The sequence below is a fragment of the Beta vulgaris genome, chromosome 6 (assembly GCF_026745355.1).
Source record: "Beta vulgaris subsp. vulgaris cultivar EL10 chromosome 6, EL10.2, whole genome shotgun sequence".
Classification (NCBI taxonomy): Eukaryota; Viridiplantae; Streptophyta; class Magnoliopsida; order Caryophyllales; family Amaranthaceae; genus Beta; species Beta vulgaris.
This window is the reverse complement of record NC_079207.1, coordinates 17635105-17697958: the sequence shown is the minus strand read 5'-3', so window position 1 is coordinate 17697958 and position 62854 is coordinate 17635105. Positions and strand designations below refer to the sequence as shown.

The window sequence follows — 62854 nt, the reverse complement described above, 5'->3', positions numbered from 1 at the left end:
AAATACATATTCATAATTTTGAACCTATAGCATACCATGGTGGCATTACATGAATCAAATGAAAGTTTGTCAATGACATTGCAAAGGTATTATGCAATTGATCACTAATTATTTTATTCATAGAATATTTTTTGTAATATTTTTTTTCATATATATATATATAATATATTATATATATATATATATATATATATATATATATATATATATATATATATATATATATATATATATATATATATATGTATATACACACACACACACACACATATATACATACATATATATATATACATATATACATACATATATACATACATATATATATATATTTATATATGTATATATATATATATATATATGTATATGTATATATATATATATATGTATATATATATATATATATATATGTATGTATATATATATATATATATGTATGTATATATATATATATGTATGTATATATAATATATATATGTATGTATATATATATATATATATATATATATGTATATATATATATATGTATATTATATATATATATATATGTATATCTATATCTATATACATATATATATATATGTATATATATATACATATATATATATATGTATATATATATACATATATATATATATATATATATATATATATACATATATATATATATATATATATATATATATATATATTATATATATATATATATCTATATATACAATATATATATATCTATATAACATATATATATATATCTATATATACATATATATATATATCTATATATATATATATCTTATATACATATATATATATATATACATATATACATATATATCTATATATACATATATATATATATATCTATATATACATATATATAATATATATATACATATATATATATATATATATATACATTAATATATATTATTATATATAATATAATATATATATATATATATATATATATATATATATGTCAGATCTTATTCTTTTCTCCATGAACTTGATTCTACTAAACTAATTGGAAAATCAAGGTTCGGGTTTCTTGACTATTTGAGGTCACGGATCATTAAAAAACAAAGGAGAAAATTTGATAAGTCTTAATATGGTCATGATGGATGAAGAGGTATATTTTTCTCTTAAACAATATTTGCGATTATTAGTAAATGTTAGTTTTATATTTAATTAATTATATTTATGATACCGTCATTATGATCTCTTATTCACTTTTCCATCTTCCATTCTTTATGCATTAGTATAATTAAAGTTGAGGTTGTGGCTGACACTCATGTTTTCTATAATTTTTCTGTCATGCATCTATAAAATAAGTACCCTCTACTTCAAGTATCATTGGGGTGGTCTTCATATTAAAATTGTGTTAACTATATCTCATATCAATTATCGGGATACTATTTAATAATAAACTTAGCTACAATATTTAGTTTAATATTAAAAAATATATAATTTATATATCGCAATAAAAAAAATCTAGAAATAAGAGTATAATGACAATACTTTATCCGTTCTTTTTCTACTGCAGCAATGGGTTTGGGGATAATTTTTAAGGAAATAAAAAATGGGTAGTTTAGCATAGAAGTACCCCTTTAATTAACAATTGTATGGAATAAGTCAATCCTTAATAAAGTAAACGCAACTTTATGAGGCAATTCAATAAGTAATCAATGATGATTTTATTAACATAAAGTAAAGGCAATATTGTCAATTATAGTTATTTTTATACTAAAAGTAGAGTGGTCCAAATAGATAAAACTACCCAAAGTGGTGATTATTGCAATATAAAAAGAACAAAGAAAGTATGTAAATAAAATGGTGCTGAAAAATTACATTTTTCAGCAACACAAAATCAACCATGCTAACAAAAAAAATTTGCAAAAAAATAATATAAACGAGTTCAAAACTAGTATGCTTATATTAGTGACATTACACGATTTTGAATATAATGTCCAATAATCTATATACTATTTTTTTTTATTTATTGGTTTTATCACTATGACCCACCATTTAATAAAAGAATATAACAAGTTGAAATCATCCCATTAAAAAAGTGGCATAAAAGTAGTATTGAGTGGTAGGAAATAAGATTTGGACTACTCTACAATTCTAATATTTTTTCGAATGGGAACAAAAATGCACGCTTTAGTTTTGTTCTCTCTAATTATTCTCTTTCTCCCGCAACCTTCCTCCTCTCTCTCCCCCAAAAGATAAGCAATTTTAGACCCTGTAATAATCATAAAAATTATGTCTAGTGACAATAGTTCCAAGAAATTGGAAAACCAAAAGGTTCCCTTGTTGGAGAATTACAACCTTTCAGATAATGGAGCTCCTCCTGCATCATCAAAGCAGTTGCTGCAAGATAGAAACATTACAATTTATGGAGATGGAGATGGTGCTTTTGTTGAACATAACACTCTTGTACAAAGAGTATGGGCTGAATCCGACAAGTTATGGCATATCGTCGGTCCGTCTATCATTAGCCGTGTTGCTTCCTACAGTTTCTTGGTTGTAACCCAAGCTTTTGCCGGCCATCTTGGTGACCTTGAGCTTGCTGCCATGTCCATCAGTTGCAATATCATTGTTGGCTTGGACTACGGACTCATGGTAATGTAAAATTTAAGATGCATTAATAAATTTTTGCACACATTCCATTTGCTTCAATATGATGTGTTCTTGTTTGCTTTTAACATGGTTTTCACTTTTCAAAGTATATTTGATCATCAATGTCTTTAGTTATTTTAAGAAAAGATTATGATTATAATGATACCGAAATATTGCATGACTATCTTTTTTCTCAATCATCGAATTATTCCAGACAGTCGAAATAAAAAATAAAATGGAGAGAGTAATATATACTAACATTGTTATTTAGATTCTTAAATATAAACCCAGTTTCAAAATGATAACTGCTAATTTGATATAATAATAGTAGTTGCTAGATATTATTTGTTCATATGGCATACTGCATACATGATTTGTAACAGCAATAATGTTGTGTCTAATGTGTAGATGGAATACAAGTTTCAATTATATCAAATATTCTCCTTTATGAGTGAGGAAATTTATAATCTAATATTGGTCTACCTTTATAAAGAGAATTCATATTTCTTGCTTAATACTACCTCTGTTTTTATTTAGTTGCAACAATTTCTACTTTTAGGTATTTTTTATTAGTTGTAACATTTTCTTTTTTAGGAAAGCTTTTGGGATAATTTGACTATATTACCCTTACTTCAGTCTTCACCTACTCTTTCCCCATTTAATTATAGTACTAGTAGTAGGGGCAAGTGGGTCAATTATACTCTCTTTTCTCATTTCTTAAAGTTTGTGCAAAAAGATAAGTGTTGCAACTAAATAAAAACAGAGATAGTATCATTTAATGTTTAGATCCAGAACAATTAGAATGGCTACAAATTTTTTTGGTAGATTCTCTAAAATCTTACCTTTGTTGCTACACACAGTTAGGGATGGCAAGTGCTTTGGAGACACTATGTGGGCAAGCATATGGAGCAAAGAAATACCACATGTTGGGAATTTACATGCAAAGATCATGGATAGTATTATTCATATGCTGCATCCTACTCTTACCCTTGTACATATTTGCCTCTCCTCTAATGAAGCTCCTCGGCCAAGCAGATGATGTCGCGGAGTTGGCTGGCACAGCGGCTCTTTGGATGCTGCCGGTTCATTTCAGCTATGCCTTTCAGTTCCCACTACAAAGGTTCCTGCAATGCCAGCTCAAGGCTGGCGTCGTGGCATGCGTCTCAGTCATAGCGCTGGTGGTTCACTTATCCGTGGCCTGGTTGTTGGTTTCCGTGCTTAAGTTCGGAATCATCGGAGTTGCCATCACGCAGAACTGTGGATGGTGGGTGTTGGTAATAGGAATGTATGGTTATACTGCTTTTGGTGGATGTCCACTTACTTGGAATGGTTTATCCATCGAGGCCTTTTCTGGTCTTTGGGAGTTTTTCAAACTATCAGTTGCTTCTGGAGTCATGCTTTGGTAATTCTCTAAACCTTTTAATAATTCGTGCATTCATTATGGAAAATTGGAGACTATTCGCTAAATTTTGGATATATGCCACACAACATGGCTTGCTTTAAGATGATCTTGAATCTGTTTACATATTATTTAATATTTAATAGGTTGTACCCTTTCAAACTCATAATACGGCTTTTCTATCTGTATGCATTATAATTTTATTTTATTTTTTAAAATGTAAGTAATATTATTACCAAAAAGCCTAAGCACCAACAAAGATCCAACAAAACACCACAAAAACCAAACCCTTTAACACACCAACCACCACCAGCACCTACATTAACCTATACATTGACCAAAGTGTCCCCCGAATTTTAGTTTATAGGCAAACATTGGTTTTTAGTATACCCCACCTCTTCTTCTCCTCTATCTATATATGCTACTCCATCCGTTTCATTTTAATCTATACACTTATACTTTTTACGCATGTCAGTGCAAAACTTTGAGGACATATATCTTTAATTTGTATTTGTAAAAATTATAAAAAGTACACATTAATAAAATACATGTTATGATGAATCTAACAAGATCCTACATACTATATTTTCATCCGCATATAAATCACAAATGATGGTCAAAGTGAAATTTATGAATTGTGTAAAATGTCAAAGTGTAACCCATTAATATAAAACGGAGGGAGATATATAACCAAACTCAAACTCAACAAGTAACCTTTACGTATTTAAAAATGAAGATATGTACAGGTTTACAGTAAGTTTCAATCAGGTCCAATAAGGTCTAATAAGTTTCAATCAGGTCCAATAAGGTCTAATAAGTTTCAATCAGGGCCAATAAGGTCTAATAAGTTTCAATAAGGTCAATAAGTTCCAATAAGTTCCAATCAGGTTCAATCAGGTCCAATAAGTTGAATCAGGTCCAATCAGGTTTAATAAGTTCCAATAAGTTCAGTTCAGGTTCAATAAGTTCAGTTCAGATAAGGTCCAATAAGTTCAGGGCCAATAAGTTGAATAGAACGCACCCTAATTAAGATACGTTTTCTTACCTTATACACATCTTAAAAAATAAGGTAAAGATAACGCATTCTTAACATACTTTATAGCGTTATATATGAGCTTGGATCCATAGCATAATATTTTCAAATCTCGTCTTTTTTACTATTTTTTATTTATATTTAAGGGTCTGTTCTTTTCGGCAAAAAACAGTTGAACTGAACTGAACTGAACTGAACCGAACTGAACTTATTGGAGCTGAACTGAACTGAACTGAATTGAACTTAACTGAACTGAACTGAATTGAATTGAATTAGATTAAATTAAATTGAATTAAATTGAATGTAATAAATATATAAATAATATTTTAAACAATAATAATATGAATATTAAATAACAATTATAATAATAAGTAATAATAATGAATAATAATAGTAATAATAATAATAATAATAGTATTTTGGATATTTTTAAATGATAGTTATAAATAAATAATATTAATAATAATAATTAATGATAATAATGATAATTAATAACAATTATGTTATATTATTTGTATTAATAGATTAATACTTGATGATGATATATAATAACAATAATATCTAAGAACTACATTAATATTACTATTTTAATTATTAGATTTAATAATATAAAAATATTTAGTAATAAAAATAATGATTGGGTTGGACCGCGAAAATTACATCATAAACCGTCTTGACGCGATTTGATTGGTTTATGGGCTAAAAAAAGTGGGTTTATTTGTGCTTTGACCTAAACCATGTTCCTCCTAATAATAGTAATAATAATGAGTAAAGCTATAATAAACAAAATAATAATACTTAATAGTAATGATATATATTTAAATAATATTAATAATAATAATAATGATAATAATAATAATAATAATCATAATAATAATAAGAGTAATTAGTAAAATAAATTATACCAACATAATAATAATATTTAACAAAATGGTTATAACAGGAACTGAACTGAAAATAAGTTGGGGAAAACAGGCCCTAAGTAGTAGTTATTAAATTTTTGATAGTGTTTATCCATGTCGTTAAGTGTATACAATTTTGAACAGCTTGGAGAACTGGTACTACAAAATATTGATACTTTTGACTGGAAATCTGAAGAATGCACAAATAGCCCTAGATGCTATTTCCATATGGTATGATCTTTCTTTCCGGATATATGTTCACACTATTTTTTGTTGTTGAAGAAACTTTATATTTTCTCCATTTTTAATTGTATCATGACTTTGACCTTCTTATAGTAATACAAGATCTTGTTATATTGGTCTTATCATATATTTTTATAAAATCAACTTTTTATACTTCTTACATTCTAAAATAAGTATAAGGTGGAGAGTGGGCAGGGGGGAGGGGAGGTACAAGAACCATAAAAAAACTTATATGAATCCAGTCACACTAATCAGTATGCACCCAATAGATGTTATGTACTTACGTTTTTTTTTTTTTTTTTTTTTTTGCTCAATAAGAAAAGGCTTTTCATACCATAATCACCAAACCATACAACCTAGGCTAGGAAATACTAATTAGACAGAGCCAAGCTTAGGTTCCTCAACCAGTTTCTATCAGCTCGAAGCTTTCTTGGGCATTATACTGTACACTCTTTCCACTACATTACGTTGAACAAAATTGACAGAATGATCAACACTTAACACCTTTTGTAGCCATAGCATTGTATTTCGAACCCACCAGATTTTATAGATTGCAGCACTAATGACAGCTAGCATGACCTGCTTTTGAAGCTTAGAAGAGCGACTTCTATGAATCCATCTTGTAACCTCCTGAACACTAATGCCCCTTCCACCAATTCCTAGCCAAGCTTTGAGACATTCAATCACCTTCCTACTGTAATGCCAAGCAAAGTAAAGATGCTTGTGATCCTCAGATTCCAGACCATAGATCAGGCAAACTGGAGATTCACACACCCCAACTCTAGCTAGATGCTCAGCAGTATGCATCTTTCCTTCATGACCAACCACATGAAAAACTTGTGCTTGGGAATAGAGATCCTATTTCACACTATCTTAGCCCATTCCACACGATCCTCCTCACCTATCAATTTCTTGTACATTTGCTTCACAGAGAAAGAGTTCATTTGCAACATTTGCTCTTCAGAAATAACATGCTTCAGTTTTTCTTTGACCTCACAAACCTTCCTCTAATACCAGCTACTACTAGTAGCAAGACTATAATCCCACCACCTGTGATCTTTCACATACACTTCACTAACCCGCTTAATCCAAAGATTGTCCTTTTTATGAGCCACTGCCCAAACATATCTCCCCATTGCAACCACATTCCAATCCTGAATTTTCCTCAGGCCCAGACCACCCTCCCTTTTTGGAACACACACCTGGGACCAAGCAACATTCCCTGGCTTAGCACTATATGCATCACCACTCCATAAGTAAGCTCTACACATTTTCTCCACCTCTTTTAGTATCTTCCTTGGAAGTACAAACACTTGTGCCCAGTATACATGTATACTCATAAGCACTGAATTAAAGAGCTGGAGTCTTCCTTGATAAGATAAATGTCTACTACTCCAGGTATGAATCATAGCAGACATCTTATCTGTCAAAATATTACAATCCTTTGAGGAGATTCTTTTAAAGCTAATTGGCACGCACACCTAGGTACTTGAATGGAAAGTGACCAAGGCTAAACCCAGAGACATCTAATATTCTCTGCACCTCCTCTCTTCTCATACCTATAGTGAAAACTTCAGTCTTCTGCTTGTTAACTTCTAGACCAGAAGCTTCTGAAAAATGCTTAAATCCCTGAAGCATTGTATAGACAGATTTAAAATCACCCCTACAACAGAGAATGACATCATCTGCAAAGCATAAGTGGTGCAACCTCACTCCCAAACATTTGGATGGAACCTGAAATGAGGAGAATCACTCACCAAATCAAGTGTTCTAGTTAGGTATTCCATACAAATTACAAACAAAAGGGGAGACATTGGGTCACCCTGTCTAAGACCCCTCTTGCCTTCAAAGAAACCATGCAACTGACAATTAATCAACAAAGTAAACTTTGGAGAACTCACACACTCCATGATCAGCTCAATAAACTTCTCTGGAAATTTCAAAGCAACTAACATTCTCCTCATAAAATTCCAGTCTATAGAATCATATGCTTTCTTCATATCCATCTTTCTGATAACTCCAGGACTAGAATTTTTCCTACCATACTGCTTAACTAAGTCCTGGCAGATCATTATATTGTGAGCTATAAATCTTCCCAGGATGAAATCACCTTGATTAGCTGTAATTATATCAGGGAGAACACTTTTCATTCTTACACACAACAGTTTTGTAATGCACTTGTAAAGTACATTACAACAGGCAATAGGCCTGAATTCAGAGACATTTGCTGGACATTTAACCTTAAGAATTAATGCTAAGACGGTAGCATTTAATTCCTTCCGCAGCTTCCCTGATTGGAAAAAAGCCATTACAACATCAGTGATATCTTGACCCACAACAGACCAGAAGTCCTTATAAAATCCAGCACTAAACCCATCAGGCCCTGGAGACTTCTCATTTGGGATTGAGAACAAAGCCTTTTTCACCTCCTCTGCAGTAATAGGAATCATTAATGCTCTCTGTTGATTCTCATCTAACACATGACCTTTTGCAATTATTGCTTCAAAAACAATCCCAGTATACCTCCGAGCAGTACCAAGTAAGCTCTGATAATAATTTAGAAATGCTTCATTCACATAATCAGCATTATCCACCCATATCCCCTCCATTGTATTTATCCCATAGACAGTATTCTTTAACTTTCTTTCTTTAATTGCTCTATGGAAAACTGCAGTATTTTCATCACCATTTCTTAGCCAAGATAGTTTGGCTTTTTGCTGCAAAAATGATATGTAGTTTCCATGGACTCTTCTATACTCATCTACAGCCTTTATCTCTTCATCCCCAGCTTCAATATCCCTTTCATGCATTCTCTTTTGACATTCTTTAATCTTGTTCAGAGCTTCAGCATTAGCACACTGAATATGAGAGAAACCTCTCTATTCAACTTTTTAAGCTCCTCCTTTACTAATTTCAATCTTCTCACCACTTGGAACATCTTTGTACCTTCAACCTGAGTCTGCCAGCACTCCTGCACTCTCTCCAAGAAACCTGGAGCCTTACTCCATATTGTGAAATATTTAAAGGGCAGTTTACCTCTGCTAATCTCAGGATACACTGTCACCAACATTGGAGAGTGATCAAACAAACCTTCTGGCATGAAATATGCCTCTGCTGTAGGAAACATTTCAATCCATTTTGAATTCCCCATCACTCTATCCAATTTACAAAACACTCTATCCATACCCTCCTGCTTGTTATTTTAAGTAAAATAACAACCTGAAGATTTAATATCCTCCAAATCACATCTCATAACACAGTTTTTAAAATCAGCCATTTCTGCATCCCTTACACCAGACCCTACTTACGTAGGTTGTAATGATTACAACTTATACTATTTTGTCTTTCTCTCTTCTTAGATTTCCTTGTCATTTCAGTTTCTCTCTCATAACTGCTTCATTTCACTAGTAGAATAAATGCTATTTGATGCGGTTAAAAAGTGCCATATTGCTGCGGTTTTGGGCGTGCAACAATTAAGGGGGCAGCAATAGGTATTAATTATATTGTTGCGATTTTAAATCGCAGCAATATCTCAACATATTGCTGCGGTTTCTAGCACAAAACCGCAGCAATATTATCATTTTTTATTAGAAAAAATCCAGTATATTGCTGCGGTTTCTGGTCAAAACCGTAGCAATATGACCTGGTGTAGAAAAATTCTTTTTTTTTTTTTTTTTGCATTTTACAATTAAATTTAAAAGAATAAAACCAACAACAAACCCATCCACTATCAATCTCTCATTCAAGGAGACTATTGCTGCATTGAAATACAATAACAACACAAAATACAACTAAACCAAACCGCTATATATTCAATAAAAATAATATTTACAAACCCTAATTACAATAATATATAAAAAATCAAAACAAAGCTGATAATATATAAAAAGTCATTCGGGTCGATAGCTTCTAACACTTTCTGAATTCTGACAAGAATATACAAGCTAAGTACTAATTTATAGAAGTATATAATAGTTGGACCATGCTTGAATAGCTCTATTCAATCTCTCATATATAATTTATGCTTCACTAAGCATCACTTACTGAACTTTCTATTATATCAGTTCATTTGAAGCTTTACTCATAGTTATCCCTTAGATAGCTTGCCAATATTGTCATACTTCAGAAATTCAGATGCAAAAATGTTATCAGGAACTAGTAATTGGTCCATCACTTCAATCAGATTTCGATATAGTATGTTTGTGTGTGGTATAGTGTGTTTATTTGTGCTATAGTATGTTGATTTGTGATATTGTTTCTTTGTGATATAGTGTGTTTGTTTGTGATAGAGTGTATTTCTTTTCTTATATAGTGCATTTGTTTGTGGTATAGTGTTATTCTATATAATATAATTTATTGTACAATGGAACCCCTGTTATAGAAGATTATGATAATATTGTTAGTTTCGATATAGTGTGTTTGTATGTGATATAATGTATTTATGTGTGCGATAGTGTTTTTTTTTTTTTTTTGCAAGAGCTATAGTGTTTATTTGGAATTACTAGCATTTCTTTGTGTTTATAGTGTATTTATTTATGATATAGTATATTTCTCTCTTATATAGTGTATATATTTGTGATATAGTGGTTACTATGTATATAGTAAGTTGTCTCGATTCACGTGTGTGAGCTTGGTGTACAATAATTTTACTGTGAACTAGGTCCACACAAAACGGATTGCAAGAACCAAGAGAGGACTGAGAGAGATAAAGATAAATTTAAAAAAAGACTTTTGATGAAAAGAGAAATAGAGAGAAATCAATGCCAAATAAAGTAAACATTGCATGTATTTTAAAACATCCAAAATATGACAAGTGTTACATTTACTTTATAATGGATAAAGTAACTTTTACTTATACAAAATTATTGAAATATGTCTTGAATTATCTGACACAAGGATTAATCAAGCACGAGGTCTATGTTTAACGCATCAAAGCTTTTCGATATATGTAGTTCAATATATAATATATGTTTTGGGTTTGATAAAGGCCCATTATGTTCAAATTAATTAGAGGGATACTGTTAAATGTTATAATTAACTTCTGCCTTTATTAGAAAGATACTATACACCACAGAAGTACAACTCTTGGAATTCTTTCCAGTAGCTCTCACATCTCTTCTTTGCTGAACACCACACACAAAAACATATTATTAAATAATTGGACCGATGTACCAGATAACTTGACAAATTTAAACATATTAGTCTACAAATTTGACAAAGTTGCAAAGGAAATTTTGCGGAAAAAATATGAAGAGTTTTTTATTTCTCCTCACCGTTGCCGTAGAGATGAAATGGAGAAAATCAAATCATTGGTGCTACTCAATCACCTGCGCAAAGGCCCTAACATAGTACAAAGAGATCATTTTATATAATTTGACATCAATTAGCAAATTTAGGGTTTACAAAAAAATCCTAAATTTCAATTTTGAAAGAAATTGCAATGAACTAGGCAATTGTTCCCCCTTTTCTCTCACTTTTGCCAAATGAGTGTCCGATAGGCGACAGTTTTCTGATACACGTATCGACACCCATTTCCAGGTATCGCGCGCATTGTGTTGAATCGACAAGCGACACTCGAGGTAGAAGAGGGTGCCGAAGTAAAGTAGACTTCCATCACAATAGCTTTCCATACTATTACTCCTCCCTTTTTAAATTGGTAAGCAGAAGTGACCTATATATAGGATCATAACCTCGACATGTTAATATGAGCAATCTAGCTATACAAGAAAGACCTTTTGGAGGAGGGAGGGTAAGGGAATTTGACCCCTAAAGTTCCTCTAGTAACAAATCTTACCACTCGACCAAGTAACAAATTTAGCTCCCTATTCCAGTACTATTTTTTATTAATTACTCCTTCGCAAATTTATTATACAGTGAGAGTTTTAATTGTTATACTCAACCTAATAATACTTAGGTATATTGTACTCTCCTATATTTCATATATTGGATTCTTGGGTGCTCTTTGCTCATGATTTTTTTCGACTTCTATTAGAGAATTTTACTCATGCTAAATTATGTGTCAATTTACATTTTTTTTTTTACTAGTACCTCTGTGTCTTTTTAGTTGCAACACTTGATTTTTCACCTTTGTCGAGACACTTCTTTGAACGTTAATAATTCCTCCATTTCACAATAAGTGAAGCACTTCCCTTATTTGACCTATTCATAATAAGTGAAACCATGTTTTAAATGATAAAAAAAAATTTACTTTTATTACAAATATGCCACCAAAAAGTAGGGTTGACAAAAATTGACTCAACCTGATAACCCGACTTGAAACTGACCTGAAAAATCCGGGTATGGTTTGAGATATTCGATCTTAAAAAAAAGGGTCGACCCAACCCGACCTGAAAATATAATGAGTTAGGTTCAGGTTTACCTTTTGAACCTGGAAATAACTTACAATGACCCGATTTAGAAATAACTTAGATTATGTTGGGTTAGCCCTTAGTCGGTTATGTTATAATAATATTAGCCCAAGTCTAATTTTTGGATCTTAAAACATAAAACCCTAGAGTAATTGAGTAAATCACTCCACGGCGTTTTCCTTTTCCACTTCTCCTCTGCTATAGCCTATAGACTACATAGTATCACTAAATCATCAACTCACTTCAATCAAAATCCTAGAGTAATTGAGTAAATCACCCCACTGTATTTTCATCATTGGATACTTAAATTTTTATTTCAGGTCATTTTGGGTTAGTTTCAGGTCAACCTGAAAAATTTAAGGTCAGGTATGGTTCAGGTTTTCGACCTGAAATATAAATCAGGTCGGGTTTGGGTCAGGGTAAGTGACCTGAAATATAAATCAAGTCAATCTGAAACTGACCTAATCTGACCTGATTGTCAGCTCTACCAAAAAGTAAGAAGGAACCACAACCTATTTGTTTGATCACTCTACTTTATTATGGTCCCGACTTTCTCTCTCTATATTCCTTGGTATATGTGTACTTTCTCTATGTTTTACTTATTGTGAAACGGATGAAGTATATCTTATTGGGTGTAAGTAAAAATTATAAAAATTTGATATTTGAAATCCTCACATTAAGACGAATCTAATAAGACCCACTTGACTATGTTTTTTCTTATATAATGATACGAGATAGTATAACAAAGTTGGTTAATTAATAGTACCACAAAAGCAAATGATGCAACTAAAAGAATACAGAGGTAGTATATCTTAACCTTTATTATTTTCTCAATCTCTACATCTTTGTTTTCTCTCCCATTGCATAACAAAGGCAACCTTTTGCAATCAATGAAATGTTAAATGTATGTATTTTTGATAATAACACTTGATCGAGTACTGAATTTTTTCTCTTTTGTTTTTTGTTTTTCATTTTTCTTCTGGATGGGTTTAATTTGTCAGCCTGAACTTCAACGGATTGGAGATGATGATTCATTTAGCTTTCTTTGTTGGCGCTGGGTAAGCTGTTGTCTCGATCGCTTTCTTCTCCATTTAGGAAGAAATCTCTATTTCGCTACAATCTAATAAAATGAATAAGAAATAGGAGGATTATATGTCTTCTTGTATGATTTACTACATAATGTAATACCCCAGAATTTCAAAGCGATACAGAAAGAAATAATAATAGTATTATAGGACGACAGCGGAAACATCGTCTTCTAGGAATGTCAGTGCTACAAGAAATGCTTTTAAATAACTAAGTGATACAAACAAACTTAAATTAATTAATTACTTAGATTAAAATCGAAATGAGAAAACTATCTCAGACTAAAAGAAGTCTAAAACTAAAACACCTAATAGATTATTTCTTGCATTTCAACCCGAGCCCAAAATCGAAGAAAACCCCCATGAACAAAAACCTGCAAAATATACAACAAATATCCACAATCAGTGGGGAGTAACTAACAGCTCTCCCAGCCCAATATAGGATCCAAATAACAATTTTAAGTGAAGTTAAAGTAAATGTTACTACAGAACAACATGCTTCTAATAACAATAAGTAAATCAACAATAATGAACTTAAGATAGTCATACAAGATCCATAGCATAAGCCTCCAAAATAATTAAACAAAATAATATAATAGGTTTTGAGAAAGAGCAGAATGCAAGTGGAACGCAACCCAGTTTCTAAGGTTTGTCAGATCGAAATCTCCAGACAGCCTATGGGCTTACGTTCCCTACTACCTGTGTCTAAGAATGGTCAAACTCCCGATGCAGGATAGTACCCAGCTTAGTACTTCCCAACCTCTCGGACGACAACAATTAACCCAGGTAATACCCCTAAATCGCAACCTAGGTGGTTGACATGTTCGTCACCGGAGACTACATCTATCCCACCGGATATCTTAATCTCAATAAAATAGTTCCACAAATAAATACTATAATTTATTCATCAATTAACCCTCAAATAAAAGTAATAAGGTTGCCCTTAAGGCCTTACACCTACAATCAGCAGAGACTAGGATCACAACCCAAGAGTCTCAATTCAACAATATTTATTCTTCCCAAAGTAATAGTTTTATAAATTAAATAATAATCATAATGAATAAATACATAAAACATATAACAATTCTTCAAAAAAAACTCCGCCGCAAGATTTCACCTCAAAACAAGTCTCAACATGCTTCAACACAACAAATTACGCCTTTAGAAATGATTTTAATCACAAGTAGCAACTTCAATTAGACATAACTTTTAGCATACACAATATTTTTATGAGAAAAGTATGTTAAAGATGATCTCAATAGCTTTCTCACGAATGGTCATAAGTTCAATTCCGATGTAAAACAACTGAGATATGACACTTTGAACATACACTGTCCAAACTGGTCGCGAGCCGTGAAATACCTTCTGTTTCTTTTTCTCATGCACAACAGTAGGTATGAAATTTCATCCAAACTTTCACCACATATACTCATACACCATAACAAAGTATACCCAAGCTAATATATGAATTTACCATAGAAATTAACTAGTTTAACAAGAGGATTAACATGAAACATAAATTACATAACCCCCAAACATGATACTTCAACAAATATATACTATTCTAACATGATTAATCACAAAATACATGAATCATAGCTCAAAATACATAAATTTCAGAACATTAAAACCACCAGAATTCATCCAAAACCACCAGAATTCCTTAAACAACATTCAACAAACATGCTAAAACATAACCCTAACATCATGTTACCAATTTTTCACAAATTCCTGATACTTTCATGATAAAAATACATATAACATCACAAGCGTAACAAAAGGCATGAAGAATAATATTTATAAAATCCTAACATGATAGTAACATGTATATGGATAAAAAATAACAATAAGAACAATTCTAATAGCATCCTAACATATTCCTAAGCCTAATAACATGATTTTCTAGCCTACTAACATAAATCCTATCAAAATCACTACTCTTATCCTAATATGCTAGAAGAGATGCTAGTTACCTGGATTTTAGGTGGAAAAATAATACTAGAATGACAAAGAAAGAAGAGAATAACATGGCTCCCGAAAAATCCAAGAAAATTAGATGACTCGTCTACTTGAAACACAAACTGCGACCAATTCCTCTAGTATCTTGAAAAACTGATGACACCACGAGCAAGATCTCTCCACGTAGATGAATTTCGACTACTCACACATCCAATTCCGATAAGATACGAATGAGATATGGGGTAAATAAGATGGGTGTGCAGAAATGGCCGAAAATACGAGAATGGAGAAAGACTCTTTCTCATTCTCTCTAAGGCTGACGTGAGGGGGGGGGGGGTTTAGTTTTTGAGTGCAGCCAAATAATGTGATTGATCATATCATTAAACAAAAGTTTAAGGGTGCATTAAGGTGGGTTAATGAGAGGATTAAATGAGGGGGTTACAAGATATTCAAAGGTTAGCTTAATGAGCACCAAAACTCTTCATTCTACACACCATAATTGTTGATTTTCGGCCAGCATGACACGCCATATGTGATGCAATATTTCATCACCCAAGTTGGTCCATCAATGATACAAAAACGCTACGCAACAACACCGCATCCTAAACACCTAAAGAAATAAAGAAACTAATATAACTTTTAAATTAAATAACTAACCTTCAAAAATACATATACATAAATATATCACAACATATAAAAATATATACACGTTCCAAAATAATTTAAATAATAATTTATTTATTTTTACGAAGAAAATATCATTGTAATATAAACAAACACCAAAAATAAATGGTGAAAATTACGGGGTGTTACAATCACTCACCCTTAAAAGCGTTTCTTCCTCGAAACTTCAAAACAACCAAGAGATTAAAAGAAAGTACTCTATATAAAGAACATTAAGAAACCATAAATTGATGGATATTAGTTAAGAACTAAACAACTTTGCGGGTATATAATTTGATAACTCAAATAATATACATTTTATTTTGGAAGACCAAAAAGAGTTGTATAGTAAGGAAGCATGGTAACAACCATCATTAAAAAAATATGGAAGAACCAAAGACAAGTAGAAAGTTTAATGTAGAAACGTTAGCACAATAAACTATAGGTAATTTTGCAAAGAACCAGGAATGAATATTTATGTAAAATTATAAAAGAATAAATCTGATCATACATAAATATTTTTAGAAAATAAACGAATAAGTAAAAGTTCGTAGATTAATAGCCAAACCAATTTGAGTAGAGGTAACCACACAGGCTTATACTCCACTTACAGAGATAAGAACATTTTAATAAAGAGTAGCTAGCTGCTATATTAAAATAGCAATTACGAACACAAGTCATGACATATGTTATAAGAGCGTACGCCTCCTAAACATATAAATAAAATTAAAGTTCGCAAAATAAATTGAAAACTTTAAAATAAATTTCACAACAGCGAAACAATAATAATAAATAGGCAATAAAGCATTAAAATATAAACAAAAATTATAAAATTTTCCAAGTCGACACAGATGTGCAACGAACCATTCAATGCTACCTAGTATCAACAAAACAACATTTGAAAGCCTTCATATCAAATCGACATTAAAGTTTACTCGAAATACCCAATGTAAACTTAATATCAACTCAAAAAGAAAATTAAATCAAAATAGATAAAATGTGACAACTTATCAAATTGGCATACAAGTCAAAGGAATCACCCATTATGACTTAATATCAACTCAAACAAGTTTAAAATTTAGATTGAGTATATAAATTTCATTTTCAAAGAATATAAAACAAAATAGTTAAAGGCAAATAATTAAATAACAAGTAAAGAAATAAAACAAAACTTTGCTATAAAATGAGCAAGCACTAAATATTTGCATAAGAAACAACAAATAGTAAACGAGATCCATTCACGCATTTAAGTTTGAAAAATAATGCTATTAAAAAAAATAAATTAGTAAGTAAAGTAAAAGTTGTTGAATGCTAACTTTTAAAACAAAATAGTTTACATCAACATTTCAATCTATAACCCACAATAACTCATCAGGGTACTTTTACTTTCAAAAACTATGAAACCTTATTGCCACAATTAAAGGTTGAACAAGAATTAGCATGAAAAATAAAAAAAAATATGGAAAGGAAAATATTTATAAATATAGATGCTCAAAGACGATATAAGAGAAATTTGAAGAATATCTTAAAAGACAATTTCAAAACCCCTTTCTTTTTTCCAAACCATTATAAAACAATTGAAATTAAATGTTTTTCAAAAGAGTATGTCAAAATATTAACATTAATAAAATTTGAATACCACAATAAAACTCTTATATAAGTATGAAATTTATTAAGAGAAAGGATCTAAAATGAAATTTGGAATATAAACTCAAACTAGAAAGTTTTGTAAATAATAAAACAAATATGTAGTACTCACATAAAAACACCGCTTAATTGGTAAAGAACAAGGAGTATATATCGTCGCACATAATAACATAAACTATCAAGCAACCTGCAAAAAAAAAAAATGCAATGCAACACACATGACTATATTAAAACAAAATTAAAATTTATTTTTAAATTGCAAAACACAAAACAATTCAAACGTACAACTCGACCTATAACCTGACGGCTATAAGTTACATCGATTTTGTTGCGCAACTCTGATAAAAAGAAAAATACATTACATGTAAGAGGCCCTGCAAATAAGATTAGCAAACTTGGTAGACTAATTCCACCAATAAACAAGTAATTATTCATATTATATATGCTCCACAAGCATGAGAGCACACCACATTCCAAAAGGCTTCCTCTTACTTATTCTACCCATCTTTCGTTCTGATACCAACTGTAATATCTCTCAAGATTGCTTTAAAAGGGATTTAGCAGGCTACTTATTCCAGCAAGATGCATCTTTCTTTTAGGGAACTTAATTCCATAGTTACTCCACAGTTAAGTGTGCTTGGCTGGGAGTAGTCTTAGGATGGGTGACCTCCTGGGAAGTTTCTCAGGGTGCGCACGAGTCAGGACAAAATGCGTCGGAAGAACTTGGTTGGTTATTGAGGACAGTTGTTGGCCCTAGATGCGCATTGGTGACGATATACTCGACTCCGGAAGAGTCGGGGTGTTACAAATGGTATGAGAGCAACCCTGCGACCGCGTGTTGGGGCGACCCTAATTAAGGCCGTCAGGCCAAATATTAGGACTCCTCACGCGCCTAGTGGGGGAGGATTATGAGGCTACATTGTCATAAGGAGTGACACAGAGGTCGTCAGACCGAATATCTGGAGTTTCCGGTGATCAGTTTCCATGCTGGGGCGACCCATAGGTCGTTGTGGCCGAATATGTTAAGTCCTCAGGCGCAACGAGGGTGTTGTTGTTCTCAAGTAGGGCTGTATGTAATACCCCTCATGATTGCTTTAAAAGGGATTTAGCAGGCTACTCATTCCAACAAGATACATCTTTCTTTTAGGGAGCTTAATTCCTTAGTTATTCCACAATTAAGCGTGCTTGGTTGGGAGTAGTCTTGGGATGGGTGACCTCCTGGGAAGTTTCTCAGGTTGCGCACGAGTCAGGACAAAATGCGTCGAAAGAACTTGTGTTGGTTATTTAGGACAGTTATTGGCCCTGGATGCGCATTGGTGACGATATACTCGACTCCGGAAGAGTCGGGGTGTTATACATAATGTCTCAACATAACTCATTTCACAGCACAATATTTAGCTCCCTAAAATTCAGTTGAATAATTACACTCTTTTGAAAACGCATGAAACATAATCAATGCGCTACACACAGATAATGCAGGCCACAAGTACCCCCTTTGCGCTACACACAAAACAAGCCCGTGTAGCGCACATACCAACGCCTTGATGCAGGGGCATCAGCACATGCATTTTGCAATTTCTATCTTTTTGCATCGATTTTAGACCTGTAAAACCTATTTTATCTTTGAATTATGAGATTTTGAAATAAAACTTTTAAAACAAATAATTTAAAATATTCATAAAATTGATAATACTATATAATATAATTAATTAATCTATACAAATATATTAAAAGGCGTACATGATAATGTATACACGCCACGTGGCACCTGCACGCAATGTATACACCCACGTGAATTAGCTTACAACAAGATTGGAACCCATGACCTCTTGCAATATATATGATATAATTACCATCTCAACCAACTTTTAATAATGTTTGAAGTGTCCACATTATTATATTTGTACATTCCTGGGAAGTTTCTCAGGTTGCGCACGAGTGAGGACAAAATGCATCGTAAGAACTTGTGTTGGTTATTGAGGACAGTTGTTGGCCCCGGATGCACATTGGTGACGATATACTCGATTCCGGAAGAGTCGGGGTGTTAAACATAATGTCCCCACACAACTCATTTCAAAGCACAAAATTCAGCTCCCTAAAATTCAGTCAAATAATTACACTCTTTTGAAAATGCATGAAACATAATCAATGCACTACACACAGATAATGCAGGCCACAAGCACCCCCTCTACGCTAAAACAAGTACGTGCAGTGCACATACCTACGCCTTGATGCAGGGGCATGAGCACATGCATTTTGCAATTTCTATCTTTTTGCATCGATTTTAAACCTGTAAAACTTATTTCATCTTTAAATTATATTACGAGATTTTGACATAAAACTTTTAAAAAATATAATTTATAATATTCATAAAATTGATAAAACTATATAATATAATTAATTAATCTATACAAATATATTAAAAGGCGTGCGTGATAATGTATACACGCCACGTGGCACCTTCACGCAATGTATACACGCCACGTGAATTAGCTTACAACAAGATTTGAACCCGTGACCTCTTGCAATATATATGATATAATTACCATCTCAACCAACTTTTAATCATATTTTAAGTGTCCACATTATTATATTTGTACATTCAAGCACGAGTGAGTACAAAATGCGTCGGAAGAACTTGTGTTGGTTATTAAGGACATTTGTTGGCCTTGGATGCGCATTGGTGACAATATTCTCAACTCCGGAAGAGTCGGGGTGTTACACATAATGTCTCCACATAACTCATTTCAAAGCACAAAATTCAGCTCCCTAAAATTCAGTCAAATAATTACACTCTTTTGAAAATGCGTGAAACATAATCAATGCACTACATACAGATAATGCATGCCACAAGCACCCCCTCTACGCTACACACAAAACAAGTACGTGTAGCGCACATACCTAAGCCTTGATACAGGGGAATGAGCACATGCATTTTGCAATTTCTATCTTTTTGCATCAATTTTAAACCTATAAAACCTATTTTATCTTTGAATTACGAGATTTTGACATAAAACTTTTAAAACAAATAATTTAAAATATTCATAAAATTGATAAAACTATATAATATAATTAATTAATCTATACAAATATATTAAAAGGCGTTCGTGATAATGTATACACGTCACGTGGCACTTCCATACAATGTATACACGCCACGTGAATTAGTTTACAACAAGATTTGAACCCGTGACCTCTTGCAATATATATGATATAATTACCATCTCAACGAACTTTTAATCATGTTTTAAGTGTCCACATTATTATATTTGTACTTTATAAATGTTGAGTTTTCCTTAATATATTTTAATGGAAATTTAAAAAATGTATATCAAATTTGTAGAACAGTACCAACCCGGAGCAATGCCTAGGCCCAAATACTAGTTTCATTATACAAATTGGGCTAGAAAAGAAGTTATTATAAGTGCGCTTTGGAGAACAATTTGTAAAACAATTTTCGAGATCTAACCTAGGAAATGGGTTGAAATATGGATTGGACTTGAAATGGAGTTTGTTTTAAGGCTTGTTCTTTATTTTTGTTTTTTTATTTTATTTTTTGAAAAGAACCCAGAAAGGGAACAATTATATTAAATCAGCCAAAGCCAAAGAGACAATTGAGTCAGGCACATCCTCAATCCACACTCGCTTACCCAATTCCAGGGGCTGGAAATGAGCTAAAGCATGGGCCACACAGTTTCCTGACCTTCTAACAAAAGACCAATGAACACTAGAAAAACATGACGCTAACCTACGAATATCATCTAAAACAAGAAAAAACTCAGTCTGCCCCGTCTTCTTGCTGGATAGTGCTTGTATGATAGCCAGACAGTCTCCTTCGCACTCGACTCTATCCACACCCAGCTCACGAGCCAACATCAAGCCTTCGAACATGGCTTTTGTTTCCGCCACCATAGGCTCCCATCTAGCCTTCGACTGCACAACACCGCAGCCCACCACCTCGCCCAACTCATTTCTGCACACCACGCCCAAACACGAGCCACTGTCCCCAAAAATTCCTGCATCGACATTGATTTTAAAACCCTCCTCGACCGGAGGTCTCCACTTTGCGTTAAGAATCGAGGCGTCATGTACCTCCTTCATCTGCTTTTCAGAACCTAACTTCATGACTTGTTTAAATGTAGAGTTTGCATAATCCATCACCGATTTCGAGCTCCAGACTTCACCCTCAATGGAGGCTTTACAGCGAGCCCCCCAAATTGCCCAACAAAAGGTCAAAAATTTTGCCCTCTCCACTGAATCCAAAGTTTCAAAACACAAACCCCACCAATCCGCCACCAGCGTACAACCCGACGGCAAATTAACCTCCAGTTCGCTAGCATCCCAAATCGACTGCGCAAAAGCACACTCATATAAGGCATGGAGGCCCGTTTCTGCTAGGTAACCACATAGTCGACAAGAAGGGCCAATTTGTGCCACTCGTTTATGGAGCCCCACATTGGTAAGCATTGCGTCCAGACCAGCTCACCACACAAATATTTTCACCCTCGGCAGCACATTAGAATCCCAGACGGCCTTCCACAGTTCTGAAGGTTGAGACGGCGCAGCTTCCGCAGCATGATGCTCATCCCCTGCTAACGCTCGGTAGCCCAACCGTACTGAGTAAGTCCCGTCCTTCTCAAGGTCCCAGCACACCTCATCTTCCGGTATCCGATGTATGATGGGGATATTTTGCACCCTTTCCGCTTCAAAGGGCAGAAATAGTTGAGTAACCAACTCCAAATTCCAGTCCTTTGTGAGGGGGTTAATAAGCGCCCCCACCTCAATATTTTCGTTGGCTTCTCCTCGAGGAGAAATGATTCGCCACGACTGAGTTCCAGGGATCCATGGGTCCTTCCACACACGTATCTTCTCTCCGTTCCCCACCCTCCAACGCAACCCTCTCCTTACAACCCACTTGGCTTCCCATATTCCACACCATGCATAACTCGGATGAGTCCCAAGCGGAGCTTCCATAAACGAGGCATGTGGATAATACCGCGCTTTGTAAATTTGTTCGATGAGGCTACCTTGTTCCAACACCAACCTCCATGCTTGCTTGCCTAGGAGAGCCCAATTAAATAATTTCATATCCCGGAAACCCAATCCACCCTCCATCTTGGGTCTACAAAGCTTCTTCCATGCAATCCAATGAATTTTACGCTCACTCCCCTTTTGGCCCCACCAAAACTTTGTCACAAGAGCTCGAATCTCATTACAGAACGAAGACGGAAATTTAAACACATTCATCGCATAGGTAGGGAGAGATTGGGCTACCGCCTTTATCAGGACCTCCCGACCCGCTTTAGATAAAACCATCCCCTTCCAACCTTGTAACTTTTTCCAGATTTTCTCCTTAACCCCTCGCGTGATCACCTTTTTCGACCTTCCTACCACAGTTGGTAGCCCTAAATATCGATCATGAATATCCACCTTATGTACTTCCAAGAAATTCGTTATCTCCCCATGTCTATCTGGAGGCACTCTGCGACTAAACGACACATTTGTTTTCTCAAAATTGACTTTCTGCCCCGATGCCTTCTCATATAGGCTCAAGACCTGTTTAATAGCTACTGCATTTTGCATGGAAGCCCTAGTAAATATTATACAGTCATCCGCAAACAAAAGATGGTTCACCGAGGGAGCTAAAGGAGCCACCTTGATCCCCTTCAATGAATTACTCTCCTTCACCCTACACAATAAGTGAGAGAACACTTCAGCACATAAGATAAACAGGTAGGGGGATAAAGGATCCCCCTGTCGAATACCCCTTCCCGGGGAGAAATCATTTGTAGGCTTCCCATTAATGAGCACCGAAAACGAGACCGAACGCACACAATCCATAACCCTGCCTCTCCAGCCTGTATCAAAGCCAAAACGCATCAAAGCAACATCCAAGAAATCCCATTCGACTCTATCATAAGCTTTGGACATGTCCAACTTCATAGCCATCAGCCCTGCTTGACTATTAAGATGCTTCATATGGTTAAAAAATCTCAAAAGCTACCAAAATATTATCTGTAATTAATCGCCCCGGAGTAAAAGCACTTTGATTTATTGAAACAATCAAATCCAAGAAACTCTTCAGACGATTAGCTAAGACTTTAGACACCAACTTATACACCACATTGCACAATGCAATAGGTCGAAAATCCTTCATGTGTTCAGGCTTACTCTATTTTGGAATAAGAGTGATAAATGTATGGTTAAGATAGGGCGGAATCGCATTACCTCGTAGGATCCCCAACAACATGCTAGTCATAGAAGGACCCACAATATGCCAATATGTCCGAAAAAACATAGGACACATACCATCCGGACCGGGAGCTTTTATTGGGTGCATCTGACTCAGCGAAAACTTAAATTCCTCTGCAGTATACTCCGCTCGCAACACATCACTCATCTCCCCCGTTACCCGTGCTTAGAACTCCTGAAGCGCCTATTGAATAAGTGTCGGGTTTGATGTGGTAAAAAGCTCTCGAAAATATTCCACCGCAATTTTACCCACGACCTCATCACCCCTGTGCTCACGCCCGTCATCATCATGAATCAATTTGATAGTGTTCTTCTTATGCCTCCTAGAAGCTCTTTGATAGAAAAATTTAGAGTTTCGATCTCCCCCTTCAAGCCATAATACACGTGATCGTTGCTTCCAATATCTCTCTTCAAGTGTAATAAGTTCTGATATCTCACGGAGAAGGTAGCGACGCTGCTCCACCTGGCGAGCCGAGAGCCCCCCTTTATTCAGCCTCGCAAGGGCTCTGCGCTTCTTTTTTAGGGCTTTGAAAACCGGCCCAAATTTCTTTGCTCCCCATTCTCGAAGGTCCCCCGCACACCCCTCCAGCTTCTCCTTTAGAGTAATACCACTTCGCCAAGCATTCTCTATCACGCTTTCGCAGCTCGATTCTGTAGCCCAGATTTGTTCAAAACGGAAAGGCTTCGACCCAAGCCCACCCCTATCCTCCGCATTCCATAGACTGAGTTTTATTGGGGCGTGATCCGACCACTCCCTCTCAATATGCCACAAATGACTATCTGGAAAAATAGTAACCCACTCTGTTATCGCGAGAGCTCGGTCTAGCCTACATTGAATATTATCTCCCTCCTCCCTACCATTATCATATGTGAATTCGTAGCCTGAAAAAGATATATCAATAAAACCACATACATCAACAGCTTCTCGAAAATTTGTCATTTGCCAATCCGCTCTCTCATTACCGCCCTTCTTCTCATGAGCAAATAGAATCTCATTAAAGTCCCCCATGCACATCCACGACAAGGTCGGCTGAGATGCAAGAGTTTTCAATAGTTGCCATGATAAGTGTCTATTTTGAGTCTCCGGCCACCCATAGAATCCCGTAAACCTCCACTCCTCTTCTCCTAGTCCCTCCTGCACTACCACATCAATATGATGAACTGACATTGTCTGTAATTCCGCACGTAAATGTTTTCTCCACAAAGAGGTAGCCTCCCTGATCGCCCCATAGAGTCCACGGCTAGCCAATTAAAATCCCCTAGTCGAACTCGAACTCTATCAAATTCAGCTCTACTAAGTTTTGTTTCCGCCAAGAAAACCAGAGCTGGGGCCTCCCTCCGAATCAGCTCACAGAGGCTACACACTGCAGAGGGGTTGCCCTGCCCCCTGCAGTTGAAGCTCAATATACTCATTGAGCTCGGCGATCCTGCTCTTCCGCAGGAATCGCCTCTCGCCATCCAGAAAAGTCACTAGTACCACATTGTTTCTTTATTTGCTCCTCCCTTATGATCTCCGCACTCTCCACCTCCCGACCACGCTTTCCCCCTATCTCCAATAGTACCTCGTCAGTCTCCACTCCCTCCATCATCTCCCCCCTATCTCGCTTTAATTTTCTTCATTTCACCCCCTTAATCCCTCCACTCAGCGCCTACAACTCATTATCGTGAGCATGCTGCCTCAGCGATATTTGTAGGCCCTTCTCCGGATTTCCCCTCACCCCAACAGCGAGGTGAGGGTCTTCTCCCGCTTTGGAGGTTGTGGTCTCAACCCGCCCCCCTTCAGCTCCTTCCTCCTACCCCCCACTCCAGCTCGCCAACGCCTCCTCCGTCAGAAATCCCCCATCAACAAGTCCCCCTCCCACAGCTATGCTAGGAGCCTCACTCTTTCCCCTTGCCTCCTGCACCTCACCTATAGCCACTATCTTCTCCGACCGTAGGGCCTGGCCCTCCTCTTGTAAGTCCACCCCCGTTTTCATAGTAATTTGATTATGTGAATAATGCTTCTTAGGACTTCGTTTTTGTCCTTTGCCCCCCTTCGAAGAAAAAGATTCGTAGCCCCGAGAGAACGTACTTGGTAAACTCTCAGCTCCCATCCGCCAAGGGCTCTCACTCGTAACCGGCCCGAACCCTCTCAAAAACCTCCCAGCTTCGTCATTATTGGCTGCAACCTCAAGACTACTCTTCTCTACCCCCCTTAACCGATCAGGACTCTCGAAATGGATTACTCGAGCACAACTCAGAAACGCCTTAGCCTCCTCCTCCATTTTTTGTCGTCCCTGTCGCGGAGATGCTCTCAACCATGACCCCCATTGCTTATCCTCCGTACCCTCATCCTCCTCATTCAGCAAACAATCTCGCTCAATATGCCCAATAATCCCGCACTTATAACAGAAAGTAGGTAATCGTTCGTATTTCACTTCGACCATAGCATGACCATTATTCATCGAGATAGTTTGCACCCTACACAAGGGCTTTGAAATATCCACAATAACCCGCACCCGAGCCGAAGTATCCCACACCACTCCATCTGTATCAACCTCTACCACCTTTCCTATATTACCAGCCACCAGCTCTATATGTTTCGCAGACCGATAACCTAAGGATAGGTTATACAGGCGAATCCAAAACGGGTAACAGGTCATAAAAAAATATTCGAAGGTTGTTGGAAGCCATCAATATCATTTAACATCACCAGATTTTGGTCCAAAGTCCATGGTCTCCCCGCTAAAACCTTAGTCTTATCCCGAGCCGTAGCAAACTGAATAAAAAAGAGGCCATTTTCTATCGCTCGGAAAAGAGCCCCCTTCGAGAGCGACCAAATTTGATTCAACGTTCGTTTTAGGGCATCAAAATTGTACGATCGCACTGTTAAAACCTTCCCTACAAGGGAAAGATTTAAACTTTCATCCACACTTTCCCGAAACTTCGTCCAACGCAATAATTGAACTTTCCTCAGCCATAATTTTAAGGTTCGAAATTCGTTTTACAATGTCATCAGCCATAATTAGAAAGAGCAATCCCAAGAGGGATCCAAAACTCGAAATCTCTAGCAAAACGAATGGAAAACCAGGACTCAACTCTCAAACCCTAGGGAACCCGCTGGAGAGAGACTTTTTTTTTTAATGGTGCAACAATTTTTTTTATTTTATTTTTTTGATACGAACCATTTAGACGAAGACATAAGTAAACATTGAGTATTAAGATAAAGAGTCAAATACTCAAATTATATGTCTACACCAGGTGAAAATCTAATTTTCTATTGAGATTTATGCCTAGCTAGATCCAAGGAAATATATAATTAGGTCGGCCTAGTTATATCGTTTGAGGCTTTTAATAAAAACATATTCTGAGACTAAAAGTAATACTCAAGGCTTAAATTTGTCAAGTAGAGTTAACATATTAACGCAAATTTCTTTATCAACAAGAAAAGAGAATTGTACACACACAATATAGAAGTCAAAATTTTGTAACTAAAGAAAAGGATTGATAGAAGTATTAGGACAATTTAAACTACTGTTTTATAGATGAAAGGAGGGTTGCAAGCCATTAGACTAATATTGGTTCTTTTTACTTACTCTACAAGTATAATACTTCAAGTAAGTGAAATAACCCCATTTCGTTATTGTAGTAGGCAGTAGCTAGCTAACTGACCAAATGTTAATTAGTTTTAGGCCTTGTTTGGTAGTATATGGAAAGTCATACTTTTTAGGAAGTTATTTTTTCCATGTATTTGAAATTTCTAGGAAGTGTAAAATTGTGTTTGATTGATAATGGGAAGTAGAACTTCTTATGGGAATCTCTACTTACCTAGGGGGACCTAGGTATGTAACTTCCTAAGAAGTGCAAATTCCCATGATTTTGCCAACCAAACAACTTTATATACTTCTACTTCCTAGGAATTTACACTTTCCATGATTTGTTTTGTCAACCAAACAAGGCCTTAGGATAACTACTTACTCATGTTTTATAATAATTTAATGATACTAAACAGAGTTAGGGTAGCAAATGAGCTAGGAGCTGGAAATGGAAGAGGAGCCAAATTCGCATCAGCAGTAGCAGTGATGACGTCCGGTGTAATTGGGATATTCTTCTGGATACTCATTTTGATTTTTCACAATAAATTAGCATTTATATTTTCCACCAGTCAGCCCGTCGTTGAAGAGGTTAACAAAGTCTCAGTGCTTCTGGCCTTCACCATTCTCCTCAACAGTATTCAACCTGTTCTTTCTGGTAATTAATCTCTGGAACTCTACCCACAATTTTTTCAATTTTAAAGTTATCTCGAAAACATTTTCAGTCTAAAGGCCTGTATGTGTGAACGAAATTATAATCATTTTTTAGTCGAATTTATAAATTATAAATTTACTAAAATGGTAAAAAGAAAACTAGTGTTATAAAGCCTTTTCACATATTACGTATTGGTATGTAGGGGTGAAAATTCGGTTGACGGTTTGGATTAAGGCCAAAGGCCAAATTCAATCCGATTCGAACAAAATTTCGATTATAATTTTTCAATCCAAATACAAACCAATTAGGGGGCTTTTGGTTCATATGATTTTGGTATGAGGTATGAGTTTAGAATGAGCGAAATTCATACCTAGTGTTTGTTTACAAAATTAAAAGATTTAAAACCAATACCTCAAACCCATAAGATATGGGGTTTAGAAACCCAAGGGGGTAGGTGGGTATGGCTCATACCAATACTTCAAGATATCAAATAGAAAAAAAAAGAAAGCATTCCCAAATAAAACCAAACACATGGTATTAGCCATTAGGTATCAAGTTCCGAACATATACCACCTTGATTTCAATCCTGATTCCAAACCCATACCACTATATGAACCATAGAGTTTGTGTCCATAATCCAATTCAAGTTTTCAAACAGTAAATTGAATCCGATTCGAACTATCCAATTTTTATTAACTCTTTATTTTTGATAAGATAAATTTGGTGCGAGCATCAAAATAAAGTTTTCGATAATAGAAGTAATTCATACAATCTCATAAAATTCATTAATAAACTAATAACAACTAATGATTCATTACAAACTCATAATTCATTACAACCAAAGGTTCAACAACAATATAAAAACATGTTTAACATTTGGGTTAATTTATAGAAAAAACCATTAAGCCCAGTTATAAATATACAATATGGGGCATATTTACTATTCGGTTGTTTTAGATTTTTGGATCCAAATACCCTCTATTCCATCCAATCCAAAGTTTCGTTTTGTCAAAAAAACTCTATTCAGATTTAGTTTGAACACAGCTCGAGTCCAATCCAAATTACAAATTAAATTTGGATTAGATTAGATTTTGGTTTTTATCTGAATAACTTTCACACACGTACAATTCAAGTTCAAGTCAATAATCTCTCTTAAAAAAAGTCTAAGTCAATAATCTACCTTTATATTATATATACTACCTCTATTTGTTTTTAATTTACACAGTTGACTTTCACATTTGTAAATGCATAACCATGACATTAATATCTTTAATTACGAACATTTTAAAAGTGTAAAAGTTAATATTTGAAAACTTTATGTTGAGACAAATTTAACAATATCTCATATGACTATATTTCTTATTAGGTACAATCTACAAATTATAGTTCAAATAAAATATGTGAATTGTACCAAAATAAAAAGTAAGTAGATTAATAAGAAACAGAGGTAGTATTTGAAAAACGTCATATTTCATTTAATTTCACGGCGGGAAGATGCCTATCAATTACTCTCTCCGTCCTCTATTAGTTTACCCGTATTCCTTTTAAGGGTGTCCCTTATTAGTTTACCCCTTTCTTTTTTTTGCTGTTTTTGGAATGGGACCACAAACTTTTTATCACACATACATCCAACTTTAATATAAAATAATAGTTTCTCTTTCTTTTTATGACCCACATCATCTATACTAATATATTAAAAGGCGTTCCTAAGCGTGGAACGGTGCCACGTGGCGCTCTCCCTAAGGTATTTTACTCCACGTAATCCACATACAATAAAAAACTAGAAATTGCATAACACAAGGTTTGATCCCATGACCTCAAGGTTATATATTAAAGTCTTAACCACTAGACCAAGTGATCTTTAATGTTATTGTTTTAAAGTACAATATTAATAAATGAAAATTTTCCTTACCCGGGGCATAGCCCGGGCCTAATAACTAGTTATTTCTTCTAAAACTTGTGCAAAAGAAAGGGATAAACTAAAACGGACGGAGGGAGTATTTTGTTATGTTTACTTGATGTTTTCCCCCCTCTTGTGTCAACTCTTTTCCTTAGCTTCTGATTTAGAGAATACCTTTTTATTTTCGTCTCATACTTGGGCTGTTGGGCAAAGGCTTGTGACACCTCCATACCTTTATTTATGATGGTCGTTGTGCTAATCTTGAAACTACCTCAAACACGCCAATTCTTTTTTTTTTTTTGGGTGGCAATGATGTATGAGGACCTAATTAACAATTTCAAAGTACTTATTGTGATTTTACTTTTAAGTTTTTATATTCCTTTATTACTGGGGTTTTCTGTTTTTTGGTTTTTTGATACTTAAAATCATATGATACACTTCCTCCATTTCTAAACAAGTGCAACACTTCTTGTTTTCACGTTTACCAATGCATTATTTCAACCATTAATAGTTTCAATTATCAATAAGTAAAAATTATAAAAAGTTGATATTAAAAAAATTCACATTCAAACGAATCTAACAAGATCCCACATGACTATGTTTTTCCTAAAATGTAAATCACCAAAGCTAATTAAAGTTTAAACTGTGAATAGTAAACACTATGCAAATGTTGCACTTATTTAGAAACGGAGGAAGTATGTTCTATAATAAATAAAAAATTAGTCAAATTTATTGGGAACATGATGATCTTGAAAACTGACAACTGAAAAGTGAAAACCAATTTTTGTGGTTTCCAGTTTTTAGTTTTTAGTTTAAAAAAAAAAACTGAAAACTGAAAACAAAAAACGATAACGAACGGGGCCTTCATAATAAATTAAAAACTTAATAATGGTAGACCAAAATTTGATCCGGTATGAATTTGATTTATTTAAACTGAACCAAAGTCGAGTAATTCATCATCTTAATATGGTTCAAACCAAAACCGATTTGAATATTTTATTTGCTTTCTCAGACAAAAAATTGTATGTCTTTAACATGATAAAACAATTGTTAGATAACTAGTTCAAAAACCAAAATTATTATGTTCTTGGGTGGAATTTGGTTGTAGGTGTTGCGGTGGGATCAGGGTGGCAAAGCATTGTGGCTTACATCAATCTCGGATGCTACTATTTGCTCGGTCTACCTCTTGGCCTTTTGCTAGGCTGGAAATTTGATCTAGGCGTTGTGGTTATTTTCTCGTTCTTTTCTTTAGCTAATTTTTGGTTGTTTTGAATTTTGATCCATCTAATTTTATTAATCTTATGAATTCTCGAAATATTGATAACTAAAATTTAATTGATTATAGGGAATGTGGGCTGGAATGATTTTTGGTGGAACTGCTGTTCAAACACTTATATTAACCATCATCACAATTCGATCAGATTGGGAGAAAGAGGTAATCACCTTTTAAGATTATTTTAGTTTGATCTGGTTAATCATGGCCAGGTGTCTTAACATATCTTTCACATGGAAACGAAGTTGGAATTTTCTATGAAAAAAAATTGTGAAAGAAGAATTGTCTTTTGTTATCTTCTACAACTACCACAAAATGATGAATTATTTGGAGTTTATACTATGAATGGCAGGCAGAGAGAGCAAGACTGCGTGTACAGAAGTGGGCAGAGGACATCTAACAATCCTTTAAAGCCAAATATGGTTGGGAAAAAAAAAGTGCCTTTAATTTTGAGTTACAAATTTTTTTTTTTTTTCTATAAAGGGTGCTCAAGATTATCTCATCCCCAAAATAATCATCTGATTAGTGTTGGCCTATCTTCTGTTTATTGTTTGGGTGCTCGATTCCTAGTTTGTATTCAGGTTTTAATTAATACAAATTTTCTTGATGTCAACAACAAAAAAGAAATAGCAAGATAAAATCAAGACAAACAAATACTTCCTTAGTTTTTTTTAGTTGTATCCAAAAGCTTTCTTATTTTACCAACGTACAAATTTGAATATTAATATCTCTAATTATGTTTCAACAAAAATTATAAAAGGTTAATATTATGAAACTAAATAGCAAGATAAAATCAAGACATAACAAATACTTCCTCAGTTTCTTTTAGTTGTATCCAAAGGCTTTCTTATTTTGCCAACGTACAAATTTGAATATTATTATCTTTAATTATGTTTAAGCAAAAATTATAACAAGTTAATATTTTGAACTATATGTCGAGACAAATCTAACAAAATTACATATGAATAGTGCCAAAAGTTAGTAAACGATGACCGTCATTAATTTTCCTCCACATGAATGAATTCGCGGCGTAAAACTCTTGAAGTTAAAAGTGTACAAGTGTGGAGAATAAACTGAGACACCATATTAACAGCATAAGCAATATCTGGACGAGTCATAGTTAAGTACTGCAATGCACCAACCATACTAAGATAATATGTGGGATCAACAAGTAGTTATCCATCAAGCAGAGATAATGTAACTCTAGAGACAACAGGAGTGGTAACTGGTTTAACAATATGAAGATGGAATTTACGGAGTAAATAAAAAACATACTTATTTTGAGACAAAAATAAATCGGAGAGAGTATGCACAACCAGAAAACCTAAGAAGTAATGAAGATCCATAAATCCTCCATAGCAAACTGAGAAGAAAGAAAAGAGATGAAGTTTGTGACAAGGGCAGGACTACTACCAACAATGTGATCAACATATAATAGAAGAATGATAAGATGACCACGGAACTTGAGGGTGAACATGGAAGTGTCACAACTGCTGCACTTGAAACCAATAGATAATAGAAAATTGCTGAAACGAGAGAACCAAGCTCGACGAGCTTGTTTCAAACCATAAATGGACTTACAGAAACGACAAATATGAGTAGGTTTATATGGATGAATAAAATTCGGAGGTTGACGCATATAAACCTCTTCATGAACAAAACCATGAAGAAAAACATTTTTGACATCTAATTGGCGAATAGACCATTTATTAGAAACGACAATAGTAAGAACTAAGCGAACAGTAGTAGGCTTAATAACATGACTAAAAGTTTCAAAGTAATCAATACCTGCCTGCCGGTGATTTCCAAAAACGACAAGGCTGGCCTTGAACCGCTCCACAGAACCATCAGAATTTTATTTATTCCGATAAACCCACTTATAACCAAGTAAATTCTTGTCATAGTTGCGAGGTACCAACTCCTATTTGTCATTATTAATTAAAGCCTTATATTCATTAAGCATAGCATAACACCAACGTGAGTCTTTAGAAGCTTGTTTAAAATTAGTATTCGGACTCGACAATGTCAGTTTTTAAGTTCATTAAGACCTTAGGCTTGGACACACCGTCCTTTAACCTAGTGACCATGGGGTGACGGTTAAGGACAACAGAGGGGGACGAAGAAACTGGAGTAGTGGATGAGACACAAGGAGAAGGGGTAGCACTCACAAGGGAGGAAGAGGGCCCAGGAACGTGCGGGGCTAGACCAGCAACAGCACATGGGCCAGCCATGCTGACATCGAGGGTATTGGACGAGGAGGGGAGCCTCGCGGACGCTGGTCAAGCAGCGTGCATGTGTGGGCTGCTGCTACACCCAGCGGACGCTGGCTCGTCAGTGGGCCAGGAAAGAGGATTATGGGAGGGAAGGGGGGAAGGCTCAGCGTGCGAGGTAGGTGAGATATCGGGGCTGGAGAGGGGGACATGGGACGCTGACTTGCCATGGGACATGATAGGCGTGTCGCGCACCTAACAAAAATAAATAACCTAACTAATCCTCCTAACTATGTAGTAGGGTAAGTCAGAGTCGATCCCACAGAGAGAAAGTTGTTCTATAATTAGTCCTTAAATAATGGTAAGACTAAAGGATGTTAATATCAATGATCGTCGAATCAAATATACTAATCAATATATAAATAAAAGACTCTACAGTTAAGTATCCCCACTAGCACGAAATAATACAAAATAATTTCTACCCCAAACTAATAAATTAAATGTTCACAAGGAAAAGTACACCCTATAAAGTACCATAAGACCTCTCCCGAGTATCTATGGCTTCTCTAATATGCATTCAAGCCTACTCCCGTGGAATCATGCAAATTAAAGACATTAAACACGGCACTTTAACTTCCTAACAATCCATTCTACCTACTCCCGTGGAGAACTTCATGCCCTTAATTGAAATACTCAAATCCGTCAAAATCCAACTCCCGTTGTGATCAAGACAATGGAATCATAACAATACTAGTTATCCCTAATCTAGTATTGGCATATCACAATCAATTAAGCAAGAACAATAACAATTAATATGAGAATTTAAAAAACAATCATGAATTAAATCATACTAGGGTTAACTTAACCATAGATAAAAGAAACTACTCTATCATGAATAAATAATGAAATCTAAAACTATAAAAGAAAACATAATTAAAGATCAATGAAAGAAACTAATAGAACTCATGAATTAATGAAAAAGAATGAAAACTAGGGTTTACATAAAAACTAGAGAGAAAAAGAAGAGAAAACTAAACCTAAAACCTAAAAAGAAAAATAACGTGAGAGGGAGGGAGGAGAGAAAGAATGAAAACCTATCTAAATAAATATTCAATAACCTAATATGACTTGGAAAGGAATTTACAAGATAAGGAAAGTATTAAATAAATCATTGATAGGCGGATTAGTGATCCGCGCGTACGCGTGGCATATTCCAGCAGAATCAGTGCAATCTTCCGAAAGGCATAACTCCTTGACTAAAAGTCTCCTCGGGGTGTGCCACCTATCGTTGGAAAGCTCTTCAAGTCTAGTTTCCAAATATGCTGGAATTACTCGATTCTAAGAATTACATAAAAAGTTATGATCAGAAGAGTAGACATGACTCATTTTTCACATTTCTTCTAATGATTCTCCGCTTCGTTTTCGCTCAAATTCGTACTATAAAATATCTATGACGATCCTTATGCATTATAGCTTCCTTCCAAGTGCTCCTAATCCTCAAGCTTAATTAATCATACTCCAAATATGTCCTCAATGCCTGAAATTCATCAAAAACAAGAAAACATACCGAATAGGAGTAGAAAAATATAACTTAAGAATATAATGCATCAATGAACTTAAATATGAAACTAAATGCTCTAAAATGCAACCTAAATGCAACTAAAAACTATATATAAATATGACTTATCAGGACACTGACTTGCCATGGGCCGAGGGAGTAGGATTGCTGCGAGGAGAATGGGAAGGCAACAAAAGAGTGGCATGAGGTACTGAAGACGAGGGATTGGGCACATGAGTCAATGGAGCCGACAAGACATGGGTCGGGACGAAAGGGGAAGACGCACATGCAACATTGGTGAGATTCCAATCACAAGTCAGGACCATGGGCGAGGTGTAGGACACGTTAGGCTTAGGACGAACAATAGCTAGATACGGGAACTTATGTTCATGAAAAAGAACATGCACTAGTGGAAAAAACCTCATTTGTCACTTTGTAACAGATGTTGTTTTTATATAACCGCATCAGAAAATAAATTAAAAAATAGGAAGGAAAGCTGAAAAACAGAATCTGATGCGGTCCTCTTGTGGACCACATCAGATTAAAACAACTGATGCGGTTTTTAAGAATCTGATGCGGTTCCTAGGACCACATCATATTTTCTTTTTAAAAAAAGCAGCTCATATCTAAGTATAAACTAATAATGATGATCTATTAACATATAAGATAAGGTTTAAAGTCTTATTTATAAGCTAAGAATAATAGAAACCGACATAAGTTAGGTCACGTGGAAGATACGACATTACAACAGGTTGCATGGGCAAGCAACATCTTGCACGCGAGTGCAGGATCGTGCACAGTTGAGTGAAATCTCGCTCAGTTGTGCGAGCAAGGCAGAAACATTCGTAGCTTTTGATTGCAGGTTGCACGGTCGAGCATAAATCTGCACGGGTGTGCAAGCGTGCGGGCGAGGCAGTGGCTGCATCTCAACTTTGATTAGTTATAACTTTTGATCCAGAGCTTTATTTTGCACATGTAATATATCATTGGAAATCTCTTGAAGTCTAGATTCCAAACCGATTGGAATTACCTCATTATAATTTTTGTATCAAAAGTTATGGGTAAAATCGTATAGAGTTGTCATATTTCGCACAAGTACACAAAGTCGTGTGTATCTTCTTCAATTCATCTATTTGTAGATAAATCACATTTTTAATTGATTAAATGCATTTTATAGATAATATTTGAAGATGTTCGCTACATACAAGTCCTATCATGGCATGATATTCTTCATCCTCTAATTCTCGCCCCATCGTACTTCTTGTGACCCCAAAATAGTGGTCATCTTCAGGGGAGTAGTTGAACTTGGATTTGAAGATCAGCCTGTGATAGTTATTCTCTTATACGGCTATACCTCTTGTTGATTAAGGTTGGATACTTCCATAAGAAGAAATTTCATTCTACTATATGAAGTAAATTAAATGAACTTTCTCTATTTTGTGGAAAACATTATATTTCTAGAAAGTACAACCTTTCTATAAATTTTTAATTAAACATTACATAATTCTATTTTGTTAATATCTTCTTTCTAATTTTATATCAACAAAACAAATGTTACTCTAGGAAAAATTAGTAATACATATAGATTTGCTATCAACCTTCATTTCTTAATACATGTGACATATTGTTGGATGTTTCACAATACGTATGATTTTTTTCCTTGGGTTAGCGTTATATAAATAAATCGTTATTCTTTTATAATCACAAGAGTTATGGTTAACTTTCTCCTAATGATTTTCTGCGCCATTTTCATATGTTCCAATATTATAGTAATGGTAATATATATATATAGGGATGTGTTTTTTAGATATTGTGTGCGAGTTCCATCGATAGTTTGTGGATACTTAAGATTTCGACGGGACAAGGACGATGGTTATTGAGAATCATTCAAAGATCTTTGCCAAATTCCCTTTTGTTGGTAATATAATGGATTAGATTAATTTCTTTTTGCTTCCTTTTTTCATTTCCTTCAATCAATTCTATTTACATTTCTAATTTTTTTTTAGTTCAGAGAAGAAAAGAAAAGTGAAAGAAAGAGAAAGGACGAGAGGAAAGGGAGTAAGAATGCGGGCGAGAAAGTATGTGTAGGAATTGACTTTTAAAAATTTGAAAAAGTAGAAAGATGAGTAAGAGAGAAAGGAAGAGAACATAGAATACATGTAGATTTTCTTATACACCATTGTTCTCTTTGATGATCTAACCTCGAAGTTGTTCGGTACAACTGTTTATTGAAACAAAGAAGGAAACTCGAGAGAGTTCTAGAGCTGAAATCAAATTCTTTATTCTGTTAGGATAGATTGTTATTGGACATGGAATAAAAAAAGCGCGTGAGAATAGGAGCCAGTTTGTTATATTGAAATCAAAATTCCAGCTCTAATGTTTCTCAAAGCTACAATTGGTACGTTTCAGGATTTTACAAATTTGTGCTTAATTAATTAAAATATGCACTAGAAGCAACAAAAAATAACGATATAATTAAATCTACAAAACTAACAATAATTAAACAATAACGCTTCAAGATGAAATATGTTAGTTGCATGCAATATGAAATCATGAAAAATATGTTTCTATCACAAATACAAAAGTGATGATAGGAAAACCTTTTCCTTTACTATTACAACATTTCAAGTGTGTACTAAGAATTATCATGACTTAAGCTAAATGATGATAGAAATGTTCGTGGTTAAACCTTTTTTTTATTGTAGAATTATTTATACTAACCTAAATCCTAGATTACTAAAGAGTCGGCACCCAGATTTCCAAGTTCAAAAAGTTGGAGATAAGGAAGACACATACAATTACGAAAAAAAGTAAAGTTAAGATTACTATTATGAAAAGGATTAAATAACATCGGCAATCAGCGGCTGATACAAACTCCAAAAGACGAAACATGAGAGTACTATTGGGCTTGGCTCTCTGTAACTTGCATGAGGATGAGGTTATCAGTGAAATCAGCTTCAACTAGCTAGTACTGTAGTCTGTGTGATTGCAAATTTCTCCATAATGACAGAAGTCAAGGTGAGCAAAAGATCCATCTACAAATTTATAATAGTTCTACCGTAGAAGTGGAACTAATCAACTTTAAAGAAATATTTTACTATTTTACTTGTTCCCTTCATTTCAAATTAATAAGTAACAATAGCAGTAAAATTATCAAAATTATTCTTTTTAGATCTCTTTGTAAATTGTACTCATTTTCTTACTATATCCAAATAATGCAAGTAAAACAATAGCATTGGATATATCTACATAAGAATATGTATTACTCATAATTCGGTGGATACCGTTTTTCATTTTATCACGAAGTAATAGAATATTTATTTTAGCATATTATCCCTTCAAAAAAGTGAAAATTATATTATCGTTATAACTTATAATTCAAGGTGATCATATAAATCTAGTGATTCATAATAATTTTAAGTTATAAAATATAAGCCCATCATTTTAATTCACTAAAATTTCATGATTATTTTTATTATGACCATAGTAGAAACATAAAAAAAAACAAAAACATACAGAATCATATTATGCTCTAGCCTCAAGTGGGTTTTTGGGTTCTCACTTACACTAAACTACAACGTCTAAAGTAGTCACCTTCAGCTTAAATTTTTTAATACGTACTTCTCAGTTCTCCCGAGTACCCTTTTCAATTTTCATCCCCGGGGTCCGCTAATAAGCAATATTTTCACTTAGATATTACAATTAAAGAAAAAAAAAGTCCAACGCATTTGGACTTTGGCTTACAAACAACAGTATACAAACATATCATACCTTTTAATAATTATAACAAATGTAAAAGGAACAAAATCAGTAAGATTTTCTCTCTAAAATACAGAGATTTACATACAAAAACTAAAAAAAAAAAAAGAAAAAAAAAAAGAAAAAAAAGAGTAAGGTGCATCACTTTCTAAACTAACCAAGAGAAATAAGCTCACCGGACAAGCTCACCATAAGCAAACTGAAATGCAAACCGATTCGAAGCAAATTGGACCGAGTCATGAGCCTTATTATCTCGGTCCCCAAACCGAGCCGACTCAAACCTACCCCAACTCAACACCATCTTCTCCTCTTTAAACCCTTTTACTTCTCCTACTTTATCCTTCATCTCACTCACTAATCCCCACAAATCCTCAACTAAACCCGACCCGTTTACCTCGAACATCGTGCCAAGTCTCTCCTTACAATCCTCTAACCTTTTTAGTGCGCACACCAACTCCACCGAGTCAACAAAACTGAGGCAACTCAGCCGCTCCTTAAACTCCTCAACTCGGATCACTATCTCATCAACGGTTGTAAAATAATCTTCACCCACAAATCCCATCACTTCAAGCAACAATTTATTTCCCTCCAAATGAACACAATCAGGAGATTTGCATATTTCTTCTAGCACATTAATTAACCCATCAATCTCTCTTAATAAATCTTTGCATAAAAGAGACGCAATTATTTCCTTTGCTTTCTCTCTTTCTAAACTACACGACGTGGAAAATAAAAAATACCCTAAAATCCTAGAAGTTGATAGGATTTGTTCTAGGTATTTAGCGTACCACCTGATCCACGTGGACAGCTCCCAAGTTATGGGAGATGAGTTGTCTCGAAAATCGGAGAGTTTAAGGTAGTTACGCCCGCCAGTTGCGGGGTAGACAGAAAGCTGATCGTGTAAGATGAAGTTGCCACGTCGAACGATGACATGGATGGCTAAGAGACACTTGATGGCCACCGCGGAGGCGGAGGTCTTGTGTAGCCGCCGCATGAGGACGTCGATCACAACAGCAGCCGCAGCGCGTGGACCGTCTCCAGCTGCGAGTATAGCTGAAAGGTGGTTGTCCGGCGGTGGCGCGTCGGCTTCATGGCTGGTGGCGCGTAGGACTGTTAGACGAAGAGCCGCCGTCGTGTGGTTGCGTGATAGGAGAGCTGCTTTGCCTATGGACGCCTTGTCCTTCACCTTGCCTATTATGTCGCCTAGGAGTCCCATTTATTTTTTTCTATTTTGGTTGTGTGTTTCTTTTAGTTGGGGAGTTTTGAGTTGAAAATTTTGAAGATAGGTAGTAGAGTACGAAAGTGGGAAGTTTTAATTTAAGGTATGGTTGGTATCTTATATTCTAAAGTGGGAAATGGGAAGGATTAACGGTTATAAGATTTTTAAGGTTCAAGTTAAAGTGGATGGGGATAAAGAAGAAATAAAGTAGGGGGGGTCAATTGGTCATGCAAAGATAAAGGATTAAAGAAGCAGATTTTACCGGCAAACAAGTGTTTGATTACTTGTGAAGAGAAACTTCCATTCAATTTGTCGAGGCGAACTCATTTGGTGCTTCACATCTTTATTTTATATGGGAAGAGGGTAGGACACCAAAATATTAGAAATCTTATTTTACCTTCATTATACCTTTATTCTAATAACTACTTATTTTAATTAAAAAACTAAAAAATTTAAAAATAAAAAAACGAAACTACCTAATTAATTTTAAAAATAAAAAAAGATATTACCAAAAGAAAACCATCAACAATTAAAGTATCCCTAATTTATTCGATATAATTAACAATTAATTTAATTTTCTACGTCGTATTTTCGCACGCATCGCGTGCATATAAAAACTAGTCACTTCAACTTGTCTTATATGTACCGAGCGTGTAAAAACAAATAGAATATTCGATTACGTAATAATATTATGTACAAAAAATTGTTAATAAAGTTCATAGTATTTTTTTCTTTTGCTATTTTAAAAAATAAGGAGAAGTTGTAATTATACGTTTTTAGTTGGAGTATTGTAAAATAGATGGATACCAAATCCTTCTGTCTCCAATATAAAATAGAAATTGAGTTTCTTTAAATAAAAGCAATTAAGAAACTCAAATGGATCCGGTTCACAATAATTTATTTTGCACCGGACATCGTATGATATAATCGGTTTTTAATTGATATACTAAGTTTCTATATGATATATTCCTTTTTGTATGATATAATCACCTTTTGTTAGTCTGTTTTTGTATAATATAGTCGGTTTTTTATATAGTCATTTTTCATTTGATAGTCAGTTTTTCTTGATATATCAATTTTTATGTGATATAGTCACTTTGGGTTCATAATAAATTATTGTGAACCTGGTCCACCAAAGAATTTCTAGTAATAGTATGTGTACATATGACTTGATCTCAAATACAATTATTTTTTGGTTAGGTTTAAATATGTATTACTCCCTCCATTTTATTTTGTTTCCTATTTGAAATCGGTGAAAAAAACCGATGTAACTCAAAAAAATAGGCAAGATTGCACTAGTTTAAATAAAATTAAATCAATTAAAAATAAAGATTATTGTCCTTTTGAGTTATTCTATATTTCTATGTAGGCAACCAATGATACAAATAGTTTGAAGGTTAAAAGAGTAAAATAATAATAAATTAGTGTGAACACATTTATTGCTCTTTGACTTACTCTATGTTAGACCATCATTTAGGCAAAAGTTTGAGGGTTAAAAGGTAAAAAATGACTACTAAATGGTTGCGTGAACACATTTATTGCAAGATAAAACTAATGAGAAATTTAATTCATAAATTATGTTATTTATAAAAAGATTCAATATATGAACAACATATTGAAATTTTCCAATTAAAATTATAGAAACAATAACAAAAAAACGAAGGGAGTACAATATTTTTAGTAAGAATCATATGCTCTTTAGTACATAGTGTAAATAAAAGTAAGGGGGGAAATGACTAATATGTTAGTCACATAACACTTAGTTTCAATAATTTTTAGTTATTGTATCAATACTAGGGTAAAATTTGAGAGTATTTAGAACTGTCTACAGTCGTTTACAAGAAGAATAAGGATAATTGACTATGTTATCTAAAAATAGTGTGGGTACTACATAAAGCTTCAAATTATTTACTGCCTCCATACATGTTATGTACTCTCTCTCTCCTCAAAAATAATAAAATCAGCTTTTCCCTTGCATGTGAATGTAGTTAACGCATTTTATTAGTGAACCACGTAAATTCATTTGTTGATTATTCTCTTTTTATTTGCTTGCAAGTTGATTATGTCATAACAATGTTAGCCAATTTCATTGTGATGTATTACTCGATCTGGTTTATTGCAATTTCTCCGAAAAGTAATTTGATTTCATTGTATCTTTCTTTTTTTTTCAAGAGAAATTTCATTTATGGAAGGTCATACGACATCTACAATAGACGATATTAAAGAAAATCAAGACACAATCAAACAAGGTTAAATCAAATTCATAATCGAAGAAATTACAATGAACCATATCGAGTAATACAATGTTGCTCCATTGTATTTGCCGAATCAAGCAACTATTGATGAGTAAGTCTATTATTTTGACATAGTTTCGAAAGAGCATTCTTGATCGAGCCATGTTTAGTGCATCCGAGATTCCAATATCTTCATATTGAGTCTCGAACTTCAACCAATGAAAACAATTTCTCATGCCTAAAAAAAAACCATACTCACAACTCCTGTAGGGGAGAAGGAGATTTCCACAACAAAGCTTAAAGAAATCTCACAAAAATATACTAATTTATTCAATAAAAATAAGAAAAAGAACTAAAAACTGAAAATAAAAAGGAAAAAGGGGCCTACCATGGATGAAAACATCCATAGCATCCACTAACCGATGAAAATAGGGTATGGGAGGCTAGAGTTTTAAAGAAAAGAGAGAGAGAGAGGGGGAGGCGGCCTTTTTTAGTTTATCATTGTTGATGCTGATTATTGTTTCACTGTATTACACCGAAGTGGTGGTGGGTTGGTGGTTGGTGGCAGTGGCCTGGCGGTGTGTGGAAGTGGTGGTGGGTGCTGGCAGTGGCGATGTTGGTGGTGGTTGTTGACTGTTGAGATGGTTCCTAACTGTTTTTTATTTTTGGCCCCACTTTCTCTCTCCACTTAAAAATATAATCACATGCCCCTTCCTTTTTCTAATCATCCGTTAAGAAATTTCAACTAGGAGTCTGTGGCACTGTAATTGTTGCGTTCAAAAAGAAACTGATGTAGTATTTTTTTTTTCTTTAATATCTATTATTAATGTGGTTTGACCTTTAATTGATGAAACTTTTCTTTAAAAAAAATGTTAGCCACGTAATGCTCACTTAAAATCATCAAAGGGCCGTATTTTTCTTTAGTCCCACTTGATCTTTACTCATTTCTTTCAAAGCCATTATGTCGATTTAAGATAACCATTACAATCAACTACAATCTCAAATTTTGGAAGGTGACAATTCTTATGCTTCATGTTCTCTTTTAATGAAAGACTTAATAGTTAATATAGACAAACATTTATAGAAGTTTTGTTTTTTCACCGTCAGATTATAATGTAACAAGGTAATCACAATCGCAAACCCAAGTGGGCTTGTCTACTCACAAGAGGATCAAATTAAACTGTTCTTGAACAGTGTTTCATGACTCCATCTAACCTAGCAAATTATATAGTTTTTGACATAAAACAGCTACCAACTATAAAGGGAAGTAATTAATTACCGGGACCTTAGGCAGTTACACCAGTGCTCTTGATTACGGTGGAACCCTCTAATAAAGCCAATATCTATTTTGGAGTTAGCAAAATCATAATTATTCGATCATCATGTACCATGTACTTGTGTATTGAGGGGGTGAGGGGGACCTACAAAACTCCAGGCTGCAGCTGCATCTATGTCAATGCTACCTTCATTAAATTTGAATTAGATGGGCGGCGTCATTCAAAGTTACTTGCTAGGGTCATATGCTTTGTGAAGTTTCCTTTTGTTTTGGCCTTTGGGTCTTAACACTTTTCCGATTTTCCTTCAAGTACTATGTTTAAAAAAAAAAAAGTTCAGGTACATTTTTAAGAGATGTTTGGATTCATGATCGGACCCAATAAATATCAAACGAAATTCCCCTAAGGCTTAGGCTACAGGTCCCGGAAAGGTCCATTAGCTTTTCAAGAATAAGACAACTTTACCTTAAAAAGGTGACAACTTTCCTAATTATTGGGATGCTTCCCAAAAAGATTTTCTATTTGGGGGGTTCCTAACATTATAAATACCAACAGTTTCATCATTAAACATGTATTGAATTCACCTAACAAAACCAGAACATCTCTCTAGACTTGCTTACTTTCTCTCTCTAGCCTGTCACTTACTTGAGCGTCGGAGGGGCTTTCCTGAGAACACCCCTGGGCCAGTTTTTCCTTATTTTGCAGGACTCCTAGTGAGATTACTCGGGATTTGATTCTCTCACATAACACATTACTCTTTTGACTAGTTTCTTAGCCGAAACAGTTTGGCGCCGTCTGTGGGGATACTACTTCTCAAAGTCACGTACCGAGAGCATAGGGCACCCTAAGGAAAACAACCCGAGCTTCACTAATACGTCAATCTATCCCGATACAATCCCACCAACCTCATGTACTTGTCGAATCCCTAGCCATAGACGACGAGGGATTGACCCCCCCAGAAACGAAGAACACTCCATCCCCCGGGAGTAGTTGAACAGGGCTCTCGTGACCATGGCTGACATTGAATGGATAGCTCGACAATTGAATGCTAACATGCAATGGAACCTACAAGAGCTCATAGCGGGGATCCCACAGCTCAACCAAAGGGCACCAAGGGAGCTAACTCGGGAAGAACCCCGGGTCAGGAATGATCTCAACCCCCGCGTCCCTAACCGGTACGAGCAGCAGGCGGGGAGAGAAAGGTCCCGACAAGCTAACTCTCAGAGGATCCGAAACTCGGACGCCCGACGAATCATAGAAGAAAATTGTAGGCGAAGGATGCAGCAGGATGTTCGGAACATACTCAACAACAAGATAAGAGCAGATCGGGAAAAGACTCACCGGGAAGAGCAAATACACTCTCGGACCCCTCTAAGGGAAAGGGAGCAATCACCCGTTGGGTCCAAGAAAACGAGGGTCGAGGATGAGGGTGATTCTGGACCGCCATAGAACAAAGCCTTTGCGATGCCTTGATCACTCGCAGGGTGCTCAATTTCATGATGTCCTTCAGTCGGGAGATCATGGAGGTCCCAAATCCAGGAAAAGTTAAGGTACCCTCGATTAAACAGTGCTCGGGTAGCAACGACCCCGAGGACCATATGGCGGCTTAGAAAGCCCAGATGAGCGTACAAACAGGGTGCGAGGCCACATGGTGTCATTACTTCCCGACAACCCTCAAAGGGCTAACAATCAGTTTGTTCTCGGGCCTCTCTCTCGGCATCATCACTAACTTCTCAATACTAGAAGCACTATTCCACCAGCACTTCATCGCCTGACGCCGACACAAGAAAACAAGCATCCACTTAATGTCGATCAAGCAGCAGGAGCATGAGGGCTTGGTTGACTACATCAAGCGGTTCAATGAAGAATCATACACTAGGGGAAAAAAAGGAAAGGGCTGCGCTTTCTTCATTACGCAGCCCTTCTATCAGTAGGGCTGCGCTTTTACATAAAACGCAGCCATTTAATGAAGTAGGGCTGCGTTTTAATAGAAAAGCGCAGCCCTTCACATAGAAGGGCTGCGCTTTTCCAAATAACGCAACCCTACTTTTACAGAAGGGCTGCGCTTTTTGGATATGCGCTGCCCTATTGGGCCTTAAATTCTATTTTGCCTTAGCCCGCATACTCCCTCTCTATTGTCGCTGTATTGAAACCCTCTCTCTCCTCCCATTTCATCTCCTCTTCTTCATCTCCTTTCACGTTTTCTCTCCTCCTTCCTCTCATCTTTCTCTCTCCTCCCCATTCAGAGCGTAAATTACAACAAGAAAACTACCATCGGATCCTCACCGTCGTCGTTCGTCTAGTGCAAAAATCACAACTACCGTCGCCTTCAACCCCGACGAGTGGGGTTACGCAAAAACAACAACCACCGTCGCCGTTCGTCTAGCGCAAAAATCTCTCTCCTCTCTCGCCGTTCGTCTCCTCACAACAACAACAACCACCGTCGCCGTTCGTCGTTGACCTGTTGGTCGAACTCCGGCTTGCCACGCAACTTCTCCGTCTTCAGATCTATAATTTAGGGGTTTTTTTCCATTTTTGTTTATTTTCGTTTATTTTTCTCATTTTTTGTTCATTTTCGTTCATTTTTGTTCATTTTTGTTCTATTTTTGTTCCTTTTTTTTTTTTATTTCCGTTCGTTCGTTGCAGCAATTTCAGATCTATAATTTTAGGGGTTTTTTTCATTTTTTTCATTTTCGTTTATTTTCGTTTATTTTTTGTTACATTTTTCGTTTCTGATTTTGTTTTTTGTAATTCTGATGTAATTTTTTTCGGTTTTTCTTTTCGGATATAATTTCTGTTTTTTTGGTTTGTATTCATTTCTTTTTGTGTAGTTACTCTGTAATTTTTTGTAATTATTTTGTAGTTTTTTGGGATATTTTTCATTTGGTGGATTTTGTTGAATATTTTGTTGCAGTTATTACTTTTTGTTTTTTTGTTGTATTTTTCTGTTTTATTTTGACGTTTATGTGAATTTTTGCGCAAATGGTGATGGCAGATAATTCATTGTGTTTGTATTCGATGTTTAATGTCAATTTTATGTTGTTTTTAGTAATATTTCTCAATATAAAAAATGCAAAAAAAAAAAAAATTATTTTTGTTTGGGTCAAAGGGCTGCGTTTTTTTTACTAAAAGCGCAGCCCTTCACTTGTAGAAGGGCCGCGCTTTTTATCTAAAAGCGCAGCCCTTTGTTGTGAAGGGCTGCGCTTGACAAGCGCAGCCCTACTTAAAAAGTGAAGGGGTGCTATTGAAAGGGCTGCTGTCAAAAAGTGCAACCCTTCCTTATTTTTCCACTAGTGATTGAAAATCTCGAACCTACAAGACGGGGTGGCCTTCATCACATTGATGTTGGGTCTCTGGCTAGGCAAGTTTCGTTGGTCCTTGGCGGAGAACGAAGTAACCACTTTTACAGAGGCCATGAGTCGGGCCCTAAAGTTCATCCAAGCCTTAGACATTTGCAAACTTGTCACATAGAAGAAAAAAAGAAAAGAAGAAATCCCTTACCAGGAATCCAACAAGAGTGTGAAAGTCAACCAATCACAATTACTTCGAGAGTTACTAATAACGGGAACGACCCGCGTCTCAATAGAAACAAGCGTGAGATCTACCTTGATCTCAAACATAAGTCGGTACCACCCGTTCCACCCTCATAGGAACTTCCAAAGAAAGAAGGGATCAAAGATTGTGGTGCGAGTACCACGGGGAATGCGGTCATAATACGAAGGATTGCAGGGAGCTGAAGAAGGCCCTAGATCACTTGGCCGATCAGGGAAAGCTAGACAGATATATCGAACACTCTCGGGAAGAGAAGGAAAAGGAGAAGGAAACAAGGAACGATAGTGATAACGCCGATGGCTATGTTGTAGTAATAGCAGGAGGTCACATCTCGGGTGAGTCAACTGGCCGAGCTCGCAAGGCCCACCTCTAATCAATGAAGCAACACGTTCTAGAAATAGAACCAACAAAGGCGAGATGTCCCGTCATGACATTTGGAGAGCCTGATCGCCTCGTGCTCGAAATAAAAATCGCCAACTCCCGGGTTAAGAGAATCATAGTCAACAGCGGATCCTAGGCGGACATCATCACTCTCGACTGCCTACACAAGTTGAAATATACCGAGAAGGACGTGACCTCGACTAGCCAACCACTGATAGGCTTCGGGGGAGGATATGTCTACCCCCTCGGGTTCGCAAAGCTAGCTGTACGTAAGACTCGAGGAGGCAGGAAAGGTAAGGAGCCAACCAGTCGACTTTCTATTAGTAGTTGACACCCCGCTACCTTATAATGCTATCATGGGTAGGCCCACGATGAACAAGATAAAGGTAATTATCTCGGTATACCAATTACTCTTGTAATATGAAACAGACAAAGGTCATGTCAGGAAGATCTACAGAGACTAGTAGACATCTCGGGAGTGTTATACAAACAGTTTTAAAACTAGCATGCTAGAAGAACGTCCGTATAAGAGAAAGAGTACCGGCCTTGGGGTCTACATTTTCGAAAATCCCAAATCATATGAACAACCCCGACTAGTAGAGGAGGACGAAGAAGTAATAATAGATCAGGAAGCCGGGCATGTGTTGAGGATTGGTACAAATCTCAGCCCCGTGATCAGAGAGGAACTCATCTGTACCTTACGAGATTTTAAAGATGTATTTGCTTATTCAGCTTCTGATATGCAAGGACTGGGCCCTGAATTCGCGTCTCATGAGTTAAACATCAAAGAAGGGTTCCACCCTATCAAGCATAAACTTAGGCACTAGGGGCCCGAGAGGAATGCAGCGGCAGCTGCAGAAGTTAAGAAGTCGTTGGAGGCAGGAATCATCGAAGAATGCCACTATACCGAGTGGTTGGCCAATGTGGTGCTGGTAAAGAAAGCAAGTGAAGCGTGGCGCATGTGTGTCGACTTCATGGATTTGAACAAAGGCATGTACAAAGGACAAACCATCCATTACCAAAGATTGACAGACTAATTGATTCAACCGGTGGTCACGAGTTGCTCAGCTTCATGGACGCCAACGCGGGATATCACCATATCCCGATGGCGGAAAAGGACCGAGCGCATACTGCTTTCGTTACCGCTCAAGGCGTATACTGCTACAAAATGATTCCCTTCGGGCTAAAAATTGCATGAGCTACATATTAACGAACAATCACGCACCAAGCTCTTTAAAGCAACTCGGAAGCAATATTGAGGTATATGTGGATGACATGATCGTAAAGAGTAAAAGGATGACGGACCATGTAAGTGATCTCAGAGAAACAATGAACACCCTCAGGCGTCATGGTACGAAATTGAACCCCAAGAAGTGTGTATTCAGGGTGAAAGGGGGTAAATGTCTCGGGTTCCAAGTGGACGAAAGAAGAACCGAGGCAAATCCCGACAAAATCAACGTCGTGTTGAACATGTCCTCATCGAGAAATGTGAGAGAAGTACAGAGGCTAACGGGGTGTCTAGCAGCGTTTGGCCGCCTTTTATCCCAGTCAGCAGACAAGAGCCTACTTTTCTTCAGGGCATCAAAAAGAAAAGAGCTTGACTGGGATAGCTGTAACACCCCGATAATTCTCTCTTTTTAGAAAATACCTTTATAATATACAAGTAGAGAATTACACAAGTATTATCGCCCGTGTGATAACGTATCGGCTTATTCAGAATTTTGCAGCGGAAAACAATTAACTAAACTTTAACTTTATTAAAACTCAATAAGTAAATAAACAAAGGTTGGTGAACATATTGCGCCACACGCGCAAAATAGGTGTAAGCCCGAGGGACTCACAAATTGCTACAAACCCATTAATTGTCAGCCATCTGTTAGGAAGGAGGTTGGTAAGGGTCGGTTGGTAAGCATTGAGGAGATCTCGTATGAAAGGATGCAAAGGACTACAGGCTCTGCTGATACACCGATAAGCACCCCAACGGAGGCGTCAAGACCGACTCGCTGTGCTTCACCCGAACAACAACATAGAGGTCTTGAATCCATAACTTAGTCCCCGCATATTTGAGGATTCTCTCCATGTATTTCAAAAAGACAGGGTCGGGGTAATAAGTATGAGGGCCTCCCTCGGGGTCCCATGGAGAATACTCACAGCTTGAAGTTATAGGATCCTCCTCGCCGTCGTGTCTCTCGGACACCATCACTACACCATCAAAAATACGCCTATCTAAGTAACTCCTAACATAAGTCCTTTGCGCAATCAACACCTCCCAAGGACCCGGGATCACACCTTCGGATAAAGAATCTGAAGGGCTGGGTAAAGGAACTGTAACAGTCCAACATTTTAAGCAATTTTCTTAAATAGTAATTATGATTATTAGTTTAACTAATGGTTTTTAATCTGCTTAATGATTATTGAGTTTATTGAACTCTTGAAATTATAATTTCAAGATCAAAGTTGGATTCTAGCTTAATTATGAAATTACAAAAATGCCTTTTGTTTTCTTAAAAAAAAAATGATGAAAAGAGGAACCCATTTTTCTCTCTCCTCGTGCCTTAGTGAGGTGCAGCCAAGTAGAACAAATTTGTGAGTTGTCAAACCACCAAAAGCTTATTCAGATTTTCAAAGCATACATATTTTAGCAAATCAATCTCAATTCTGGTAATTCATCCCCAAAGAATTGAAGAAACCCAAACCATTCTAGATTCTTCTCAACCTCACGGTTCCTTCCTTAAATCTGAATTCTCTCTCTCTCCTCGACTGGCTGCTCGTGACCCTCGCCGGAATCTGGCGCTCATGCTCTTCAATCTTTGCTTCACCATTATTGTTGCTCGCACCTGTTCTTTCTCTCTCCTCTGTTATTTTCTCTCTCATGCGTCTGTGCTGCTGTCGTCGGTGTTAACCGAAATTTCGGCACCATCGATGCTACTGTTTTCGGTGCTCTTTGCCGGCGAGTTGTCGCCATTGTCCTAGGGTGTTGCTGTCGTGGTTGACCGTGTTGTGGTGTTGGTTGTTCTTAAATTCGTTTCTCTCCTCTGTTCAATTGTTGCTGCTATTGGGTTATAATCCTATCTCCAAAATCAGAATCTTATTCGATTGAAGGTAAAAGATGAACTTTTTTGTCTCTTTAATTCAAGATTAGATATGGTCTAAGCTTATTTTCAACAACTGAAAGTATGAACTTTGAGTAAATTGTTTTTAAACTAATATTGGTTTAATAACTAAGATAATATAGTTCAAGAACTTAGTAAACTATAATTTGCAGATCAATCAATTATTTTTTGGTAAAGTTAAAGATTGTGTCTTTCTTTTAAGTTAATGGATTGAATTAAGGTTTATTCTCTGTATTGGTATTTCTTAAGTTATTTATGAAATCATATTTCAATAAATTATGTGGTTTAATATATTTTCTGTAAATTAGAGTGGAAACTAGAATTATCAGGTGTCGTCGAAAATGTGAGTTGGTTAGGGATCGAAATGGTTTGCATATAAGGGTTGTATTAGTTTATAGAAGAGTTTAGGAAGTTTGGGTAATAAGAATGAATGTTAATTGTTGTTATTATTGTTTTGAGGTTAATGTTGGAGTATGGCTATGGAGATAATGTTCGGATTTTGAGCTATACTTGGTTATCAAATGTCGAAATATTGGAGGTTTGTCAATAAAGGATTGAATTGCGATTTGAGGTAACCTTTATGTTCAGCAAAACATATTTACATGCCCGTGTGTGTATGTTGTCTTTTTGATATCGTATCATTGTTTATAGTCATGGCCATGGTTATAGATGCATATTTATAAGTTAATTGTGAATTGATATTTGATGGTTATGAAAGAATAATACTTTTGTTATGTTATTAGAATTGTTCGGAAACTATAAAGTATTCTAGAAATGTGATTTGAGTATGATAATGAGAAAATGTTTCGAAATGGTTTTAGCTGGCTTAGTTTATGAACTGAGATGAATAAAGGGCAAGGTACAGGTGGAGTAAAATGATTCGTATATGAGTTAAGACCAGATTAGGTCGAATATTACGTTAAGTTATGTTATAAGCCTGTACTTGCCAGCGATTTATGTAATGTGATTAAGCTATGCCAGCAATATATTTAAAAGATGAATTATTTCCGAACAATTACCAAGTTGTTTCTGATATGAAAAATGTTTACGAACCAAAACCGTTTTGACGGGCTGAAGTAAAGTTACTGAGTTTTTCGCTCATTTTAGTTTTGCGTTTTGTTTTGTATTTTCGTCTGTAATTTGCAGGTGTATGTTTGGATTTCTGGAAGAATGAAGAGAAAGAGTTTTCAGTTAAGAGATGGAAATTAAATTAGAGATTTGAAGTTATATTTAGAATATAATTATTGAATATCAAGTTCTCATTTGATATTAACTATTGTATTGTTTTGGGATTTTGAGTAAAGTAATATATAATCAGGTATTGGCTTTGAAGTTATTATGTTGTGGGCCCTGACCCACAGGTCCAGGATCGGTTTAAGGTTTATGTTTCCGCTGCGAGTAAATAGTTAATTCGAGGTTATTAAGTGTTAATTGAGTTTCATGAATGTTAAGTATGATTAGCTAGCAGCTCGGAAGTGCAGGCTGTTACAGGAACCGCCTCGGGCACCGCCGAGGGATCCGGACAGGGTATCCGAATACTAACTAAGAAACCCTCTTCCCCTCGAATCTCCTCCGAGAATTGCGGAGGAGAAGAGGCAAGAGTACTCGACGCCGACTCGGGGTCCATACCAAGGAGTTCGATCTACGACATAAACAATAATGAAATAATGCACAAAGAAAAGCGTACCTTCTCGGGAATAATAAAACACTGGACGAGTGCAGAAAGACGCAAGGACGAACTTGGGGCAAGAACTTGAGTAAACGATTACAGAGAGAATAGAGAGAGAAAGAGGCAAGAGAGAGATTGAGCAATTTCACAATTGACAAACTATGTACGAAAAATTGACTCTTTCCCCCCTCTATATAGAGCCATCTCCGTTCCGCGTCGCAACAACCTCTACACCACCATTAGCAGTCCCATGAAAGACAAGCTTATAATAAGCCAGACCAAAAACAAAAATTCAAAGACCCAAAAACAAAAATCCAAAGGCCCAAATGCACAAATCCAAAGGCCAAAAAACGCAAATCCAAAGCCTAGTATCATGAAAAGGGTCAATGGTCAAATTTGGTCGACACCCCAGTCAACGGTCAATGGTCAACCAATGGAAGGTTGACCGACGTTGTACCCATATATTTGGCCCACAATTGGCTAAATATGTTTAAGAACAACTCGGGGTTCCCCTAGAAGGGCTCATTAGCCCCCAAGTCGTCACTTCCTCCTCGGCCTAGCCAGGGGGCTCAAATACCTTAGCTATCAATCAACTAGGCACTCTCTTAACCAACTCGGGGTTTCCAATAGAAGGGCTCATTAGCCCCGGCCCCGAGTTGTCACCTACCCTCCTTGGCCTGGCCAAAGGGCTCAAATGCCCTAGCTATCAATCATCTAGGCGCTCTCCTAACCAACTCGGGATTCCCCATAGAATGCTTCATTAGCCCCCAAGTTGTCACCTACCCTCCTTGGCCTGGCCAAGGGGCTCAAATGCCTTAGATATCAATTAGCCAGGCACTCTCCTGAACAACTCGGGGTTCCCCTAGAAGGGCTCATTAGCCCCCAAGTCGTCACTTCCTCCTCGGCCTAGCCAAGGGGCTCAAATACCTTAGCTATCAATCAACTAGGCACTCTCTTAACCAACTCGGGGTTCCCAATAGAAGGGCTCATTAGCCCCGGCGCCGAGTTGTCACCTACCCTCCTTGGCCAGGCCAAAGGGCTCAAATGCCTTAGCTATCAATCATCTAGGCGCTCTCCTAACCAACTCGGGATTCCCCATAGAAAGTATCATTAGCCCCCAAGTTGTCACCTACCCTCCTTGGCCTGGCCAAGGGCCTCAAATGCCCTAGCTATCAATCAGCTAGGCACCCTCATGACCAACTCGAGGTTCCTAATAAAAGGGCTCATTATCCCCCGAGTTGTCATATACCCTCTTTGGTCTAGCCAAGGGGATCAAATGCATCGTCTTGACTAACTTGGGGTTCCCCTAGGGAGGCCCCTCAACACCGAAGTTGACACCTACCCCACAGCTTGAAACCCTGACAAACACGAGGTCAGGATCTACCCTTTGAAGGGGTCCCCACTCACTCGGGATTTCACTAGAGCACCCAGGCATACCCGGGGTCAAAGTGTCCCGAACTCACCCATGACCAGGCCCAATAAATATTAGAAGAAATTCCCCAAGGCTTAGGCTACAGGTCCCCAAAAAGGTCCATCAGCTTTTCAAGAGTAAGATAACTTTACCCTAAAAAGATGACAACTTTCCCAGTTATTGGGCTGCTCCCCCAAAAGGGTTTCCAATCTGGGGGGTTCCCAACATTATAAATAACAACAATCTCATCAATGAACATGTATTGAATTCTCATCTAACAAAACTAAAGCATTTCTTTCTAGACTAGCTTACTTTCTCTCTCTAGCATGTCACTGACTTGAGCGTTGTAGGGGCTTTTCCGGGAACATCCCCGGGCCAGTTTTTCCTTGTTTTGCAGAACTCCTTGTGACAAGACTCGGGATTACATTCTAATTCGGGATTTGACTTTCTCACATAACACAATACTCTTTTGATCACTAGTTTCTTAGCCGAAACAAGAGATTAATAACTAAATTAATTCAATATTATATAATTGACCTTAAGTAACACATTTAGGTAACACTTTTCAAATTGTAGATTTTCTATATATTAAGTAACACTTTTGTAACACTTTGTCCATTTGTGAATTTATGGTAACACTTTTATAATGTGTAACATTTTATAGTAATACTTCTGAAATGGTAACACTATAAACTTTGTAATAGGTAACATTTTTGAAATAGTAACACTAGGATTCTTAAAATAGGTAACACTTCTAAAATACTAACACTAAAAACTGTAAAATAGGGACTTTAAAATTTTCCTGTAATTAATTATCTTTTAAATATTTGTTGTAGGTTAATAAAAATTTTTAAAAAAAAATACTAAGCCAAACATCCATTAACCATTGGCGGTTTTGGTGCAATTCTTTGAGTGTACGAAAGTCAAAAAATAATACTAAGCCAAACATCTATTATTTTCCTCGGTTAATTGAACCAAAATAAACCCCTTTCCCCCTGTAATTAGTCGGCCAACCCAAAATCCCAACCCAGCCTCTCCCTCTCTTCGGACTCTTCCACCCTCCCCGTGAAAATAACCAAAACCCCCGCCCTAATCTCTTTCATTCACCGAGCCTTCTCTCTCTCTTCTCTCGCGCGTCGGTGCTAACGGCTGCAGGTCGGCGGTGCTGCCGCCTTGGCCTAGTCCTTCGTCGCTGGTCGTCAAACCCGCGTTTCCTTTCCCCTCGTGGCGCATTGTGTCGGCGTCGCACCGCCTTGCCTCACCGCTGAATTCTGCTCGCTGGAGTGCGCGTCCACCTGCGTTCTCTTTCCTCCAGTCGTGACTAGAGTTGTGTCGTTGTTGATGTCGATTTCTCACTCCCCTACTCCTGTCTTTTTGTGCGCTGATGGTGGTGTGCACTTTCTCTGTCCTTCGTCGCGGTGCTGCTGCCGCCGCCGTCGTTTCTGTCCAGTGTGGCAAAGAGGTGGTGTTTGTCACACCTCAACTTCTTGTTGTTTACATTCCCAAGGTACTAACCCTTGTATCTCTATTTTGAATTGAGTTTTACATTATTAGGGTTTAAAATTCTGATTAGTATATTAATTAAGATATTATGGTTGATTAACTTATGTTGTGATGGTGATATTGTGCTAGTTGAGCATATGAATGTGGAATTATGCAGATTATTGATGTGGTATTGATGTGGGGGTATGTATTGTTGTTATGGTTATTTTAGTGGTAGCAGTTGTGGTTTTTATTGTGGTTTTTGGTGTTGGTGGTGAAGGTGGTGATGCACTCTTTTTGTTATTGAGGATGTGTTGTTGTTGGTGATGGGTTGTTATGGTAGTTGTTGTTGGGGTGGTGGTTAGTGTTGCTATGATTATGGTTGATGATGTTAAATAGTGTTGCTTGTGAATTGATATTTCAACTTGATTTGTATTTGTGTTGGTTGATTGAGTAAATATGGTATTTTGGTTGTGAATTGGTTGTGATGAACTCAAATTGGAATAGTTCCTTCAATTTACTAATAAACATAGTGGATGTGTTGTTGGTTATGGTAAAGAATTATGATTGGAACTTCTTAAGTTAGTTCAATAAAAAATACTAGTTTATTTCATTTAATTAATGGGAATCCTTATTCTAGTTATATTGAATAGTAAGTTATACAATTGGATAATGTTCTTAATTAGAAATTGTCATTTAGATTATTGAACTGGTTTATACTAAGAAAGTGAATTGGACTAATTCTTGAAATGAGTTTTATTGAGTGATGGTTATTGATATCCATTAACATAATTGCGGTGAAATGATGGGATTGGGTTATGGAGTTGAAACGTGATGAGTTACACATAGAAGACTATTATTAGGGAATGGGAAGGATAATTTAGTCGTCTCATGATCACCGAATTTTAATTAAACTTACTGAGATTTCTTAGTTAGGTTGAATATGTTGCATCACTAAATGATGTGAAGGAATTGATATTGAGACAACTTTAAGATTATGGACTGTAAGCATCGGATTGTAATTAGTTCATTATGTGACTGAATCAGAAATGTTAATATAGTAATGTAGTAGGAGATTGTAATAAGAATGTTAGTTCAATTAGTTTATTTACAACTCTGATCAGTGGGGAATGGTTCTTTGGTATTATGGTTGTTGTTATTGTGATAATGATTTACTTGTAACTAGAATGGTTTTCTACTATTGGTTTAGTAAAGCACTAAGAAGGTATCATTTCGATGAAAGCTTAGACTAAGATGTATTAATGGATTAAAAAAAATTAGCTTCTAATAAATGGCAGAGTATCGGTTGGAATTGTTCAATGGTGATTGAAAATAATTATTTGAGTAGACTTTAAAAGTAAATGAATTTAATTAGTTTACTCACATGAAGTTAGAAAGAGAATCAACTAGTTCTTAGTAATAATATAAAGAGCAAGGAAGTTAGTTTACCCGACTATGGGTTAGATTAGTGAAGACATGTTTAATAATGTATTTTAGTTGGATAACTATAATGGGATAATATAATAAAGTTGGACTATTTGACTAGTGTTCACTAAGGTAAATTAGTGTGTGAGTTCAACTATATAAATAAATGTAAGTTGTGAATTACTTTAAAGAACTTCCACTTAGATAATGGAATTGTTTTCTAAGTAGTAATGAGATAAACTCGCTAAGTATGATTATATATGGGGATGGTCCGTAAATGAGTTTGTCGTTGAATCTTTTATTTGGAATTCAACTAATGGTATAGTATGAAGCATGTTTAATTGTTTTCATTAATCAACATTAGTGGAAGGAAAATAATAAATACTTTTACTGCTCTTTCAAGGATTTAGATTATGTATTTATTACTTGCGTTTCTATTACTATATAAAGGTTTTAATATTTTGTATGATTTGTTTATGCGGAATACTTGAGTATTAACGTTTATTATTGTGGTGATGATTTAGCAAGGTTTTTACACTTTCATCTAACTGAACATATGGGTGCACCAAGTATATCACTAGTTCTATATATATATATATATTTTGACAGACTAGATTTGTTATCATATAAGACTTTGAAGTTTTTTTTTTCCTTATTGCAGGATGATGTAAATAATGGCGGATTAGAGTAGCAAGCATGCATGATACCTCAAGAAGCATGCATACATCGATAATGGAATTGAAGAATAATGAAAGAATGACCTTAAGATTGATTTAGGTTTATTTAAGGAGAGATATATATTATGATTTTATGATTTAATTTTCAGATTAACTATCTATATTTTGGATGCAATGGTATGTTTTCGATTGAGTATACTCTTTGGCTCATTTTTTACAATGGTCGTTGAGTATTTCTACTCATTTATATCAATAATATCATTTTATTCCTCTTCAATTATTACGTTTATAAGTTTTACTATTATTATTATTGTATATATGCCGATAAATTAAAAAATGTTACTATAAGATATGTGAAATAGAAATGTTACACTATAAAACTAGCTGAAAAGAAGTGTTGCCAAATATCTAATAGAGTGTTACATATGCTGATTTAAAATGATACATAATATTTAACAAAGTGTTACTATAAGTCAAGAGATGACATAGAAAATGCTACTATGGACGAAAAAGTGTTACATAAAACATTATTAGTAACACTGTAAAAATGTTACATTAGATTGAAAAAAGTGTTACGTTAGAGAATTTTGAGTAACACTTGAGAAAGTGAAACATTAGTATTGGAAAGTGTTACCTTAGAGAATAGGTAGTACAGGCAGATGTTTCACTTACAAAAGTGTTACATATGACCTAAAGCAATACTTTTAGGCCTTTAAGTAACACTTTTGGGGTGATACTTTTAGGCCAATTATGCACTAGTGTAAATCCAGCTACCATGAATGTATGAAAACTGAAAATAGATTGCTGTTTCACTAAATGGTTTTAAGAAAAAACAAAAGAGTATAAAAAAAAAAAGCAAAAGGTAATCCTGCACCTATATTACAAAAATATCTCTCGTAATTTTTGTAAAACTTACATAGTACAACGAAACTCTATATCTATTCAAAGTATTTTGCCTATCATGGTCGAATATCCCTCTATTATATCTTTCCGAAATGGTAAGAAAGTTGCATTGGTACCTGACTCGAGAGTACAAATGCGTGATTGTTCTTATGATTCACCACTATTAATGAATTACACAGTAAAACATACACATAAAGTAAAGGTTGGCGGGTGGGGGTGGGGGTTGGGGTTGGGGGAGCAGTAGTTTGATAAGTGGTGCTGAGGATCTTATCCTTGTTCCTCCTTCCTCTTTAGCTGCCCCAAAAACTTCAACTGCTGCTAAGTGCAACGCCTATATTACAAAGATACTTATCAAAAATACAGCTGCTCATTTTAGTCCCTAAATATTCTAAACCTTGAACACTTCACGTTTTGGTTTTAAGGGAATTCCATCTTAAAGCAAAATCAGTTCCTGTAAAACCATCCTATACAAGTATTAATACAAAGTACTTACTCATTGTCGGTTTTATGTTGATATCTCATATACCTCAGCTACCTAGCAAAGTCATTTCTGCAAGAGCTCGGAAACATCAGTAAGTGAAAAAGTTTAGCATATCAGCATTTAAACAAAAATCATACTCAAATATTACTTCAATAGTTTGTACCTTGCTTTGCATTATGCCTGTAACATCTAGCTCATTGAGGACATCCCTAGTTATTTGTAGCTCTTCAATGACATCTTCAATTCTCATTCGATCTTGTGGTGACTCCACAGAACATTTTACTCCGATTTCAATGACAGACTTTATGCACCCAAGTTTTCTGTCAATCTTATTGCTTGCACTAACACCATCATCTAGGAGCGTTGGGTCAATGTGATCAGACAATGCTGCTGATTTTGCATACTTATGCAGGTCTAAATCTCCTTCGAACATTGTATCAATGGGACTTTTGGCAGTCATCATCTCTATCAGCACAATACCGTAACTATAAATGTCGCCTTCCTTTGATACCATGCTTCCTAGACCATACTCTGCTCAAAACAGAACTATTTAGAGCAGAGGAAAAAATAAATAATTAAATAAATACTAGTTTGCCTCTTGAGTGTTTTTACGTTGTTTACCTGGAGCAGCATATCCAACTGTCCCTTTCACTGCAACTGAACTACTGTTATTTGCAATTGTATGTGAATAAAATCTGGCTAGCCCAAAGTCCCCAACATTGGCAACCATGTCAGCGTCGAGTAGAATGTTGCTTGGTTTGAGGTCGCAATGGATTATGGGGACTTGGCAGCTGTTGTGCAGATAATCCAGTGCACTTGCCACATCAATGGCAATGTTTACTCTTTGAAGGAGGCTTAAAGGCCTGTGATGATGGTCGATGTGAATCCACTGTTGAAGATTTCCGTTTGGCATGAACTCGTAAACCAGTGCCTTGAATTCATTGCCTTGAAAGTCAGCACTCGAGCAGGCGGTGACAATCTTAAGAAGGTTCCTATGGCGGATATTCCTCAGCGTTTCACACTCCGCCATGAAACTCTTTGTAGCTGCTTCTTCTTCAAGGTTGATAACTTTAACAGCCACAACCATACTGCTCTCAGGATCAAGAACTCCTTTATAAACACAACCAAAACGTCCAGCACCCAGTAAATTTGCTTGAGAAAATCTGTCTGTTGCTTTTAGAAGCATGGCATAAGATACTTTAAAGAAGGGCTCTTTCAGGTTAAACGATGATATCTGAGATAGCTTGTTTTGTTTCCTCCTAAAACAAAGCAGGAAGTATACTAATGACATTGTCGACACACCGACAATCAATGAAGCTACCACAATTATCACGGTCACGGCAACAGACAATCTACCAGTCCTTTTAGATTCTGTTTCGGTAGTATTGTTGTGACATCTTGGCAAATGAAGCTCAGGAATCCCTCCACAAAGCTTGTTATTCCTCAAAATTTTCAGGGCGGTATAATTTGAAAAAACACCAATTCTAGGGACCTCGCCTTCAAAGTTATTAAAAGATAAATCTAGTGCCATCAATGAAAATCTAGCCAAAAAATCTGGTATCACACCATATAATCTGTTATTAGATAAATTTAAAAAACTCAGGCTGGTTAAAGACTTGAAAGATTGAGGAATATTTCCACTGAACAAATTCCCTCCCATCGATAGGCTAACAAGGCTAGTACAACCACTAAGGCTTGTAGGAAGCTCCCCAGAGAAGGCATTTTCTGATATGTCGAGTGCCACTAAATTGCTCAGTTGAGTGATTTCTACTGGGATAACTCCTTGTAGACGGTTTTGATGCAAATTTAGCTCAATTAGCATTGAAGCATGAAATAGATGAGGAGATAAAGCTCCATTAAGGTTGTTATGTGTAAGTGACAAATATAACAAATTTGTACAGTTTCCTAGACTTGTGGGTATCATTCCTTCAAACTTATTGTGTCCCAAATAAAGCCAACTCAACCACGATAAGTTTCCCAACGAGTAAGGGATGTTTCCAATGAGATTATTTTTCCTACAGTTAAAAGCTTGTAGTTCTGTTACTTTTATTCCTATTAAAGGTGAAAGATGTCCTGTCAGTTGATTTTGTTCCAGGTTTAGCCGTTTTAAGTGAATGAGGTTGAATAATCCTCTGGGAATATTTCCGCTAATTTGATTTTGTCCAAATTCTAGCTCAGTGAGTTCAGTGGTCAAGTTACCAAGAGATTCAGGCAGGATCCCACCAAAGTTATTGGAAGAACATTGCAATAATTGTAAATGGGAACAGTTAATAAGAGTTTGTAGAAAGCTTAAGTCATCCGCTTCTCCTATCCCTAAATAGTTGAAGGAAACATCAAAGTATAACAAATTGGGCATGCTTCCAGCACTAAACATGATTTTCCCAGTAAAATTGTTAGAATAGACACTTAGTTCCACAAGTTGAGTAAGGTTTGAAAGAGAGGATGGCAGATTTCCATGGAAAAAATTCTCACCTATGGAGAAGATGGTGAGTCGAGGAAATCGAAACCCAATATCTAAGGGGAGAATTCCCTCGAATCGATTTATACTTATATCAAATACTTGAAGATGAGAAAGATTGTAAAATGAAGGAGGAATAGTACCTGAAATCTTATTGTCTCCAACACTAAAAAAAGTTAGATTTTTTAAAGTTGCTCCAATATTGTTTGGAATGCTTCCTTGAAAGTAATTATAAGAGGCAGACAATCTTTGCAGGGAAGTCATATTTATAATAACGGAATTGATTAAGTCCCCTGTAAGTCGGTTTTTATGAATTGTTAAAACCTCTAACTTAGACAGGAGGCCAAGTTGATGTGGAATTGCTCCAAAAAGATGGTTGCCTGCTAGACCAAGTCCCTTGAGGTTGATACAGTTAGATATGTTGGCCGGGATTTCTCCTTCAAAGGTGTTATTCTCTAAACCAAGATATCTTAACCTAAGAAGATGACCAATTTGAGATGGTATGTGGCCTGTAAAAGTATTGTTGGTTAGATAGAAATGGTGAAGGAAACTCAAGTTTCCTACATAAGGTGACACAGTTCCAACCAAATCTTTGGAGACAAGACGGATGCTCACAACTCGGTCAGGATGCCTGGTTCCACAAGTGACACCATACCACTGACATACCGGAAGGGAGTGATTCCATGAGTTTAAAATACCATGAGGGTCATCACTAATCTGAGACTTAATCGCTAAGAGAGCAACACGATCTACATCATCAGGTATGGTGGAATATATCAGGCTTAAGAAATAGATAAGCAAACAAGGGAAGCTGAAATTCATGTCTGATATGATTTCACTTTTGTATCAGAGATGAAGGGTTTTAGCTGATTTTTTTTGTTTTCCCCAAGTACTTGGAGTTTTATGGCATAAGTACCTAATATGCATAAAGCCATAGATATATAGTGATCAAGAAAACTTTTCAGGTAGGTATTTATTTGACAAAAACGCTACCAGTGATTCGTAAATTCAATGTATTTGTCCTATCCTTTCCTTGTCTTCAAATTTAATTAAAGTCATTCACATTGTATGTTATGGACAGATAAAAAGATATGGTCCTAATCGTTGAAATTTGTGGATTAGTGTTGAATGTTTTAGTTAGTGATTTTTTTGTCTTACTGCGAGGAGATTTCCACCGTCTTCAGCGAGTGGACTAATCTCCTGCAGGAGTTTGCATGGGTACTTCAAAGGGCAGCATCCCTCCCCACTGGGATTTTTTCAATACCCAAACTCGAATCCGAGACCTTGGTTAAGGAGCGAGAGACCCTTAACCACTCACACCAACCCCAGTTGGTAATGTTTTAATTAGTGGGTCTATTAATTAATTAGTTTTATTATGTTCTATTCTGTTAATTTTTTGTTTGTGGGATATGATGCTGAACCATGAGTGATGAGTTCCACACTTCCACTAACTCCTAATGTCTAGCATGTTCCTA

The 62854-nt window shown here is 35.8% G+C and overlaps 3 protein-coding genes across 4 annotated transcripts in view; 1 reads left to right on the top strand and 2 right to left on the bottom strand.

Moving 5' to 3' along the window:
• Positions 1–2106: 2106 nt before the first annotated feature.
• Positions 2107–32206, top strand: LOC104896048 (protein DETOXIFICATION 27). Its single transcript, XM_010682732.4, has 8 exons — positions 2107–2625; positions 3483–4024; positions 6101–6187; positions 13569–13625; positions 28165–28403; positions 31409–31527; positions 31646–31735; positions 31926–32206. The coding sequence occupies exons 1-8, from the start codon at positions 2266–2268 to the stop codon at positions 31971–31973; spliced, it is 1542 nt and encodes a 513-aa protein (XP_010681034.2). The 5' UTR covers positions 2107–2265; the 3' UTR covers positions 31974–32206.
• Positions 32207–38723: 6517 nt separating this feature from the next.
• On the bottom strand, positions 38724–40647 carry LOC104896047 (putative clathrin assembly protein At4g40080). The gene has a single exon (XM_010682731.4). The coding sequence runs from the start codon at positions 40314–40316 to the stop codon at positions 39273–39275; it is 1044 nt and encodes a 347-aa protein (XP_010681033.1). The 5' UTR covers positions 40317–40647; the 3' UTR covers positions 38724–39272.
• A 17321-nt stretch (positions 40648–57968) lies between these two features.
• LOC104896046 (putative receptor-like protein kinase At3g47110) overlaps positions 57969–62854 on the bottom strand; it is a 5243-nt gene continuing 357 nt past the window's right edge. Inside the window, exons 1-5 of one of the 2 annotated variants that reach the window (XM_048645781.2) lie at positions 61523–62854; positions 59543–60031; positions 59085–59452; positions 58934–58990; positions 57969–58771 (exon numbers count right to left, since the gene is read on the bottom strand). The exon at positions 61523–62854 is cut by the window's right edge and continues 355 nt beyond it. In XM_048645781.2, coding sequence (XP_048501738.1) covers positions 58985–58990; positions 59085–59452; positions 59543–60031; positions 61523–62201 — 1542 coding nt within the window. In that variant the 5' untranslated portion in view covers positions 62202–62854 and the 3' untranslated portion in view covers positions 57969–58771; positions 58934–58984. Of the gene's footprint in view, positions 58772–58933; positions 58991–59084; positions 59453–59542 lie in introns of both variants that reach the window. The other variant, XM_048645779.2, reaches the window with a different exon arrangement.

Coding starts and splice junctions, on each gene's coding strand:
- LOC104896047 (XM_010682731.4), bottom strand. CDS start 40,316: ATGGGACTCCTAGGCGACATAATAGGCAAGGTGAAGGACAAGGCGTCC.
- LOC104896048 (XM_010682732.4), top strand. CDS start 2,266: ATGTCTAGTGACAATAGTTCCAAGAAATTGGAAAACCAAAAGGTTCCC. Junction 2,626..3,482: donor GCTTGGACTACGGACTCATG/GTAATGTAAAAT, acceptor TGCTACACACAG/TTAGGGATGGCAAGTGCTTT. Junction 13,626..28,164: donor GCTTTCTTTGTTGGCGCTGG/GTAAGCTGTTGT, acceptor GATACTAAACAG/AGTTAGGGTAGCAAATGAGC.